We start from the raw sequence: 72,089 nt of genomic DNA, 5'->3' as shown, positions 1-72,089 counted from the left end.
TTTGGGTATTCTCTTTGTTAGACACCACCTCAACTACCGGTTCTTGGGCTGCCTTAACTTCTTTCTCAGCCTCAATCTGTGTGTTGGGTTCTTCCTGGGCAGGCTGTACTGTCACCTCTATCAGTTTTGTTAAATCATCTAGCTCAATGGGCACTGGTATAAGTGTCTCAGCCTGTTTTCTTTCTCGATCCCTCTCTTGCTACAAGTCTAAGTCTCTACCATTACGTAGACTCACTGCCATTAGCTGCTTCGGGCCTTGATCTTTTGGATTTACTTGCGTGTCTGCAGGCAATGTCCCATGAGGAGGATTATTCAAAGACATCGAAATCTGCCCCATCTTCACTTTAATATTCTTAATAGCTGACTCATGTGCATCTACCCTTTCGCTCATTTTTGCATTTAACCCAATAACCTGCTACATCATTGCCTCGAGTCTAGCAAACCCATCTTCCTGTCTCCCACCATGCTGCTGCTGAGGAGGATGATAGCCCTGCTGCTGATTTGGATTGTTGTATCCCTGTGGCCTTTGGTAATGTGCCATATTATTGTGAGGTCGCATACCTCCCATATTTCCATTGTTGAGTTGTGGCTGCACTAGCCTGTATGGCTGATTCTGTTGGCCCCAATTCTGACCACCATATCTCTGGCCCCCATAATTAGACACATAATTTATGTCCTCAGGGTGATAATGATAATCACTTTCTGCATTCCATTGGTTACCAATTGGCTGACTAATGCAAGATGTGCATAAACACCTATTGGTAGTATCTACAATGTGTACCTGCTGCTTCTGTCCTGACTCTTCCACCTTTTTGGTGAGTCTACTCATCTGTGTCATTAATGTGGCCATATTTTCAGCAAGGGTGTTGGATGGATCTAAGGGCACTGAGTGAACTGTTGGAGTGATAGGTGCATTCCTGGTTGTCTACCCCGAATTATATGCCATCTTGTCAAGCAGACTCTAGCTTTCTCTCCATGTTTTGCTAAAAAATGCTCCACCAGTTGAAGCATCAACATTAGCCTTCACACTATCTGTCAAACCCATGTAAAATCGTTGCCCCAACATTTGATCTGGAATACCGTGGTGCAGACATATAACCAACATCCCTTTGAATCGTTCCCACGTTTCTTGCAGTGTCTCCATTGATTTCTATTTGAAGCTCAAAATTTCATCAATTTGCTGAGCAGTCTTGTTGGGTGGATGAAACGTATTGACAAATTGCTTGACTAACTCCTCCCAAGCCGTGATGGAGTTAATGGGGAGCGAATTTAGCCAAGTATGGGCAGCTCCTGTCAATGAGAATGGAAACAACAACAGCTTTATTGCTTCCTGAGTTACGTTAGGCTGCCTTTGAGTTTTGCAGATCGACAGGAAATTCTTCAAATGCTGTTGAGGATCTTCAATGTATAACCCCGAAAATAGTCCCATGTTTTGCAACAAGTGCAGCATGTTGTTCGTGATTTGAAAAAATTTGGCCTGTATCTGCGGGACTAATATTGTTGTGGCTAAATTCTCTAATGTGGGTTGTGCCTAGTCATATAGAGAAGCCTATGGCACAAGAGGTGCCACTAGCGCTAATGGAGCAGTTGGGTCTTACACGTTATCCCCCATGTCTGGTTCGAGTTGTTCAGTTGATTGTTGTTGTTTGTTTTTCCAGTTGACCTGATTCAAGGCCTTGAAAACTTTCTCGGAATTTGATAATGATTCAAATACTTCGCCAGTTCTCGATGAGTTTCTAGGCATGCACATGTACAACCAAGTCAACAAACGTTAAAATTTCAATGTATAGATTGAAAATAAAGAAAACTGACTACACTAAGAATTTTCGTATTTCTTTCAACTGTAATTGATAACACCATTAACTCCCCGGCAAGAGCGCCAAAATTTGATCACGCCCAACTATGCCTTATAAAAAGGACAAGTTGTCGTTACAAATATAATCTGAGTATTTAGCCCCGAGTCGAATCCCACAAGGAATTAACCTACCAATTACTCTTGTCAGACTCACTGAATTCTTCGTAATCAACTTTCCAGATATTTTGAATAACAATTGGAGATGTTTTTACGAATTATAACTGAATAACGTTAAGTAAACTAAAAGCTAACTATGACTGGGTTGTAAACAAGTAAGAGAAGGATCTAAGGTTATGATTTTCCCTATTGATGGAATCCCTTCCTGTTATGTTTCACATAGATTTGCCTAATCGTCTTTATCGATCATGAGTACTCTTATTACCGTAAATCTCTCCCGAGTAATTATGACAATTTACTAGATGCACTCTCCCAAGTTACACTACCTAACTTTTATTACAGCTCACTTTAGATTGCACCCAAGGCTTCGTTATCCCTAATCCCGCCTTTAAACCCTCGGTTATTGATCCCTCATATACTTTAGAAGTGGTGTTGTTCAATAATTACCTAAATATGCACTCTCTCCCGAGTAATACATACTAAATAGGCACAGCTAATTGAGGATCCTAGCTATTAACTACAATAAGAACGTAGTTGAACAAATAGAGATTAACTGGGCAAACTATATTAACATAACACGAAGTTCATCTTTCAAATAGGTTCCATCAGAACCCTAGACTAAATATTTAGCTACTCATAATCGTATTCATACTAACAACAACAAAATTTATCATAAATGGTAAATACAAAAGGAAGAAAGGAAGAACTCGATGTTGAATTATCCTCCTTGCCTCTTGCCTCTCCTTGCCTTCAACTAAGCTGTAAAAACATTTTTTTCCCTTTGGGCGAGCTGGACCTCTTATAGATTAAGTGGAATTACCTCCGAACTTTCAAGTTTACCCCTGAAATTATAATCTCCGAACTGGACTAGCGCGGCCGCGCTAATGGCCGCGCATATGGCATAGTATTCTGCCTCAAATTCCTGGGCTAACGCGGTCGCGCTAAGGGCGCGCTAACCTGGTCAGTTTTTTTCTCTTCTTTTCTCTCTTTTTTCACACGTACTCAGCTCTGAGGGGTTTCCCTTGCTTTAATTTAACTTCAAACACTGTCCCAAGTCCTCATAAACGCAACTCACTCCTGCAAAATATGAAACTCACAATTAAAGCCAATTTATCGTCATTTAACTATCCTAAAACGGTGAAGCATAGTCAAGTTGGGGCATAAACATTCGCCAAATTACGTGAATCTAGCCTATTATCAGTTATCTTCTATTTGTACTATTATTCTTAACACTTTTAATTTAGAAAATAAATCTAAACCATCATCAATATCAGATTGATTATTATGCTTCAAGGAACACTCAAGATTAAGGCAATAGTTTTCTAAATTTTCATCATCTAGTGATCTCAAATTTTTAACCTAAATAGAAAACAAAAAATATTTTCATATGCTTCGAATTGTTCAAATTTATTTTGAAGTGAAAAAATTATCTTGTCTACTATGTATAAAAAGTAATTTAACTCTAAAGGACTCTTCGAGAGATTTTGAGATTTCAATATCAATATTCTCGTCAAATTAATTTTTTTCTGTATATCACACGTTTCCTACGAAGTTCGGATTTGATTTCCATTTCAAATGCTATTTCCTTAGCAGAAATCATACTAGTTGCAAATTCTTTTACCCCTTAAGCTTTTAAAACTACAAGTTTTAAAAATCTTTTTTTTTCTTAAACTCCGTGGCGAGTCAAACAAACTCATCTAAATTGAAACATATAGAGTATATAATATATTAGGTATAACAAAAAATGGGGTCCCCACAAATATGGGGCCTAATGCAGTTGCTTTACCTGCTTTAGGGTAGGGCCGCCCCTAACTCTAAATATTAGATTTAAAAGTATTTAAAAAAAGATTAAACAAACTAATCGCTTGCAATTCTCATATTAAGCATTATTATATCCTACAAGCAAAAAATTATGCCTGGTGACTGTTTTACAGAATGAATTACAACAATATTTTAAGAAATAGCCGTAAAGTATACTTATTTACTTATATAAAAATGCAAAAAATACTGTGTGTGTACGTCTTGCCTGTTTTTAGGTCCCAACATTAATTGTTTTATTTAATACCAAATCAACCAAGTTTTATCGATTTTTAAATTTTAATAATAAAAATACAGCGAATCCAACCAAAGCATTATACAAATGGTCTGAATGTTAGATTTTCATAATCAGTAGCGGATCTAGGAATTTATGTTCCTGGGTACTTAATTTTTTTTTAAGAAAAAAGGCTAAACTGTAATCAGGTTGTTTCGAACTCCCAACCCCTACCTTCTTGAAATCAGCAACTACCCCTTGATGACCAAAGCACCCATTAGCGTTTTTGCTTGGTATGTGCTTTCTTTTCTTTTCATATCAGAGGCCTCAAATTTCTTATATAACTATACCTATGCTGTATAAAGTTTAATGGGTGCTGAAGCACCTAAATTTAGTACGTAGCTTCACCCCTTGTCCATAATGATACCATATTACAGAAATAGGATGATTTCTTACGTTATAAGGTTTGCACGATCTTAGGGTTATGATTTATCGACTTATTTGGTTACCTACGATAGTATAAATGACTGTGGCACCTTGCCCATTGTATTTGTTATGTGTCAATTAAAAATCCTTTCTTTTCAATAAAAATTTTGCTCAAACAGTAGAAAAATGAGTTGGAGTTCTATAAACTGATAATATAAAAATACTTACACTATCAAATCACAAATAAAATAATTACACGTAAATCTTTTTATAGGTATTTATTGATAACTTGTAAAAATTGTAACTAATGTATAATCATATATTAAAATTCATTGATAATGTAAAAAATTACGCAATCAGTATATATAATTTAAACTCTATATGAAATAAACAATGCCTTACCTAGTAGGATTTAAATTTGAGACCTCGATATTTAACCTCCTTTATTTCTTATTAGACAAAGGTTTTATTAACCTTTCCATAAAATAAATGCTGAAATCATACTCAATCTCTTCGGCCATTTTAGGAAAATAATTACTGTATTTGGCTTTGCCAAGTTGAGATAGGCTTGGCCTAGATTATATAGGTGGCTATGAATATCCATAAATTGCCTACGGCAAGCAATTACGTGCATTTAAATAGAATGCATGAAACTTAACAATTTTGGATGTTAATGAAGACTACGTAGTAACAGAGATGTAGAGAAGATACATAGGACCATAGGGATCACCGAATTAGGCAACAGGTTTGACAAACAAATTGTGATGACCCGATAGATCATCTAGAGTTTTAAACCTTAATTCTATGTTTTGAAGCCTCTAATAGATTCTTTAAACATTTTTCGATTTCCCTGTGCAGTCCGAGTATTTTTCCGGGAGACTTTAATGTTAAAAATTGATAAAATATGACAATTTGCCTTAAAAATCCATTTGAGTTGACTTCAGTCAACGTTTTGAGCAAACGGATCCGGATCCATGTTTTGATGACCCCATTGGGTTCGTATCGTGATTTGGGACTTGGACGTATGCCCGGAATCAAATTTGGAGGTCCCTAGCTCGAGTTATCGCTTTTTGTCGCAATTTGAAAGTTTAAGGTTTAATTACTTAAAGGTTTGACCAATATTTGACTTTGTTGATACCGGGTCCGTATTTTAATTTCGGAACTCGGTATAGGTCCATTACTATATTTATGACTTGCCTGTCAAATTTGGTAAACGTGATTCGGACGTCCGGTTGTTAAAATAGAAGTTCTAGAGTTTTCTTGCAAATTTCATTTGATTTGGTGTCCGATTCATAGTTTTTGGTGTTACTTTGGCGATTTGATCGCGCGAGCAAGTTTGTATGATGTTTTTGGACTTGTGTATATGTTCGGTTTGGAGCCCCGAGGGCCCTGGTGAGTTTCGGATAGGCTAACGAGTGGAGTTGGACTTAGGATTCATAGCTAATGTATTGTGTTTCTAGTGTCTGCTACAAACTTCACAATTACAAGGTCTGGCTCGCAAATGCGAGCCTCGCATTTGCGAAGAAGACTTTGTATTTACGAGCAGGGCCTAAAGGATAGGCTTTCACATTTGCGGTATTTGGTGTCGCATTTGCGAAGGTAGCAGGAATGGGAAGACTTCACATTTGCGGGGTTCGCAATTGCGAACCCCAGGTCGCAATAGCAACATCTGCTCCTGAACGTAAGATGGAAAATATGGGATTTTAGTTCATTCTCTCAAATTTTCAAACTTAGAAACTCTAGAGGCGATTTTCCCAAGAGCCTTTCTTCCCCAATTCATTGGTAAGTGATTCTAACCTATTTTCTTTTAATTTTGCATTGTTTTTCATAAGATTTCAACCTAAAATCTAGGATTTTCATGGTGGAAATTGGGGGTTCGGGTAGAATTAGGAATTTTTTTTATAAAATTAGAATTTAGACCTCAAATTGAGGTCGGATTTCTAAACAAATTACATAACCAGGCTCGGGGATGAATGGTTAATCGAATTTTGGTCCGAATTTCCGATATGGACCAAGCGGGCTCGGAAGTTGACTTTTGTTGACTTTTTCAATAATGACCTAATTGAACCTTTTTCATTCCTGGATAGTTCCTAAGGCTTATTTTGAATCGTTTGGTTGATAATTGTTAGATTTGGTAGGTTCAGAGGCTTGTTTGAAAAGCAAGGCCGTGGTTGAACTTTGAGTTAATTTTTGGAGCGATGTAAGTGTTGAGTTTAACCTTGATTTGAGAGAATTAGGAACCCTCGGACTGTGTGCTATGAATTTCATATGTTACGGCGTATATGTGAGGTGACGAGTGCTTATACGCCGCCGAATTACTTGTTTTCCTGATTATCCGCTTTTCTTAATTATCTCCTTCCCTGTCTTAACTGTTATATGCTCTAAATGCCTTTCATGCCTATTTGCTACATGTTAATCATTATTTCTCCTGTTAACAATGTTAGATCCTCTCATGCTTTCATGACTCACTTTTGTTTGCCTTAATTGACTTATTTGCACCTTCTAATTGTCATTTACTGGACTTGTTTTGTCTTGTAGTATTACATATGTGAATTCCCTTGTTGTACAAGGTTCCCTTTCTGATTCAGCTTTGTATTCATCGATTTTAGAGGTTCTTGTGATTTGAATTATTGATTTGACGATGCTCATCGAATATTTGATACTAATATTGTGGGATCTGGTTGCACACCACAACAGGTGAAATAATGGTGGATTGATATGGTGGCATAAGAGTAAATTTGTATTGATATGATGGGATCTGGTTGCACGCCGCAACAGGTAAAATAAGGGCGGATTAGAACGGTGAAATAAGGGTGAATTATAATACTGATTTTGTTATATAGTGGAATATGATTGTACGCCACAACATATATTTATTTGTTTATGATTGTGATATCATTACGGTGGAATAAGGGAGGATTGTGTTTTAGGTGAGATCGGGTTGCGCGCTGCAACAACCTATGTGCTTTTATTTCTCTGTACTATGTTGGTTCTCGGTATTTTTCAAACGGAACTCTAATGATTGGTAATTCAGATCGATACTGGTTTTCCTTTGAGGACTTAGCTATTTTCTTTAGTTAACTATCTTATTTCGTTCTGTATATTTCCTTCTCCTATTTTATTATATACTCCATACAGGGTGTAGTGTTAGTGACCTGCCTTAGCCTCGTCACTACTTCGTCGAGTTTAGGCTCGACACTTATAGAGTACATAGGGTCGATTGTACTCATATTTCACTCTGAACTAATTGTGCAGATTTCTAAGTTTGTCCCAACGGCGGTTGTTAGTGTACTCGGATTGACCAGCTTCGTGCAGACTTGAGGCACAACTGCTCAGGGCCCACTGCTCATAGAGTCCCCTTTCCGTTTTATTTTGCTGTGTACTTTCCTTCTGACGACTTTATGTTTATTCAGACCTTTATTTGTACCATTCTAGTAGCTCGTGCACTTGTAACATCGGGTCCAGGGTTATATAAGATATTTGAGTAGCTATAGCTTCCGCACTTTACTTTGGATTATTATTGTTATTTCAATTCTTTCTTATTACTTAATTTGAAATGTTGAAAATGGATAAATTATTCTAGCGTTGGCTTGCCTAGCAAGTGAAATATTAGGCGCCATCACGGTCCCGAAGTTGGAAATTCTGGGTCGTGACAAGTTGCTATCAGAGCACTAGGTTGCATAGGTCTCACGAGTCACGAGCAAGTTTAGTAGAGTTTGGAGGATCGGTACGGAGATGTTTGTACTTATATTCCAGAGGCTATGGAGTTTAGGAACAATTTCACTCCTATTCTTCACTGCCGTATGATTTTATTCTACCATTAATGATTGAACTCTTCTTTTCTTGATCTTTCGCAGATGGAGAGAAAATGCACTGCATCTTTAGTTGGACAGCAGCCGGAGCCCCCACCAGCAGCTCCTACGAGGGGCAGAGGTCGAGGTCGAGGTCTTGCTTGAGGCAGAGGTAGGGATCAGGCCGCCTGAGGTGGAGGTCAGGCCGTTAGGAGTGAAGGCCAGCTAGCTAGAGGCCGTCTTAGAGATGTAGTTTGGAGTGGTGGGGCCCAGACTCGATGTTATGCTTTCCCAGCCAGGCCTGAGGCTGAGTCATGTGACGTTGTTATCACAGGTATTGTTCCAGTTTGCCATAGAGATACTTCTGTTCTATTTGATCCGCTCTACTTATTCCTACATGTCATCCTAGTTTGCTTCATATCTGGTTGTGCCTCGTGATTCTTTGAGTGCCCTTGTATATGTGTCCACACCTATGAGAGATTCTATTATCGTAGATCACGTCTATCGTTTGTGTGTGATTACTCTTGGGATTTTCGAGACTAGCATAGATCTTCTACTTCTCGATATGGTAGATTTTGATGCCATCTTGGGTATGGATTGGCTATCATCTTATCATGCTATATTCGACTGTCATGCCAAGATAGTTACCTTAGCCTTTCCGGGGTTGCCTCGATTAGAGTGGAGGGGGACTACTGGCTATTCTACCAGCAATGTTATCTCTTATGTGAAGGCTTGGTATATGGTCGAGAAGGGGTGTCTAGCTTATCTAGATTATGTCTACAATTCTAGTGCGGAGGTTCCTTCCATGGATTCAATACTAGTTGTTCGTGAGTTTTCAGAGGTGTTTCCTGTAGATCTACCGGGGGTGCCACTGATAGAGATATTGACTTCTGTATTAATTTGGCTTCGAGCACTCAACCCATTTCTATTCCTCCATACCGTATGACCCCACCAGAGTTGAAAGAATTGAAGGAGTAGTTGCAAGATTTACTTGATAAGGGCTTCATTAAACCTAGTGTCTCTCCCTGGGGTGCGCCTGTGTTGTTTGTGAGAAGAAAGATGGAACGATGAGGATGCGCATAGATTACCAGTAGTTGAACAAAGTCACTTTCAAGAACAAGTATCCATTGTAGAGGATTGATGACTTATTTGATCATCTTCAGAGTGCCAAGGTATTTTCGAAGATTGATTTAAGGTCTGGCTTTCATTAGTTGAGGATTAGGTCATCCGATGTCCCTAATATAGCTTTTCAGACTCGATATGGGCATTGTGAATTTCTAGTGATGTCATTTGGGTTGACGAATGCCCCTGTATAACAACAACAACACCAGTAATAACCCAGTAAAATCCCACTAGTGGGGTCTGGGTAGGGTAGTGTGACGAATGCCCCAACATCATTTATGGATTTGATGAACCGGGTGTTCAAGCCCTACCTGGATTCCTTTGTGATTGTGTTTATTGATGATTCCTTGAACTATTCCCGCAATCGAGAGGAGCACGAGTAGCATCTTCGGATTGTACTTCAGACTCTGAGAGAGCCAATTGTATACCAAGTTTTCAAAGTGGGAGTTTTGGTTGGACTCGGTCTCTTTCTTTGGGCACGTAGTATCGGTAGAGGGCATAAAGGTGGATCCTAAGAAGATTGGGGCCGTTCATAACTAGCCTAGACTGACTTCAGCTACGGAGATCCGAAGTTTCTAGGGTTTGGCGAGATATTACCGTCGGTTCATGGAGGGGTTTACATCTGTAGCATCCCCATTGGCCAAGTTAACCTAGAAGGGTGCCCCATTTAGATAGTCAGACGAGTGTGAGGCGAGCTTTCAGAAGCTCAAGACTGCTTTGACTACAACGCTAGTGTTGGTGTTACCCATAGGTTCAGGATCTTATTCGGTGTATTTTGATGCGTCTCATATCGGGCTTGGTACAGTATTGATGCAGGATGGCAGGGTGATTGCATATGCATTGTCACACCTCCTTTTTTACACAACACCGAAAGGTAGTATATAAGGGAGTTTTTCATAGTCACCGGTTTATTTTAAAATCCCAAATCGAGGAAAATCCGACTTTCCTTTTGAAGTCTGCGAACCAGAAATTCTGAATAAGGAATTCTGTTAATCCGAGGGAAGGTGTTAGGCACCCCCGGATTCCGTGGTTCTAGCACGGTCGCTTAAACTATCATAATTGGCCTATTATCTGATTTTAATACATGTTTTAGCCTATGATACAATTTTAAACTTATTAACCGCTTTTAATTATTTTTAAGAAGATTCAACGTTATCAAAATACGTCTTGAACCATGCCACATGAAATGCACCCGCGGTTCGCGATACATTTTATCCAGCGTTGTTGAGATTTAGATTTGGGTCACATGAAATACACACCCGATTAGTAAGGTAAATTTAAATTACGCGCCTAAAGCAACCACGCATTTTTAACTTTGCGGGGACATGAAAAATTCACTAAATGGTGCACCTTGATTTCTAAGGATAAAATATTAATAATATGAGGGCCATGCATTTTGAGATTTTATTTGGCACGGCGTACCTCAAATCCAATTTTAAAAGGGAATTCAAACTAACTTTGGAGGGCCGTAAGCTATTTGTGTTATCTAATATGGCTCACCTCAATTATTAAAGAAGTCTAGTTAATTAGCTAAAGGCTTAACATGATTTGAGATTAATCTAGGCAAACACATAACTTAACCTCAAGAATCAGCAGAATAAACGAGCCAGCGTTTGGTTACGCGCAAAGCCCAATTAACAGGAGGCCCAAATTAGCCTTCTGTGAGCTTGCATATCAAAAACAAAAAAGGCAAAGGCTTAAACGAAGCCTGTAACGCGTCCTGGGCGCGAGGAAGACGCTGGGCCAAAATTAAAGGCCCAATTGTAGGACCCAGTGCTAAATTATTGTCATGCCCAACGTTTTGAATTGGAAACAAATACTGCCTTGTAGACCAATACCAAGCACGTTCTTATTGTTCAACCCTTTTAAGGCATAAAGAATTCTTTAATGGAATAAGAATCAAATACGCAAACATTTGGGTTCCCTAGTAGAACAAACGCCTAAGTCTGATTTCATTTACTAAATCCCACTCCAAATATCCTTAAACAAACAATTGACAATGTTTTAATAAATTTGGAAACCTCCACACCATGATTCTGAATTCCCTTTTTTTTTAAAAAGACTTTGAAGCTATGAAGTAAAAGATTCATCTCAAACGAATGTTAGACACATGAAAGATTTAAGCCAAAACCTTAAACAAAACTCAGAGGCAAATTAAACTATTCTCAACAGGGGTTTATAGTCATTCACCACAAGACATGCCATTCACATCAAAATAGCACCTCATATTACCCATTCAAATAGCATACTACACCTCATCATTTTATCCTTAGTCTCCTTGCAGCTAGTTTTATCATGAGAACTGCTACCAAACAATATAACATTGAAATGCATAACTTTAGTAATTTTTCAGGAAAATGCCAGGAATTCAAGGTTGTTTCAGAAATTTTTAGAGAAGAAGCAGCCGTTTCAATTTTTCTATATTTTCTATCTCTTAAAATCTCCCAAATCTGACATGAATGTCAAGTTATGATGCCTTTATAGGCAAGGTTCTAGGGCAGCAGAAATGATTTTAGTTTTTGCCCTTTACTTCTTTTTTAATTTTTGTTTTTGCTAGTTGATCCTTAATTTAAAAATCATATTTTCACATAAGTCCCAATCCCCAGCTTCTAAGAAGCTTCCCAAGTTAGTTACATCAGATTTCCCAACTTAGTCCTAAATTAACCCCCAGACCCTCTGTTTTTACCTTGGGAAACCAAATGGGTCGAATTAACCGAATAGCTCAAACAGACCTAGGCTCAGATCCGACCCAAGAAACCAAACAAACCCTTTGAGGTGAAGTCTAAACCGGCCTCAAAGCCCAAGCAACAAAGATAAACTAAATAAAAAGAGTAAACAAACAGACGAAAATACTTAAGGATTTCGAAAACTAAAACCTACAATAATTGACTGATTAATACGGAATTAACTAAGTTATTAAATCAAAACAAACTAACTAATTTGACTATAAGGCTAAATAAAAATCAGGAAGAAAACTAAACAGACCATTGAGCAAAACAAAATGAATTAGAAAAACAAACACAGATTAATCTAGAAAGGAGGTCCTAAGTTCATAGCCTTAGTCGAGTTTCCACCACATTAAGAAAAAGACTAACTAAAGAAAGGGAGATGAAACGAATAAGAGTAAGACAATGAAACAAACAAGAACGGACAAAGAGGTGAAGAAACTTACCAGACCAAAAATCAAAACCCACAGAGACATTGACTTAAGGAAACTAATGTCAATCATTTGTTCTTTGTCAAGAACAAATGAACAACATCAGTTTTCGTTGAATCAAAACTTCAAAACTCGAAAGGAACAACAGCCTATGATCATGCATGCCACTGGGTTCAATGAAAAATGATTTTAGACTTTTAGGGCTCGAACTCTGATTTACGATTCGAGAAGTTCTGGACAGATTCGAGGGAAACCTGTGATGGATTTGATATGAGGGAGTCATGGTGGTTTTGTGGTGTTGATTTGGGGTCGATTGGGAGCGGCGTCGCCGGTTGGAGACTGTGGAAAGTAGGGCGGTGTTAGGGTTTTGGGGTAAGGTCTCTGATGATGGGTAAAGTGGGAGAGACGATTAGATGTGGGGTATGGGCATTTGGACAGTTATATATTAAAAGTGGACTCAGTTCCGGATCGTCCAATCAAACGAGATCGATGGTCCTGATTAGGGGTAATTGAAACGGGGTCGTTTGGTCATTGAGTGGGGCGGACCGGGTATTGGGTAGTCTGGGCCGGATTTTGAGACGGATATTAAGAAAAAAAATGCTTGGGCCTTGGGAAATTTTAATTAAATCGGCCTAAATCCGGACTTCTCTTGTTTTTAAAATCTTTTTTCTCTTTTTCAATTTCAAAATTTCTTTTTCTTTTCAAAATTAAAAATAGAACCTAAATTAATTATTAAAACTAATATTAACCTACCACATTATATTAAATGTTCAACGTAATATTTACAAAAAAATAAATAACTCCTAAATTAAAAGAAAAACTACAAAATTCAAAATTAAAGAGCTAAAATCAAGAGTTTTTTTTTCTTTTTTTTTGATTTTTATATATTTTATAGAACAACTAAATTACCAATTAATCTAAACATGTAAAATTAAATCCTAAATGCAAATGCAATGTATTTTTGTATTTTCATAAATTAAATAAAATTAAACATACACACAAAAATGCAAATAATCAGAAAAAATTCTATAATAATTCCTAAAATAACAAATAATTAAAAGAAAATCTAATTCTTTGGTATTCTGTAGGAGTAATTCTTGTGAGGCTAAAATCACATTCTCACAGCTGCCCCCCTTTGCTCGGAAACACGAAGGATTTTCGGGCAAAGATAAAAATGAGCAATTATGAGGGATTTTTGCCCGTTTGAACTCCATGAGAAACATTTTTTTGAAAAGAGTCTGACCGAACCTTGCTTCAAGGTTGCCTACATATCTTTGGCTATAAAGGAATCAGGTCAGTGTAGTTCTGAAAGTTTTGGTAGCTGAGACTACCGGAAAGCTGTGATTTCACTATTGTTGCTGCTGTTTCTGCTGGCTGAGCTCCTTGTTACACCAAAATGAAAAAATAAGAAGCTAATATAGCTAAACCTATCAACTACGAGTTACAAGATTCCTATCTATAAATCTCTTGAAGCTTGATCTTGAGTCTTGGCTAGGTCTTGCTGCAGACTCCAATCTGAATCTTGATGCTTGTTAGCTGTAGGTGTTGGTTCTTTCTTCAACTTTGGATCAAGGCTGGACATGCGAAGCTTGTGACTTCAATCATATCTTGTGCAGTCCGCGTCCTTCTCCATTTCAGCACTTTGAGTTCACTTCTTTTTTTTGTTCTTTTCTTCTTTTTCTTTATTTTGGATTGAGACTCATTCTTTTGGTCATCTCGACTCCTGCGCCTTGAGGTCAAACCTGCTTAGACACCAAAATAAACAAATAACGAAATTTTTCTTCCCCAGTTTTTACTAGGAAAATTTCGTGAGTTAATTGTAACTAAAATATTTTTTTATTTGAAAGTGATAAAATAAGGATTGTGTGTCTTTAGGGGGAAAGATTAGGGAATGGAGTCCTATATCTAAAATTCTCAACTAGGAAATGGAGCCCTATGTTGGCAAAAGGCGACTAGGGAATGGAGGCCCTATGTCTAAAAATCTCAACTCAGGGATTGGAGCCCTAATGTTGGTAAAAAAGGTGACTAGGGAATGGAGGCCCTATGTCTAAAATCTCAACTCAGGGATTGGAGCCCTAATGTTGGCAAAAGGCGACTAGGGAATGGAGGCCCTATGTCTAAAAATCTCAACTCAGGGATTGGAGCCCTAATGTTGGCAAAAGGCGACTAGGGAATGGAGGCCCTATGTCTAAAATCTCAACTCAGGGATTGGAGCCCTAATGTTGGCAAAAAGGCGACTAGGGGATGGAGGCCCTATGTCTAAAATCTCAACTCAGGGATTGGAGACCTAATGTTGGCAAAAAGGCGACTAGGGAATGGAGGCCCTATGTCTAAAATTTCAACTCAGGGATTGGAGCCCTAATGTTGGCAAAGAGGCGACTAGGGGATGGAGGCCCTATGTCTAAAATCTCAATTCAGGGATTGGAGCCCTAATGTTGGCAAAAAGACGACTAGGGATTGGAGGCCCTATGTCTAACATTTCAAATCAGGGATTGGAGCCCTAATGTTGGCAAAAAGGCGACTAGGGAATGGAGACCCTATGTCTAAAAATCTCAACTCAAGGATTGGAGCCCTAATGTTGGCAAAAGGCGTAAAAGATTGAGATTGAGGATTCTGAACTATCATTTCATGTTATTTCAATAAAATGCAGGAAAGAATTTTGGAGGAAAACTTCCCTTTTGGTTAATTGTTATTGCAAAGCTATTTCTAGCTTTTGCACATCTTTTCTTTTGGCTGCACCTGCTTTCGCACAGTGGCTGCGTAAACTTCCCTTTCGCACATCTTTAAATATACTATCGTGGTTGTGGACACGTTCGCATGACGTAACTACGATTTCTAAAAAATAAACCGGAGTATGCGTTCGCGCAACTTCGGCCAAATTTTCTTAATAATAATAAAGCGTTACTAATTATGTGCACGTTCGCACGACATGATTTTTGACACGCCAAACAAACGGGTACACGTGCGCGTGACCTATTTCAAGATAATTTTTCTTAGTTTAAAAGCGGTAAGCGGTAAAGGCACATAGGTTCTAAAATCAGTAATTATATAATTTTGATAAGCCAAGTATGATCAAAGCGACCGTGCTAAAACTACGGAATTCGAGAGTGCCTAACACCTTCTCCCGGGTTAACAGAATTCCTTACACGAATTTCTGTGTTCGTAGACCGTAAATAAGAGTCAAATTCCTCGATTCGGGATTTTAAACCGGTGACTTGGGACACCATAAATTATCCCAAGTGGAGACTCTGAATTTCATATAAATAATCTTGTTTCGATTGTCACTTAAATTGGAAAAAACTCCCTTGTACTACTTTCGGGTGGGTAAAAAGGAAGTGTGACAGCTCTGGAGACTCCGCTGGGGACAAGAACCTAGAATTTCTGGTTCAGGGTTCAAGAATTTGAGCTTATAATAATTGTTATATTTGGCTTTATTTATTATCTAGTTTTATTCACATGTTTAGGCTTAATGTGCGAAATGTTGCTTTTACCGCTTTGATATTATCTGAACTGTATATATAAACTGCTACGAAACCCCTCTTCTTTCTGAGTCTTCTGAATTTATGGTGCACACGTGCGCGTGGCCTACCTTTCTGTTAGAAGTCATACCAAATAGAACGAAGTTGGGCCAAGTAACTAGGCCGAGTAGACTTTCGTCCTCCCGGTATGTTGCCCCCACTTCGGCTCAAGCTGTCCGGTTGGGTAAGCCAGGTCTAGAACAGTATACCCCAGGTTTTACACTTAGAATAACTCAGCTTCATGCCGGATCCCTAGTAGGAACGTTTGTTTGCATCATGTGCATTTGACTTCGGAGACTCAACACAGGGGTTGGGTCTGTCTAGGACAAGCGTACCCAAAATGAAAAGACCATCCTGATGCATCTTGCTACTTCTGCATTCATTTGTTTCGGATTTTCATGTTGACCAGCTTATAGGAAAAAGTTAGAAAAGGAAAATCAATGTGAGACCCGAGAAAGAAAATTGGTTGTTTTTCGAAAAAAAAAATAATTTCCAAAATATTTTGGAATTCTGTCGAAATTTTGAAAAAAAAAGAGAAGGAAATTTTGTGTTTCTTTTAAAAATAGTTTTATTATTACGAACTACGTAAGTTTGATTCTCGTCAGATGTGAGATACGTAGGCAACCCACATCGGGCCCAGCTATTTTTTTTTAAAAAAGGAAATAGATAATAAATAAATAAAAATGTGTGTACATAAATGTCGTTGTGTTGTCATAAGTAAGGCGATGCCATTCTTGTCCAAAATATGCTGAATGTCCCCAAAAGGGCGCCGGAAGGTTGTTTTTGCAAGAACAGCCGCCTTTTGTCGTTTTTTTTCAAAAAACAAATAATTTGGCCAGTTAGCAAACACAGCCTTTAAATCTTCTTCATCGAAGTGTTTTTTTATGAATTCTTTTTTTTTAGAAATATTGATGATTTTTTCAAAATGTGTCTTGATTTTGGTTTTTAAAATTAAAATCACTCACAGGTACAAAATGAGCACCATCCAAAATCCACCGTTCACAGATGTAGATGAGTTTCTATTTCGGCTTAAGATGTGGTGGTATGAATTAGGAGGAGATGGTTAGAAATAGGTCATTAAGTATTTGGGAGCTCTCACAGATATTATGAAAGTTGAACCACGCGATGATTTGATCACGGCACTAGTGACTTTTTGGGACCCTGTTCACAATGTCTTTCACTTCTCTGATTTCGAGCTTACTCTCACATTAGAAGAAATAGCTGGATATTCCGGTTTTGACGGAGATTTGAGAAACCATAATCTTATATTCCCAAAGGCTCCCTTTGTACACCGATTCTTTGGTCTTCTGAATATCAGTAATCAAATTAGAAAAAGCAACATTGTCAAAGGGTGTTGTTCTTTCAACTTCCTATATTCAAGGTTCAGAAAGCCGGATGGATTTGAAATTCATGAAAAGGGCCTTACTAACAAACAAAATAAGGACACCTGGCAGATTCACCGTCGCTTCGCTTTCATGGTGGCTTTTCTAGGAGTCATGGTCTTCCCAAACAAAGATCGGACGATTGATATTCACATAGCCAGAGTCGTACAAGTCCTCACTACCAAAGAACATCACACTATTGCCCTGATCATTCTCTCAGACATTTATCGAGCGTTGACTTTGTGTAAGTCCGGGGCAAAATTCTTCGAAGGGTGCAATATTTTGTTGCAAATATGGTTGACTTAACATCTCCGACATCACCCCAAGTTCATGCAGTATGGTCTGAGAAAGGACAATTTCATTGAGAGTTATGAAGAAATAATAAAAGATTATAAATCTCCAAAAGGGGTGGAAGCCTGGATATCCCATTTAAGATCTTTAATGGCAAGTCAAATTGAGTGGACTTTGGGATGGCTCCCGGTAAGAGAGGTAATACACATGTCAACCTTAAAAAGTTATTTGCTGTTGTTGGGTTTAAGAAGTATCCGGCCGTATGCGCCACAGAGAGTTCTAAGAGAGCTAGGGAGATACCAAGTGGTGCTTGATGATGAAGATTTGGGTATGCAAGTGATTGAGCTACACCCCGAAGCCACACTCCCTGAGGCTTTAATCCAACGGATTTGGAATGGTTGTCGATACTTGAAAGATGATAACCAAGTTCCAGATCCTACGAAAGGTGAGATAAATTCGGGCTATGCTAGGTGGTTTGAGAAAAGATCCCATGTGGATGATGCACCAGAAACCGATCCCAGAAGGCCCATAAAAAGACCGCATGTTCCAGCCTTTGATGACAAAATCCAAGAACGGTTGGCTTGGGGTGAAAAGGAAAAGGGGTACAAAGCAACTATTCATGCCTTAGAAGAAAGCCTGAGGAACCTCAATTTGGAGAAAGACTTACAAGCACAAGAAGCAGAAGGTGAAAAGAAGAGTCTGATTTGCGAGAATAAAACTCTCCTCGCTCAGTTTCAACAGATGAAGAAAGCCTCTAAAGCGCCAGTGAGAAGTTGGAAAGATCAGAAAATCATTTCCAATCTGATGGAAAGGATGCAAGATTATTACTCCATTTTGGCAAGAACCAAAAAGGCGTTAGATAAAGATAAGGAAAAAATCATACAGTTGAATGAGGAGGCCAAATCTAGTAAAAAACACCAAGTAATGAGATTTGAAGAAGAAATGGCTCAATTAGAGAAAGAGAAGGATCATTGGATACGTTCAAAGGCTCAGCTCCATGCACAATTGGAAGAAATGAGAAGGTACAACAGAGAACATCAGCATGCAGATATTGATAGGGAGATAGCACAGGCAAGACTCGATCAGGCCAGACTTCGGGCTCAATTGGAGTCGGCTTTAGATCACGAGGGCCACATAAGAGATATATCCACCACTCGCCAACAACAATTGTAAAACCAAGACCAAAATCTCCAAGATTTCAGAACATAAATCCATGATTTGGCCGTTTATACTTCTCAAAGTTATGTGAACTGCCAGGGGATGGGTTATGAAAGGTTCTTGGAGCATGCGCCTACTTTTGCCCGTCATCTTGCAGTAGAGTTAGAGAGGATGTACCGTACATTAGGGGGTTAGCCGGGTCAAGCTCCCCCTTGAGCAGATGTTCCAGTGATTGAAAGCAAAAGATTGTGGAGTGAAGCATAGTCATAGTTGTTGAAGCTTTTCATATAATAGTCATGTTTTAGTTTGAGTATATGTCGAGTCTTTTAAACCATTTTCTTAAAGTGTTGTCCAAATGTAATGTCATTTCTGTCTTTGTACTGTTTCGTTTGTTAAAATAAATAAAAATAATAATAATTTTTCCACCTGAACTACGCTCGGTCTGATTCATGCAGGGTCATGATACGCAAGCAATCTTCATAAGATTCTACCACAACCAAAAGAAAAGAATAAAATAAAAAAAGGGAGGGGAATAAAAGATAGGCGTGAGTGACAATAAAAGGGGAAGGTCAGGAAAAGCTGGGATGACACAAGCAACCGAGCAAATACATAGTAGAAATGACTAATTGCCTAGGTGCATTGCATCCCTATGTGTGGTTGCTTATTTGTTAAAACTCTAATCACTAACAAGTTTGGTAGTTGTTTCCAGAATTCAAGCAATTAGTACACCTAAGCATACTGGCAACCCACCCATACCAAACCAGATCCAAAGGAGAAATAATCATGTCTATCCCAGATGTAGACACCAGTGTCATTGAAGGAGAAAAGTTGGACGTTAACGCCATAAAAGAAGAGATGTACAAATTAAAACAACAAATGGCCGAAATGTATCAGGCATGGGCTAAAGGACAACCGCCATCTGCATACCCGGCTAACCCTACCTTCACTCTACCACCGGTTCAAACTCAGGATCATCCTGCCACCGATCTATCCCCGAGCTTTCCTATTTACCAACACTACCGGGGCACCACTTCCCATACACCACAATCTCCACCCCCTAAACCAATTCCATACCCTCCTCCACCAGTAACTCCTATCTTCGTAGCACCTCCACCAGCTATGCTCCACAAATCTCCTAGCGAGCCTATGTTCAAGGCCCAGGACAACCAATACTACCCCTCAGAGCCCACTTTCAAAGCTCCAGAAACCCATTCCTATACTTCTCGCTTTGACCTCCCGATAGAAGCTGATAAACCAGTCAAAAATACCGAACAGGAGGAGATGTTCAGGAAAATTAAAAGCTTAGAACAATCATTCAGAGACATGCGGGGGTTGGGAGGGCAAGTCAGCATGGCCTACAAGGACCTATGTCTGTTCCCGAATGTGCAATTACCGACAGGTTTCAAGATGCCCAAGTTCGATCTATACAATGGGCACGGTGATCCAGTAGCCCACTTGAGGGGTTTTTGCAGCAAGATGAGGGGAGCTGGAGGAAAAGATGAATTGTTAATGGCTTACTTTAGTCAGAGTTTGAGTGGATCAGCATTGGAATGGTATACCCGCCAAAACCATGGAAGATGGTACACATGGGATGATCTGATGCAAGCATTTGCTTGTCACTTCCAATACAATCTTGAGATCATTCCAAATCGACTGTCCTTGACTAAACTGGAGAAGAAGCACAGTGAAAGCTTTAGAGAATATGTTTTCCGATGGAGGGAGCAAGCAACAAGAGTAGATCCCCCAATGAAGGAAAGTAAGATGGTAGATTACTTTCTACGGGCTTTGAAACCTACTTACTATGGCCATTTGGTCTCAGCTGTTGGAAAGTCATTCAACGAAGTGGCAAAGATGGGGGCATGGTAGAAGAGGGTCTCAAGTCGAATAAAATCATGAGCTATTCGGCTATCAAAGCAACTACTCAGGCTATTCAGGGCGGCCTAGGAGGGATTGGGAAGAAGAAGAGAGAGGAAACAACAATGGGTGATTCAGGAACTTGGTCTGGATCCAGAGGTTCACCTTACCACTACAACCAACCTCGACCCCACCAACAAACTTATCACCACAATCCACCCCAACACTACTATTCCCCACCAGAACCTCATTTTTCCGTCCACCATGCACAATCATTCAACCAACCTCCTACCCACACTCAATGGCATGCTCCCGTCCTACAAAATACTTATCCACATCCACGAGCCTACCAAAACACTCCCGGACCAAGTTTCCGGCCTAGTCAAGCATTCAAGGATGAAAGGTTGCAGAAAAAAAAACCTTTACTCCGTTGGGAGAATTATACACTAGTCTGTTCCACAGGCTAAAACAGCTAGATATGCTAAGGCCGATACAGTCCAAACTGCCAAATCCTCCTCCAAAGAATCTTGACTATACTGTCAGCTGTGAGTATTGTTCTGGTACTCCGGGTCATGATACAGAAAAGTGCTGACACTTGAAAAGTGCAATACAGGAGCTTATTGATACCAATAGAATTAAAATTCAAGCTCCCGAGGCGCCCAATATTAACAGGAATCCAATGCCAGCCCACCAGGAGGCAAATATGATCGAAATTGTGCATGCGGAGGGAGAGCCCAAGAAGCCATCACAGACCGTCATGATGATTCAGTCTAGTGGAATCAAGACAGATGAACAATCAGCAGGTAAGAAGTTGGTGATCAAGCCAAGCAAAAAGAGTGTTGAGCCATCTATGGCAGTTGAGAAGGGGTCTTTAAGCAAAGTTGCAACGAAACAGGAAGGGGTGAAGGTGATTGTACCAGGAGCGGCCAGCAAACCTGTCATAATCATGGAAGGTGCCCGTGTAGATCAGGTTATTATCAAGCCGGTAACCTAGTTACCAATAATCAACAGCAAGGCTATTCCATGGAATTATGAACAGGTAATAGTGATGTACAAAGGGAAGAAAGTCAAAGAAGAAATCTGTGAAGTACAGGGTTTGACTCGCTCGGGAAGGTGTTTTACTCCCGAGGAGTTAAGAAGAGATAAAGATAATCCCGCGCTAGTAAAAAAAACCGTAACTGAAGAAGAAGCAGAAGAATTCTTGAGGAAGATGAAGCTACATGACTACTCTATCGTGGAACTATTAAGAAAGACGCATGCTCAAATTTCCCTATTGTCATTATTGATCCATTCGGATGAGCATCATCAAGCTTTAATGAAGATCTTGAATGAGGCGCACGTTCCGGATAAGATCTCCGTGAATCACTTGGAAAAAATAGCCAACAAAATCTTCGAAGCAAACAGAGTCACGTTTTTCGATGATGAATTGCCTGTAGAAGGTACTGAGCACAACAGAGCTCTTTACCTCACAGTAAAATGTGAGAACTCTGTGGTGACCCGGGTATTGGTTGACAACGGGTCAAGAGCAAACATCTGTCCTCTCTCCACTCTAAGCAAGTTGAAAATAGAAGATGAGAGGATCCATATGAACAGTATTTGCGTGCGGGGATTTGACGGCGGAGGTAAAGATTCAGTTGGGGATATAGTGCTGGGGCTGACGATAGGGCCAGTTGAGTTCATAATGGAGTTTCAGGTGCTGGATATAGCTATTTCCTATAATTTACTGTTGGGTCGACCATGGATCCATGCCGCTAAAGCAGTCCCATCAACACTACACCAGGTTGTCAAATTTGAATGGGATAGACAAGAAATAGTTGTGCATGGGGAAGACAGTTTATGTGCTCGCAGCAATGTCATTGTACCGGTCATTGAAGTGGAAGATAACCAGGGACCATGGGTCTACCAGGTTTCTTACACGATGTTGGTAGAGAAAGTTCCGGAGGGGAAATACATTCCAAATCCAAAGATAACCACCACATTACTCATGGTAGCCTATGAGATGTTGAAGAATGGTTTTGTACTCGGTAAAGGTTTGGGCTCATCTTTGCAAGGCATCATATAGCTGGTGTCCCTTCCTAAAACTTGGGGACATTTGGTTTGGGCTTCAAGCCCACTGCCGCAGACATAAGAAAGGCCAGAAAGCTAAAACAGAAGGCATGGGTCCTTTCAAAGCCAGTCCCACGCTTTCCAAATCATTTGTCAAGTCCGGTACCAGAAGTCGCCCAGTAACAACAATTCCTAGTTCTGTGACTGATCCTGACCAGGAGTTAATTGAAAGATTTGAGAAGTTGTTCGACAGTGTGAACATGGTGGAAATTGGAAAGGGTTCTAGCAACGCGGAAGTGCAATTTGTCGGGCCAAAAACAAAGCTTAGCAATTGGAAGGCTACTCCTCTCCCCACTCAGAGGGAGTCTTGGTAGTTTATTTTGAGTTTCCTTCAGTTTGTCTAGGTTATTCCAGGGTTGTAATCCAGATTTTTTATCTTTCAGCCTGTTTGAAGTGTGCAAACCTTGTTATCTTTCATCATTCAATGAAATGCAGTTTCCCTTTCTTTATCATTCCTGATAGTTTTTCTTTTGTTTTTCTTTTCTTTTCTGTACAGTTCTTTTTACGCTGGTTCTAATGACATGACATGCATGAGGAATCCTCAACCCAGTCTTAAAAATCAATCTGATTCCGAAATAATAGTTCAAGAAGTAGATTGTGACTACGAATCAGAATACGATAAAGATGAAGCCTTCGAAGAGATTAGTAAGGAGTTAATTCACTTCGAAGAAAAACCCAAACCTAACCTGAATGAAACAGAAACCGTCAATTTAGGGGACACAGATAATATCAGAGAGACTAAAATAAGTGTCCATCTCGAGCCAAAGATCTGGAAAGAGTTAATCAAAGCACTCATTGAATACAAAGATATTTTTGCATGGTCGTATGACGACATGCCAGGTTTGAGCACTGATTTAGTGGTCCACAAATTGCCCACTGATCCAGCGTTTCCTCCTATCAAGCAAAAGTTGAGTAAATTCAAAACTGATATGAGTGTGAAGATTAAAGAAGAAATCACCAAGCAGTTGGATGCAAAGGTTATTCAGGTCACTCGATATCCTGTTTGGTTGGCTAATGTCGTGCCTGTGCCAAAGAAGGATGGCAAGATCAGAGTATGCGTCGATTACCGCAATCTCAACAAAGCAAGTCCGAAGGATAACTTCCCACTACCCAATATCCACATTTTGATCGATAATTGTGCCAAGCGTGAGATTGGATCTTTTGTGGATTGCTATGCAGGGTATCATCAGATTCTAATGGATGAAGAAGATGCAGAAAAGACGAAATTCATCACACCATGGGGGACTTACTACTACCGGGTAATGCCATTTGGTTTGAAGAACGCCGGGGCAACTTACATGAGAGAAATGACTACTGTGTTTCATGATATGATACACAAGGAGATTGAGGTATACATGGATGATGTGATCATAAAATCAAAGCATCAGGCCGACCACGTTGGGAATTTGAGGAAATTCTTCCTGAGACTTCGCAGGTACAACCTCAAGCTTAACCCTGCCAAGTGCACATTTGGTGTTCCATCTGGAAAGCTGTTGGGATTCATAGTCAGCCGGCGAGGCATCGAGTTGGACCCATCAAAGATTAAAGCCATCCAAGAATTGCCATCTCCGAGGAACAAGACTGAAGTGAAGAGTCTGTTAGGGAGGTTGAACTACATCAACAGGTTTATTGCTCAGCTCACAACAACTTATGAGCCTATTTTTAAATTGCTGAAGAAGGATGCTACGGTCAAATGGACTGATGAGTTCAAGAAGCATTTGATAAGATAAAAGGATACTTGTCAAACCCACCTGTGCTAGTTCCGCCAGAACCAGGGAGACCTTTGATTCTTTACTTGACAGTCTTGGAAAATTCATTTGGCTGTGTACTGGGGCAGTATGACATCACCGGCAGAAAGGAACAGGCCATCTACTATCTTAGCAAGAAGTTCACGGCTTATGAGGTTAAGTACACTCATCTAGAAAGGACATGTTGCGCCCTAACTTGGGTGGCTCAGAAATTGAAACATTATTTGTCATCCTACACTACTTACCTCATTTCGCGCTTGGATCCGTTGAAGTATATCTTACAAAAGCCTATGACGACAGGGAGACTTGCAAAGTGGCAGATCTTGCTCACAGAGTTTGACATCATCTATGTGACTCGGACTGCGATGAAAGCCCAAGCATTGGCCGATCATTTAGTCGAAAACCCGGTCGATGAAGATTACGAGCCATTGAGAACTTATTTTCCCGATGAAGAAGTGATGCATATCGATGAACTGGAGCAAATTGAAAAACTAGGCTAGAAACTTTTCTTTGATGGGGATGCCAACATGAAAGGAGTCGGAATAGAAGCTGTGCTTATTTCTGAAATAGGTCATCATTATCCTGTTACGGCTCATCTTCGGTTTTATTGCACCAACAATATGGCTGAGTATGAAGCCTGTATTTTGGGTCTAAGGCTAGCTGCAGAAATGGATATCCAGAAAGTCTTGGTCTTGGGAGACTCGGATCTTCTGGTACATAAAATTCAAGGAGAATGAGAAACACGAGATTTGAAGCTCATACCGTATCGATAATGTTTGCATGATCTTTGTCAACGGTTTCGATCAGTGGAGTTCAGGCATATTCCAAGGGTCCATAATAAGGTCGCCGATGCTTTGGCTACCCTGGCATCAATGTCGCACCATCCAGACAAAGCTTATGTCGATCCTCTGCATATTCAAGTCCGAGATCAGCATGCTTATTGTAACATGATTAAAGAAGAACTTGATGGCGAACCATGGTTCCACGATATCAAGGAGTACATCAGAATGGGGATATATCTAGTGCAAGCCACGTGGGATCAAAAGAGAACAATTCGACGGTTGGCAAGTGGATTCTTCTTAAGTAGAGGAGTTTTGTATAAAAGAACACCAGATCTTGGATTATTAAGATGCATAGATGCTAGACAAGCTATGGCTATCATGTTCGAAGTACATTTGGGAGTCTGCGGACCACATATGAGCGGATATGTGCTGGCAAAGAAAATTCTCCAAGCAGGTTATTATTGGCTTACCATGGAGCGAGATTGTATCAATTTTGTGCGCAAATATCATCAGTGCCAGATACACGGAGATTTGATTCATTCTCCACCATCGGAATTGCACACAATGTCAGCACCATGACCCTTCATTGCTTGGTTCATGGATGTCATTGGACCAATTGAGCCAGCAGCATCCAACGGGCACAGGTTCATTCTGGTAGCCATTGATTATATCACCAAGTGGGTTGAGGCCAAAACATTCAAATCGGTGACCAAGAAAGTAGTGGTCGATTTTGTTCACTCAAATATCATCTGTCAATTCGGAATTCCAAAGGTAAACATCACAGATAATGGTGCTAATCTTAATAGTAACTTGATGGAAGAGGTATGTCAACAGTTTAAGATTACACATCGCAATTCTACCCCATATCGTCCCAAGGCGAATGGAGTAGTCGAGGCAGCCAACAAAAACATAAAGAAGATACTTCAAAAAATTGTAGAAGGTTCGAGGCAATGGCACGAAAAATTACCATTTGCGTTGTTGGGATATCGCACTACTGTCCGTACTTCGATAGGTGCAACTCCTTATTTGTTGGTATATGGCACTGAAGCAGTAATACTTGCAGAAGTTGAAATCCCTTCCCTTCGGATTGTCGCTGAGGCTGGGATTGATGATGATGAGTGGGTCAAAACCCATTTGGAGCAGTTAAACTTGATTGATGAAAAATGATTGGCAGCAGTATGTTATGGCCAGTTATATCAAAAGAGAATGGCAAGAGCATACAACAAAAGGGTGTGTCCCCAAAAGTTTGAAGTGGGTCAGCAAGTGCTGAAACGTATCCTTCCATATCAGGTTGAAGCAAAAGGCAAGTTCGTCCCGAATTGGCAAGGGCCATTTATTGTAACCAGAGTATTGTCCAATGGTGCTCTATGTTTAATAGATATCGAAGGAAAATGCATAGACATGGCCATCAATTCCGATGCAGTCAAGAGATATTATGTATGATTTCTTTGTTATAATTGTTGATTGTTTGTACTTGGCATTGTTTCAAAGATTGAAATGACGAAGGCAATTTGTTCTGCTATTTAAACACTTTACCCTTTGTTCCCTTTTTTGATCCTTATTTATTTCTTTCATACCCCTCTTTTGGAATCAATAACAAAAAAAGAGAAAAGAAAGAAAAGAAAAGAAGCAAAAAGAGAGTACAAGAAAACAAAGAAATTCGGGTATGAACTACGTTTGACCTGATTCTTGTTAAGGATACGTAGACAGTCTCACGGCTCGGTCATAGTAAAATAAAAGTCAAAATATCCCCAAGCAAGAAACCGGGGCAGAATTTGTGATTGTAATAAGAAATGTGATTCCAAAAGTTGTAATTCTAACCCATTTTGAAGTTGTTTTAAGCCCGTTTTATACCCTTTTCTTTCCAAACATATTCCAAGAACCCACATTGTTGTCCAAAGAAAGACCTCCCGATCAGTTTTCGAGAGATTCCAAGTCAAGAAATGTAAAGAGAATTCATATCAGGGGCAATACTCCAGTTTAAGCAAGAGAAATCAAAAAAATGAGAGAGTCTTATTGGTGAAAACCTTCGCGGGCACCATAAGGCGACAATGAATTGAGGAACAAATAAATGAGAGAGGTTTGTCGGTGAAAACCCTTCAGGGCACTGCAAGTCGAATAAGGTCTGTAAGTTGGCGGAAAGTAAATGGGGTTGTGGAGATCTTGGAGAACAAAGTAAAACAATTGGAAAAGAGATTGGTTAAATAGACTTGGTTGATTAATCCAAAATGCATACCATGATCATTGGGGCCAGTGAATCCACTCAGATAAGTTGCTTTTCCTATCTCCAACAATCATTCAAATTTGGATTCTCTTCTTTATTCTTAATCCTCAAAATCGTCGCATTTCATTGCTATTAATTTTTACTCCTCTAAAGCTCTTCCAAGATTAGCCTTGTTCCAACAAATAAGAAGGAATGTCAAAATGTACTACCAGATTCAAAATTGCACAAAGCAAAATCCGGCTAGGACATGCTGGAGATAGTATGATGAAAAGTGGGACCTAGGGTGTAAGCAAATGTTAAATCGGTGGAATGGTTAAGTAATGTCATGAGAGATCTTTGGTTACGAATAAAAGGGTCAGAAGTGAAAAACAACAGTTGGGGATCCTGCAGTTAAGGATCAGTCAGAAGGTCAAAACAGTCCTTTCGACCAGTTCAAGGCAGTCTGTTGAAGCAAAGCATGGCAAAGAGAAAACCATCCCCAGCAAGAATGTCACAACTAACCACCATGTTTTAAACTGACAAAATTTTCTTTGATTTAAAACAGGGGCAAATATGACATTTGTTTCATGAAATCACCCGTAAGGAGAGCAAATACCAGGCAGGTTTGATCGCAGAATTCTCAGGACCCTCCTAGAAAATGGGACTTAGTTTGAGATTCAAAATAATCATGAGTAGCAGAATTTGGCATAAATGCACCCAAGAGGATTATAAGTGGAGCTTCGAAGTTTGCATGTTTGAGATACATTTTGGACATTACCCTAGAGGCCTCGGATTTCAAAAAAATTTGGGAGATCCTCATAGCCTCGATCTCTCGGGTTGGCCAACAAAGGGACCAAAAAGAACCCATTTCCGCTTTATTTCCCCAAGAAAGAAGAAACACCATTTTTCCCACCTTTTTACCCCATGAGAACAAAGATTCTGACTTCTCTTCTTTCCCAGACTGGTGACCATGATTTTCTGCTTCCTCAACCTTTTCCCCCATGAGAAATACCATTTTTTCCCACCTTTTTTCCCCCAATTTAATTGGAAATTTTCAGGACCCTCCTGAATAATGGAACTTAGCTTTAATCCGAAACATTCATGAGTACAATATCTAGCATAAGCTCGACTTTGTGAAAATTTAAATTGGTTTAAAGTTTTCATTCTTAAGACAAGACTCAATTAGAAATTCTCAAGACCCTCCTGGATAATGGGATGAAGTCTTAAGACCATGTGAGGTAACAAGTTTCATTAAATCATGACTTTAGAAAATATAGCATAACTTTGAAATTGGCATTCCACTAGATATTTTTAGGACCCTCCTGGATAATGGGATCTAGCTTACAGATTGTTAGAGATATTTGGTAAAATGATTCAATTAACACTCACAGATGCGCTCGGCTACCAACCTGGGGTAGGAAATTTTTCTTTTGTTTTGTCTATGTTGTTAAAGTCAGGTGCCTGTCTGAAGAACAGGGAAGAACAACACGGATGTTAAGGATAAGAAGTAGTTCAGGATCAAGTAATCAGGAGCCCACCTGGAGAACAAGGGACAACAAATCAAGTTTCAAATAAGATCGACACAAGTGTTGGTAAGCAGGCGCCCACCTGGAGGAACAAGGGAGAACAAGTCAAAGAAAAAGCAGTTTCGATAAGAAGATGGACCAAGTTTCAGAAATCAGGCATCCACCTGGAGAACAAGGAAAAGCAGTTGAAGATTCAGTAATCATGCGTCCACCTGGAGAACAAGGAACAATAGTTAAAGTATCAGCAATCAGGCATCCACCTGGAGAACAAGGAAAGGCAATTAAAGAGTCAACAATCGGGCGCCCACCTGGAGAGCAAGGGAATACATTTCGAGTTTTGGAAATCAGGAGCCCACCTGGAGAATAAGGGAATACAGTCCAAGTTTCAGCAATCAGGAGCCCACCTGGAGAACAAGGGAATACAATTCAAATTTCAAGTAGTCAGGAGCCCACCTGGAGAACAAGGGAATACAATTCAAATTTTAAGTAGTCAGGAGCCCACCTAGAGAACGAAGGGAAGAAGTAATTCAAGTTCAAGTAATCAGGAGCCCGCCTGTAGAACAGAGGATAGGCAACAATGGTCAAAGGAAAACTTTTAAAGGTTCAACAACAAGGTGCCCGCCTGGAGAAAAGGGAAATCATCTCAAAAATACACTTCAAGTCAGCAACAAAGAAACTTATATAGGGAAACACAAGCCAACGAGGCAACAACAGTCACAAGACCAAGTTTGAAAATAAATCTTTGTAAAGCATAGATTATAAGCTTAGTCTAGCTTCTTCATTTTGTCATGGTGTAATAAGGAGGTTAGTAAGCAGTAGCAGCAGCAGCAGCAACAGTGAAATCACAGCTTCATGATAGTCCCACTACCGAAATTTTCCGAACTACATTGACCTGATTCCTTTATAGCCAAGGATATATAGGAAACCTTTGAAGCAGAGGTTCGATCAAATCTTTCAAAAAAATGCTTCCCACGGAGTATTCAAACGGGCAAAAAATCACTCGTATCCGCTCATTTTATCTTTGCACGAAAACTCTTCGTGTTTCTGGGTAAAGAGAGGCAGCTCTGAGCACGTGATTTTTGCCTCATACGAATTACTCCAAAATAATTCCCAAAATTAGGTCTTTTCTTTAATTATGTGTTATTTTTAGGAATTATTGTGCGATTTTCCTGATTGTTTGCATATGTTTGTGTGCATGTTTAATTTTATTAATGCATTAAAAATACAAAAAATATAGCATCTGCATTTAGGATTTGATTTTTACATTTTTTTGGAATTAATTAATAATTAGGTGTTTTACAAAAATAAAAATTCACAAAAAATAACATATTTTTTATTTTTAGTCAAATTGTGTGATTTTCTTTTAATTTAGTATTTAATTATTTATGATAATTATTATTTAGAGTTAATTAATATTTTTAAAGCTAATTTGGATTTTTATAATTTAATTAGGGTTTTAGTTTTAATTGTTTGAAAAAAAAGGGAAGAAAAGAAAAGAAATTGAATTAAATAAAGGAGGGAAATCCAGTTTGGGCCAATTTGGCCAAATACATTCTAAGCCAAAAGAAAATCAGTCCAAACCCACTCCAAATCTAATTAACCCAACCCAATACAAACCCCTAACCGGTCCGTCTCAGCCTAGACCCAAAACGGCGTCGTTTTGTAACGGTTAACCCTGTTCGTTGATCTTTGATGATCAAACGGTCCAGAGCTTCGCCCGTTACCCGACCCTGACCCGCCCCTGAACCGGTCTGGCCCCATGAAACTGAAACGACCCCATTTTAATTATTGATTCAATCAGAACCGTTGGATTCCAATCATCCAACGGCCCTGATTGAATCAATAATTTTAATATGTCAAAAGTCATCAGACCCCCTTACCCCCTCAGAACCCGCCTCCTTCGTCTCTCGTCTCTCTTCAGAGACCAATCAACACACCACCGCCTTCCGCCCGCCAGAAATCACCCACGGCGGTGGACGGTGGCCAACAAGCCCCAAATTTACACCGTAGACCCCCCTCACTCCCCTCTTCACAAATCCGTAACCCGTTACCTTCGAACATCCCTGGAGCCCTTCGAATATCGATTCAAAGGGATGAACCCTAGCGCCGCCCTAACTTTCTCCGGTGGCGGCGCCACCTCCGTTCACCACCAAATTAACACCACAAAACCTCCTCACGCCCCTCTTTTCAAATCCGTAGCTAGTCTCCCTCGAATATTCCCCTACCTCTTTGAATCTTAGATCGAAATTTAACCCTAAATTCCCAAAATCGCACCAAATCAGAGGTTTATTAAAATTCTAGGCCAAGTTTGGTTTTATTCTTGTGTTCTTAATAAGAACACACGATTAATATCAAACTTGGCCGGAAATTTAGAAGAATCGAAGACTTCTTCAATGTTTTACTGTACGAGGTTAATTCAAGGTATTCTCTTTCCGTTCTTAATTTTATTTTTTTATTTTATCTTCATCTATTCTACTCCTTCCTCTGATTCTTTTTATTTTTATCTATTTTTTTCTCAGAGTTGTCGTATATCTTTGTCTAATTAGGATATTAAGTCTGATTAATTAATTTAATGTACATTTTATCAGTTTAGGTTAATCATAAATTTTTTAGTAAATGTAACACTGTATTAATAAGAATTGATTATTATAAGTTTCATGCAAGTGGTAACCTAATTGAGAAGTTTCTAATAGTGGTAGGGTAGAAATTACATTACCGAATTAACTAAAAGCACTGAATTAGTGGATAATTAAGAAATGAAAAGTAGAATTGAAAGTGGTGAATGCACTAAGTTGAGTGCCTATATATAGATACTGAGTCCATACACAAAAAAACAGATGGTCTGGTACTCTGAAAATACTGAAATATACATATATAAAGATATTTAAGTGAAAAATTCCAGAAAATACCAACGGTTGAACTGCTTCTTTTTCATTGAGTTTTGAGTCATACTCAATTCCTTTCTAATTCCTTAAATTACTTTAACTCATTTGAATTGAAATGTATTGATTTTTTGGTAATTGAGAGTCTGTTGGTTCAAAGTTTTGCTAAAAGTGCACTGTTCCATCGAATTTCATAAGCTGAATCTATTATTTAACTGATTAAATCTGGGCTAGCTGCTGCTGTCGTAGCTGATCCTTCATTTTTCTGTTGTGTTTTGCTTTTCCAGGTATATTCCTTAAATTTCCCATAATGTAAAGTCTGCTTCATATATGATATGGAAAACTGGGAAGTTCAGAGTGTAATGTCAGCTTGTTTCTTCTATTATAGTGTAGCTTTACTTTTATGAGTCTATGATTGGTTGGTGCATATTCTCCCTCTTGGTGATAGCATCTATTGAAAGTTGAATTTGGTTTAAGAATTAGCAAAGAAGTTCAATGTCCTGTTTAATGTTTCATAGTTAAAGTTTGGTATTGTATAACTAAATCTTTTCATGATTCTGAACTCTTATGGAGGTTTATTTAACATTAAGTTTAATCAAGTTTGGATATAACTTGTATCTCTTCTGTTTGGACTCTTAATTGAAGTTGTTGTCAGCCCTTTTCAAATGCTGAGATTGGGTTTTGTTTGGATATGAATGATTCTAGAGTGGTTTAGACTTGGTGACATCAGTAATAGATAAGGGTTCTGGTTTGATTCAACTAGTTAGAACTGTTTGGCCTTCAGTTTATGTCTAAATGCATGTCAATATAGATCTTTGGTTTAATCCATTTGTTTCAAGTTGGTTTTCTTTTAGTAATCTTGCCAAATTTGCTCTATTCAATAGCTTAATTTTATTTTAGTTTACTGAGTCTGCCTGGTGTATTATATCCTGCTGAATAATGTCAAAAGTCATGTTGGAACCTATATTTTGGTTTTATCTGATGAGGGATCAGCCCTCTAGCAAGTATTTTGAGGTTAAATATTGTGTAATTGAAGGTTTTTCTGGGAAAGTTGGTTGGATAGCTTATTTGGTTGCATACGTAGCTAGATCATGCCAAATGGTATAAATTGTGTATGCATCTTCTTGCTAAGCAATGTATATGGTTATTACATCATGCTACTTTGTAAGTCGATAGTGTCAAATTGAGCTTTAATTTTGTGTTCAAAAGGATTCGTAGATAAAAATGCTTGCTCAGTTAAATTGATTCCTCCAAGGGCTCGATCTTGTGTCCTTGTCTTTTAGTTGTAATATGCTTGAATTGGGCCTACTATTGAGGCCTGGCCCAAACCATTTAAAAGGTCCAGTCACTGATTTTCCTATGAAAAATAAGGTAGAGGAGTACACTTGTTGTTTAAGTTCAATATGTATTTGGATGAGTTTATTGGCTTAGATGAATTTGTAAATTTCTGTTGCAATTCTTGTTAAAGGGTACTGTTTAAAGTTTTTTTTTTTAAGTAATTTTTTTAGTGATAAAGTTTGTACATGTGCAAAAAGCAGAATTTTGTTATAGGTGTCATAAATTAGCCCATAATATTGTAATCTAGGATCTTAGTATTAAACAAGTAAAATTGATATATGAAGTATCACATCCCATTGTCCATATTAATATCCTTTTAATGTTAATGCAAACTCTGTCCGCGATTTCTCTGTGCTTCTTTTCCACGTGTAGGAGTTCGATTTTGAGATTAGCTGATTGGTGACTAAAATAACCTTTGGATAAGGAATTGAAACTGCTTTGTGTATTAGGCTCGGGTCTAATCATATAGTAGTACAAGTGAATAAAAATGAAAAATTTCTCATTTTGTCTTCTTTTTTTAAGATTGGAAAATAAATATTGGAGCGCCACTATGTGTTATGATTTGCAGGGGATTACTTTCTTTGTTCTGGTCCAAAAGATACGGACCAAGTCTAAAAGAAAAAATGTATCTCTTGAGTTTCTAAGTTTTAAAAAATGGAATTGGTTAAACCAACTTTAGTCCATAGTAATTAATTACAGAACATGTTCCAAAATCGTTAGTATGCCTCTATGCACATTCTCATCACAAATATATCGTGATTGTGTACACGTCCGCGTGACATGATTGCGATTCTAAAAATTAAGACCAGAGTTTGCATTCGCGCAACTTCGATCAAATTTTTCTTAATTATAAGAATGGGTTTTCATAGAGTAATAATTAATTTAGTTCATATAGTCTGAGGTGTTCCATCCACAATTTAATCACCCATGGCCCTCGTATTAATTTCATAACCTGGTTATAAAAATGTCAAATGCTCTTAGTTGTTTTAGGCCCGTTTAAACATACTATCGTGGTTGTGGACACGTTCGCGTGACGTGACTACGATTTCTAAAAATAAAACCGGAGTATGCGTTCACGCAACTTTGGCCAAATTTCCTTAATAATAATAAAACGTTACTAATTGTGTACACGTTCGCGTGACATAATTTTTGACACGCCAAACAAACGGGTACACGTACGCGTGACCTATTTCAAGATAATGTTTCTTAGTTTAAAAGAGGTAAGTGGTAAAGGCACATAGGTTCTAAAATCAGTAATTATATAATTTTGATAGGCCAGGTATGATCAAAGCGGCCGTGCTAAAACCAAGGAATTCGGGAGTGCCTAACACCTTCTCCCGGGTTAACAGAATTCCTTACCCGGATTTCTGTGTTCGCAGACCGTAAATAAGAGTCAACTTCCTCGATTCGAGATTTTAAACCGGTGACTTGGGACACCATAAATTATCCCAAGTGGCGACTTTGAATTTAATATAAATAATCATATTTCGATTGTCACTTAAATTGGAAAAAACTCCCTTGTACTACTTTCGGGTGGGTAAAAAGGAGGTGTGACACCCCAAATGCACATTTGGCTGTGTTCAGTTTCAAATCATATTTGCGCAACCGCTCAAAGAATTTTCTCAAGTCCCGAACGTGGTCGTCCTGGGTTTTGGATTAAATGATTACATCGTCCACATACACCTCTATCTCTTGGTGCATCATATCATGAAAAATGGCAGTCATGGCCCTCATATAGGTTGCCCCAGTGTTCTTCAGACCAAATGGCATGACTCTGTAACAGTATGTACCCCAAGGTGTGGTAAAAGCTGTCTTTTCTGCATCTTCTTCATCCATCAACACCTAGTGATATCCTGCGTAACAATCCACGAAGGATTGTATCTCATGTTTGGCGCAGTTATCAACAAGGATGTGGATGTTCGGCAAAGGGAAGTTATCTTTGGGACTTGCCTTGTTTAAATCTCTGTAATCCACATACACTCGAATTTTCCCGTCCTTATTTGGTACTGGAACTACATTGGCTAACCATGTGGTGTATCAAACCACTCAAATCACCCTCACTTTCAACTGTTTTGTGACCTCTTCTTTAATCTTGTCACTGATATTGGTTTTAAACTTTCTTTGCTTTTGCTGGACAGGGGGGTAGTTGGGGTAAGTCAGCAACTTATGAACCACCAAATCAATATTTAGTCTTGGCATGTCGTCATATGACCAAGCAAACACATCTTTGAACTCAAACAGGAGTTGGATTAATGCGTCCCGGGTTTTTCCATTTGTGTGAATGCTTATCTTGGTTTCCCTGATTTCTTCAGAATTACCCAAATTAACCAGCTCGGTATCATTTAGGTTCGGCTTAGGTTTATTCTCAAATCGTTCCAATTCTCGATTTATTTCCTTAAAAGCCTCTTCTTCATCATATTTCGGTTATTGGTTCATTATTTCATAGTTAGACAACGTGTTTGGATCTGGGCATGAAGTCTACAAACATGTCATGTTATTTAAAGCCGCATTTTTAGAACTAAAAGAAGGAATAAAAGAGAAAAATAACCAAATTAGAAAGAATAACGAAAGATGGACGATGAAATATTGATTTCATTTCATTGAATTTGAAGATAACAGGGTTTACATTGGAAATTAAAAGACAGGAAACTAAAGAAAACATCCGAGTTACACCCTGGAATAACTCGTGACGCAGAAAAAGTAGCAGGATAGGTCTACCGGGATTCCCGCTTGATTGGGAATGGTGTAGCCTTCCAATTCTGCAATTTGGCATTAGGTCCCATATACAGCACCTCAGCGGTGCTTGAGCCTTCCCCTGGTTGAACCATGTGGGCTTCATACAGTATCTTCCTCATGTCCCCACAGATTTCTTCGATTTATTCGGTCGTAAAGGCCTTATCTTCCTCTTCCTCATTGTATTTCGGCTTGATAAATGTTCTGTACAGATGTGGCACCGACTGAGGCAAGACCCAACCATCATTCTTTCTATCATCTTCCCATCTTACATCAGCTGGAGTAGGTCGAAAGCCTACCCCAAAAAACTTTTCACTGGCGGTCAGGGTGATAGGTTCAGCTATTTCTTACAACGATTTCCCAAGCCCTTTCCCAGGTTTGTAGCCGTGCCTGATCATTTTTTTGGCCACCATGATTGATGCATTAGAAAGGAAGGGTTGAGGGCAAGGTTTTCCTTCTTCGCACTAATCAGCGACCACGATTTCAAAGGCCTGATAGACTATGTGCTCACTCCCCTCTCTTGCTTCAAGACATGGGACGGATGGGTCCCAATAAATTGATTGCTCATCTTTCCCATGGACCACAATCTCTTGATCCTCGTACTCGAACTTCACCATCTGGTGAAGAGTAGAGGGTATAACCCCCGCTGCATGGATCCACGGCCTCCCCAAAAGAAAGTTGTAGGATGTATCCATGTCCAGAACCTAGAAGGTTGCTTCAAAGTCTACTGGGCCGATGGTCAGAATCAGATCAATCTCTCCAATTGTGTCCCTTTTGATACCATCGAAGGCATGTACACAGACGTTGTTGGGTCGTATTCCCTTGGTACCAATTTCCATATGCTGCAGAGTTGAGAGTGGGCAAATGACTACCCTAGAGCCTCCGTCCAACATAACCCTTTTCACGTAGTACCCTTTGCATTTGACTGTCAGGTGCAGGGCTTTGTTATGTGCGTCCCCTTTTGGGGGAAAGTCATTTTTGGTGAAGGAGATTTGGTTGATTGTGAAAAATCTTTCGGCCATTCTCTCTAACTGCTCTACAGAAGTTTCAACAGGCACATATGCTTCGTTAAAGGTCTTGATCAATACCTTTTGATGTTCGGTGGAGTTCATCAATAGAGACAACAAGGAGACTTGTGCGGGCGATTTTCGAAGCTGGTCAATCACCTCATAATCCACCATTTTCATCTTTTGAAAGAAGGCCTCCGCTTCTTCGGCACTCACGAGCTTCTTAGATGGGAATCGCTTTCTAGTGGCATTGTTCACCTCTTCCAAATTGAAATACTTTTCTGCCGGGTTATTTTCTTGAACTTCTCCCGATATTTCTTTGCCTTTGTAAGTCACCACTAATTTGTTGTAGTTCCAGGGCACAGTGGTAGGATCCATCATGGGCTTTTGTGGTGCGTAGACAACAACCACATGCTCACTCAGCCTTGATGGATTTATTGGCCCCCGCATCATATAAACTCCCTTGGGCACATACATTTGGATTGTCTTATTCAGCTTGAATCTCTTAGGAGGACTCAAAGTCATCTTCTTTTCTTTGCGGCCTCAAGGGACATAGAAAACAACATCTTTGGGAGGCGTCCCCCCAGTTTCAACTTCAATTTTCTTCTCTGACTTTGGAGGGGTGGTTTTGTTCTTTTTCTCCCCTTTGTCTTGCTTCAGGGCAACTTTTGGTTTCTTTTCTACATCAGCGATAGCAATGATGGCCTTCAATGCTGGGTCAAATTCCTTGTCCTCACAAATCATTCTGATTACCGGCCCGTTGTTGTGGGTCGGCAGTGGGTTGTTAGTCACATTGGGAATATCTTCATCCCTTAGCATTATATTCCTTTGTTCTATTCAATTCTCCCCGGCTCTCTTCAGAGTCCAACAATCATCCGTGTTGTGCCCTTCTGCCCCTGAGTGATAGGCGCATCAGGTACCGGCTCTATAAGCGGGTGATACTGGGTTTTGCCTGGTTTGAGGGACAGGCTGTAGCAGACCCATTTGAATAAGCTTTGGTAACAGGCTGGAGTAGGGTTCGCCAATTGGTGTAAAATTTGGCCTCTTGGGCGGTTCATAATGGTGGAAATTGTTTTGTGGAGGCCGGGGGTTGTAGTGGTTTTGGTAAGGAGGCTGGTTCTAGAGAATGGAGCTTGGTTTCGGTTGGCTTGTTGTGGTGGCCGGACATAAGGTTGAGCATTCATGACCGCGTATGGCTAGGGAGCGTAGGCCACGTCTTGGTGGGGGTAATAGTGTTGTGGGATCCTTTCTGAGAAAAGGGATCTGGGAGTACGGTGTTTCCTTGCACCCGATGCTGCCATGAATGTTTCTTCCTTTTTTCTTGCCCTTTGCTACTCCTCTAGACCCACCCTGAATGGCTTGGGAGGTAGCTTTGATGGCGGATTGGCTTAGAATTCGACCCATTTTAACCCATTTTCAACCATTTCGCCAATCTTGATGGATTCAGCGAATGGTTTACCCATAGCGGACATCATATTTTGGAAATAATCATCTTCCTGAGCTTGGAGGAAAACTGTGACCATTTCAATCTCATCCATCGGAGGCTTTACCCTGGAGGCCTATTCACGCCATTTAATTGTGTACTCTCGGAAGCTTTCCAAGGATTTCTTCTTCATGTTTGTCAATGAGTTCCTATTTGGAGCAATATTAATGTTGTACTGGAACTGCCTGACGAAATCTCTAGCCAGGTCATCCCAGATGTGCCATCGGGATATATCTTGGTCCATGTACCACTCAGATGCGATTCCAACTAGACTCTCTTCGAAATAGGCCATGAGGAGTTCTTTCTTCCCACCGGCTCCTCACAGTTGGTTGCAATATCTCTTGAGATGAGCAATGGGATCACCATGTCCATCATACTTCTCAAATTTTGGGGTTTTGAATCCCAATGGCAGATGCACATGAGGGAACATACATAAGTCGGCATATGATACACTTTTCTGTCCACTCAAGCCTTGTATGCTTTTGAGACTTTGTTCCATACTCCTCATCTTCTTCGCAATCTCTTCTTGCTCAGGAGTTTTGGTGATCTTTCCTTGCCCTGCAGTGAACTCATAACGGGGTGGTTGAGGGTAAGTATAAGTGGGAAATTGAGGAAGTTCCATTAGGAATGTAGGTGTTTAGAAGGTGAAAGTTGAGGGGTCAACACTAGGTTTGGGCAGTGTAGGCTGTGCCGTGACCGAGCAAGGTAGAGCGGTGAAGATATTTGAAGCTGTACCGGACATTAACACCTGGGGGCAAACCTCAGAAAGTGTTCCCACAAAATGAGCCAAGATAGTTGGGTGTCCTAGTGGTGTATTTGGGTGGCTGATCGGGATAGTGGAGGCACCGCTTGCTCTAGGAAAGAGTTCGGAGAATCCCGGGATTGCGCTTGGTGGCTATCTTCCATTTGCCCAAGCGTCTTACATTTCCATAACCCGAAGATGCAGGATTCTGTGTTCTTTGGCAGCTGCCGATTCTGAGGTCGGGATGCCTGAGATTGGACTATCATACATGATAAGAATTGTTGGCAGAGTCATTTTTGAAGACATTTCGACGCTCCCCTTTGATCTCGTAAAGTATGGGTCCGAAGCCAGATTACCACAAAAACCAACCACCGTTCTATAAAAAACCTGAACTGATTATAACAACAGCAAACGATTAGTTTGAAAAAAATAACAGATAGGTAATCGCACGTTGGGGTGTGATGCACCTAAACCGTTAATAGTGTTTCTACATGTTTTGCAACGGTTGCATGCTTCATCCCGACTTTACTTATTCCTTCCATTTTCTTCTTTCCACTTACACTCTTTCTTTTTCATTTCTCTCTCTTGATTTTATTCTTGCCTTTCTTTGCTTGACTTCTCTTTGTTTTTATCCTCTTATTTCCCTTTCTTGATTTGCCATTGTTTCCTCTTCGCTGTTTCTTATTTTCTCTCTTTTCTTTTTTTTTCTTTGTTTTTCTCTCTCTCTTTTTTTTGTTTCCCCTTCTTTCTTTTGGTTATAATCGAATCTTATGGAGATTGCCTACGTATCATGACCCTGCATGAATCAGACCGAGTATAGTTCTGGAAGAACTATCAAAATATTTTGGGATTTTCAAATTTTTCATAAAAAGAAAATACTTTGATTACAATGACTCAAAACTAACAGACTTGAAAAGGAAACCAACAGACTCTAATAGCAAGATGACAATACAGACTCAAGAATCGACTAACAGACTCTGATAGAAAGAAAATATAGACTCGGAAATAAACTGACAGACTCCAACAGAAATAGACTCAAGTAAAAATCTGGAATACATTAATGCTCCTGGGGCCCACGGGACATCATTCGTCCTCGCCGCGGGCCTATATGCGAGATCCCCTTGCAGCCGCTCCAAATCACTCATTATCTGGTGGACGAAAGTCATCACTGCAGCGAAGAAAGTGGTACGAGTTATGTCCTCAAACGCTTGGCATTTCACGGTAATATAGTCAGCAATGGCTCTGATCCTCTCTCGGACTCTGCCCTTTTCCTGAAGCAACCGCCCTATCTGCTGATTCCGGGCTTCTAACACTTGAGAGTCATTAAGGTGTTGACTTTGCAATTATTGTATTCCTTCCTCCATCTAAGCCATCAAATCATAACAGTGTTCCCTGTCAGCTCTGAAGTCTTTAGCCTGCTTGGCTGCCTCATTCTCAAGAGTAGTTACCTTTCTTCTTAGGCTAGTGATTGTCCCTTCATACTTTCTCTTCATTTATTGCACAAACTGTGTCCGACCTTTTGCATTCTCCGCTAATTGAGCCCGGGATTTTGCTAGACTGGCCTCAAACTTTTCTAGGTCATCTTGACACTCAAGGGCTTTCTTTTTGAGACTGCTTATAAGCCTTTCATCCGCTCGGCTTCTTTCCTGGTTTCTAGCAGCTATTTTCATTTTCCGCATTTGAGCTTTGAGGGCTTCATTTTCTTGAGATAGTTTTTTCTTTTCTCCCTCATCTGCGGCGGCTTGCAAACCATTTTCAAACTAAAGGTCGTCTACCTAAAAACCAAAGAAAACTTAAACCAACATGCCTCTTGACTGCATTTTTTATCTACAGCATCTCAACAGTCCCAAATTAATACAAGAAAAAGAAATGAGTTTCAACAGCCAAAGCAGAGATTAACTAAGAACGCAATGGACTAAACTATAAACCACCAGACAACCAAAATATAGAACTGAACTCATAAAAAGAGACTAGAAAAATGTTTTGAGCTCTGTTATATTTTTATTTCACTCTTCAATTCAAGCTTCACATGGGGGTAAATACAGAAGTGTACCTGAATGAAAGCAAAAGTGGTCAGAAATCTAGTCTGAAACTAGAAGGAAACAGCAGTAGCAGAAATCAGTAATGCAACAGTAACAGCAACCAAAACCCAGATTTCAATGACCAGGACCCAAATGATTCAAAACCAACCCTTAAATCAGCAATGGAATAGTAGGAACCACAGAAAATCCAAACCAGACTCTGAAATACCAGAACTCAAACCATTTTAAACCCAAAATTCAAACCATGAACTTCAATGGTTCTAGCTAAGTTATTAGGACCAAAAGAACAAAGATCTGAGCATAGCTTTAGTAATTTTTCAGGAAAATGCCAGGAATTCAAGATTGTTTCAGAAATTTTTAGAGAAGAAGCAGCCGTTTCAATTTTTCTATTTTTTCTATCTCTTAAAATCTCCCAAATCTGACTTGAATGTCAAGTTATGATGCCTTTATAGGCAAGGTTCTAGGGCAACATAAATGATTTCAGTTTTTGCCCTTTACTCCTTTTTAAATTTTTGTTTTTGCTAGTTGATCCTTAATTTAAAAATCAGATTTCACATAAGTCCCAATACCCAGCTTCTAGGAAGCTTCTCAAGTTAGTTACATCAGATTCCTCAACTTAGATTTCCTAAATCAACCCCCAGACCCTCTGTTTTTACCTTAGGAAACCAAATGGGTCGAATTGACCCAATAACTCAAACAGACCTGGGTTCAGATCCGACCCAAGAAACCAAACAAACCCTTTGAGGTGAAGTCTAAACCGGCCTCAAAGCCCAAGAAGCAAAGATAAACTAAATCAAAACAGTAAACAAACAGACGGAAAATACTTAAGGATTTCGAAAACTAAAACCTACACTAATTGACTGATTAATACGGAATTAACTAAGTTAATAAATCAAAACAAACTAACTAATTTGACTATAAGGCTAAATAAAAATCAGGAAGAAAACTAAACAGACCTTTGAGCAAAACAAAATGAATTAGAAAAACAAACACAAATTAATCTAGAAAGGAGGTCCTAAGTTCATAGCCTTAGTCGAGTTTCCATCACATGAAGAAAAAGACTAACTAAAGAAAGGGAGAGGAAAAGAAGAAGAGTAAGACAATGAAACAAACAAGAACGGACAAAGAGGTGAAGAAACTTACCAGACCAAAAATCAAAATCCACCGGAGACATTGACTTAACGAAACTAATGTCAATCATTTGTTCTTTGTCAAGAACAAATGAACAACATCAGTTTTCGTTGAATCAAAACTTCAAAACTCGAAAGGAATAGCAGCCTATGATCATGCATGCCACTGGGTTCGATGAAAAATGATTTTAGACTTTTAGGGCTCGAACTCTAATTTAAGATTCGAGAAGTTCTGGACAGATTCGAGGGAAACCAGCGATGGATCTGGTATGAGGGAGTCATGGGGGTTATGTGGTGTTGATTTGCGGTCGATTGGGAGCGGTGCCGCTGGCTGGAGACGGTGGAAAGTAGGGCGGCGTTAGGGTTAGGGTAAGGTCTCTAATGATGGGTGAAGTGGGAGAGACGATTAGAGGCGGGGTATCGGCGTTTGGACAGTTATATATTAAAAGAGGACTCAGTTCCGCACTGTCCGATCAAACGAGATCGAAGGTCCTGATTAGGGGTAATTGAAACGGGGTCGTTTGATCATTGAGTGGGGCGGACCGGGTATGGGGTGGTCTGGGCCAGATTTTGAGACGGATATTAAGCGAAAAATGCTTGGGCCCTGGGGAATTTTAATTAAAACGGTCAAAATCCGAACTTCTCTTGTTTTTAAAATCATTTTTCTCTTTTTCAATTTCAAAATTTCTTTTTCTTTTTAAAATTAAAAATAGAGCCTAAATTAATAATTAAAACTAATATTAACCTACCACATTATATTAAATGTTCAACGTAATATTTACGAAAAATTAAATAACTCCTAAATTAAAAGAAAAACTACAAAATTCAAAATTAAAGAGCTAAAATCAAGAACCTTTTTTTTCTTTTTTTCTTTTTATATATTTTATAGAACTAATTTACCAATTAATCTAAAAATGTAAAATTAAATCCTAAATGCAAATTCAATGTATTTTTGTATTTTCATGAATTAAATAAAATTAAACATACACACAAAAATGCAAATAATCAGAAAAAATTCTATAATAATTCCTAAAATAACAAATAATTAAAAGAAAATCTAATTCTTTGGTACTCTGTAGGAGTAATTCATGTGAGGCAAAAATCACGTGCTCGCATGCATCATGACAATTGAAGGTCCATAAGAAGAATTACCATGTTCATGACATAGAGTTGGCAGCCATTGTTCATACACTGAAGATTTGGAGGTAATATCTTTACGGTTTTTCGTGCGAGATATTCACCGATCATCGGAGCTTGCAGTATTTGTTCAAACAGAAAGATCTCAATTTAAGGCAGAGGAGGTGGTTGGAGCTATATAATGACTATGATACCACCATCTTATATCATCTTGGGAAGGACAATATGGTGGTTGATGCCTTGACTAGAAAGGCAGTGAGCATGGGCAGCCTTGCATACATTGCAATCAGTGAGAGACCGCTTGCATCAGATGTTTAGGATTTGGCCAATCAGTTCGTGAGGTTGGATGTTTCAGAGCCTAGTCGTGTTCTAGCTTGTATAGTCGCTCAGTCTTCCTTGTTTGAGCGCATCAGGGAGCGGCAATACGATGACCCTCATTTGCTTGTCCTTAGGGACATAGTGCGGCATAGTGGTGCCAAGCAGGTTAGTGTTGGAGATGATGGAGTTCTGAGGATGCAGGGACATATTTGTGTGCCTAATATAGATGGGCTTCGTGAGTTGATTCTTGAGGAGGCCCACAGTTCCCGATATTCTATTCACTTGGGTGCCGTCAAGATGTATCAGAACTTGTGATAACATTATTGGTGGAGAAGGATGAAGAAGGATATAGTTGCATATGTAGCTTGGTGTCTAAACTGTCAGCAAGTAAAGTATGAGCATCAGAGACCTGGTGGTTTGCTTCAAAAGTTAGAGATTCCTGAGTGAAAGTGAGAGCGTATCACTATGGATTTTGTTGTTGGTCTCCCACGGACTTAGAAGAAGTTTGATGTAGTATGGGTTGTGAACACCTAATTTTGATCGTATTTGAATTTTTTCCCACTTATCTCTCCAATACCTCACTTCTCACCCATCTTTCCCACTTTCCCTTGTCCCCTACGCTGGTCCCCCCCCACTCTCTTTTATTTCCTTACATCCATCCCCTTTGTTCCCCACTTCTTGTCCCCCACTTTGTTCTCCACTCACAATCCCACATCCCCAGTCCATTCCACTGATAATTCCACTAAGCCAATTCCCATTTTCCTCCACTCAAAACCCACGTTCTCCACTCCAAATGGGAGGAACAAAAAATTACCAATTGTCTTCTTTATAAAGAGACAACAAAGACTTAGTGAAAGGGAGGGAAAAATCAAAAACAATAATTCAAGTAAGAAGAAACGAGAGGAGAAGTTAAAAAATACAGAGACGAAAAAAAAGGGATGGCTTCTTCTTAACGGAGACAGAGGGTATACACTCGATATACGGTCAGTATACATTCTATATACACTAGAGATACTCTAGATATACACTGGATATACAGAGGCAGCCAACGAAAAGAGGGTCTTCTTCCTCCTAAAAAATCTACATCTAGAGCTTAACATTCACCATGAAAGAGCCATGAGAGCTCATCATTTCCACCTGAAAAACACCCCATAAAACACCCCAAAGTCCTAGCCAACTAAAATACAATGAAATTCCAGCGTGTAATCACAGTCAAAAAACCCATGTGAAACGTCACTGCTTCAGCCGCATACCCGCCAGATCTCTCACCAGCTTCGTCCGCACTGTCGTCGTCTCCCATCTCTCGTCCATTGTTTCTTCAACCTGAAGCTAGCTCCTAAACCACCCTTTAACGCCACGAAACAGCCCCAAGGTCTTTGAAAATCCAAGCCGTTGTTGAGGTGGTCGTCGTCTGAGGTTCCGTCGATGAGATCGACGATGTTTGGTTATAGTTCTAATAATTTGCTGTATAGGTTGGAGGAGGATTGTTATCATCATATCAAATAAGTACTTTGCTTTGCAATACTACAGGTTCTCTTCCTTGTGTTTATTTTATCTCATATTTATTTTACTTGTTTGGTGAAAGATCTTGATTATATTTTGCTTCTCTGTATTGGTTTTGTTCATGTAATTCGCATGGTATGGGTGTTTCATCTTTTATTTTGTGTGTATGGTAACTTTTAGGAGTGGACGAAATACTCCTAGCTAGGTTGAACAAACATAAAAGGGACTATCTCATGACTGCCATTCAATTTCGTACAGTTTTAGCACTAGTCAATAATTTTTACATTATAAGACTTCCTCGTTAAATGGATTTAACTATTTGTGTTAAGTTAGAAAATGAGTTCTTCTTTTTGGTTGAGTAATAGTAAGTACTACTGTTAGTGAATTATTTTTTTTCTAGTTTTAATCCTTTTTCCATTGTGGTAAATAAATCATCTTTGAAGGAAGTGTATAATTCATTTTACAAGGGGCAATTTTCACAGAGCTGTAGTACAAAGTTGGCTCGAGAATAAAAAGTATATTTTGCAACCTTGTTTTGTGATTTAATCACTCTTTAATTTACTGTTGTTCTTGATATGTGTATATAAGTAATATAGAGTAAATAATGTTTTTAGTTTGCTTTAGGCACGTTAATTATATAATTATCATGACTACTAAAATTTGGGAGTGCATTTCATGTGGCCCAGTTCTAATTTCTAACAATGTTATATAAAATGTATCGTGAACCACGGGTGCATTTTATGTAGTGTGGTTTACGATGTGTTTTAAATAACTTTGAATTTTTTTCGGAAATATTTAAAGCGGCTAAAATTTTAGTAGTATTTTTTGCTTTTTGCTTTTTGCTTTTGCTTTTTGCTTTTTGCTTTTAGTACCAATTATGGGTCTGTATGATCCATTTTCACGTTAGGACCATTTTGAAAGATCACTAAATGAATTTAATCCCAACAATTCATCTCATATATTTTGTTTTAGTAGCCTCTTTGTTAATTAATTTCACATTGAGACTTTGGTACAAAAGCATCTGCACTCTGTTGATCCGTACTTGTTCATTATATTGTAGTAATTCATATGTGGGGATGTATATTTGTATTATCTCAAGAAAAAGAAAAGGAAAATAGTCATACTTAATTACTTACCTAATTGATACCACTACTACTGTTGCTTGTAATTCAAAATAAGAAAAAGAAGATTAACGCAATAGATGGTTGATTAGTCATGAATATCGTTGGTTGATTTGTCCATGTGGTTATCTAATTTTGGAATAATAATAATTCAAGAACATCGTAGTTTGCTTTAGGCTCGATTTAGACTAGTATTGTGATTATGTATACGTTCCCGTAACATAATTGCGATTTTAATTCCAAAAAGTAACTCGAGGGATGCGTTCGCGCAACTTCAACCAAACCTTTCTTAATATAAATAAACCAAGCGTTATTAATTGTGGACACGTTTGCGTGACATGATTTTTTGACGCGCCAAAAGAAAAGAGTATACGTACGCGTAACTCAATTCTTTAATTACAAACAAATCAAGTGATTAAAAGCGGTAAAAGGTAAATGCACATAGGTTTTAAAATAAGTAATTAGGCAATTTTAGCCAAGTATAAATCACTAAGCGATCGTGCTAGAACCACGGAACTCGGGAATGCCTAACACCTTCTCTCGGGTTAACAGAATTTCTTACCCGGATTTCTGTGTTCGTAGACCATTAAATAAGAGTCAACTTCCTCGATTCGGGATTTTAACCGGTGACTTGGGACACCATAAATTATCTCAGGTGGCGACTCTGAAATAATTAAATAATCCCATTTCGAATAATGACACTTTAATTGGAAAAACTCCTTTATATACCTTCGGGTGTAGGAAAAAGGAGGTGTGATAGCTCTGGCGACTCTGCTGGGAACCGAACCTAGAATCTCTTGTTCAGGGTTCAGAATTCGAGCTTGTTAATGTGATTTTACTTGGCTTTATTTATTGTTAATATTACTGTATTTTATGAACCTTTGTACTAATTGTTGTTTATTTACCGTTTTGATATTTGTGAACTATATATAAATTGATACGAAACCCTTCCTCTTTCTGAGTCTTCTGAATTTATGGTGCACACGTGCGCATGGCCCACCCTTCTGTTAGAAGTCATACCAAATAGAACGAAATTGGGTCAAGTAACTAGGCCGGGTAGACTTTTGTGCTCCCGGTACGTTGCCCCCATTTCGGCTCGAGCTGTCCGCTTGGGTAAGCCGGGTTTAGAACAATATACCCCAGGTTTTACACTTAGAATAACTCAGCCTCATGCCAGATCCCTAGTATGAATGTTTGTTTGCATCACGTGCATTTGACTTAGGGGACTCAACACAGGGGTTGGGTCCGTCTAGGACAGGTGTACCCAAAATAACAGACCATCTTGATGCATCCTATGTGCTACATGTTGCATTCCTTCAAGGGTAAAAGGGTCATTTGGCGGACCAATGATAATTGAGGGCTAATGAAAAAAAGAAAAAAAGGGTTAAGTGTGAAAATCAAGCAAGTAGGACCCAATTATGTTTCTGTCACCTTTTTGTTAAGAAAACAAAAACATGAAAAATTAAAAAAAAAAAAAAAGATTCTGCACTTTTTTATCATTTTTCGAAGATAAAAAAAAGGAAAAGAATATCCAAAAAAGAGTTTACAAGTTTCATCATGTTCCAAAAAAGACGAAAATAAAAAAATATTTTGTCTAAATTAGTTGTTTTTTTAATTCTTGCCTGTATCCAATCTGCCCGATCTACGCATACCTGATTCTCGTCTTTTGGGGCGTGATACGTAGGCAACCCTCATAGGGTCCGGTCTTCCTAGTAAATCTTAGGTTCTTGGTTTTGCGGAGTCTTAGCCAAACTTTGCACTTCTAGACACCTTTTGGCTAAATAAGTCATTTTACAAAAGTAGCCTCAATCATGTCTTGCAAGTGTCCAGTAGGGAGTGTTATTGTCTCACATAGTGTTAGTTTAAAGTTTTCTCATACAGGTGTGGCTTTACTTACCGGAGTTTGAGCAGGACAGAACCCAGGACATCTAGTCAGGATCGCACATTCAGGAGTAGATTTAAAGAAGATTTTATTTTCTTCTTATGTTTTGAGTCCGTTTTTCTTTTTATGTCATTTTTTTACCTTCTAGTTTTGTATAGTAATGTCGAGTTTTATTATTATTATTTTACTTTTTATTTTGCATTTGAAAAGGTGTGTAATAAATCAAAATGCAAAAAAAAAAAAAGATTTTGCGTTTCATATTTCCGTTATTCCTTTAGGCAATTAATATCTAGGACTTAAAATAAAAATTATTTTTATATTTTCTTTAGTATATTAGGACTAAAAATTTAAAAAAAGAGAATTTTCTTTTAGTACCTCTTTAAAAAGTTTTCTTTAAGATATTAATTTCAAAAATCCAAAAAGATTTTCTTTTGAGGTTCGTCTTTGGGAAATTAACAAAAAATGAAAAAAAATTCTTTTTATTTCTACTAGAATGTTAGGATATTGTACATAGAAGAAAGAAAAAATAACGTATTTTATCTTTGGTTTATTTCAAAGTTTCTCCCTTAGGTAATCAAGTTAAAATCCAAAAATATTTTGTTTTATCTTTCTCATTGCATGTTTCGAAATCTTGCGTCAGGTTATCAAATGAAAATTTGAAATATTATTCTTTGGTTTATTGTTTGGACTTCATTTCAGAAAAAGAAAAGAATCAAAAAATATTTTTCTCTTGTAGAATTTTTTTTTAATAATTTTCCATAGAGTGTTTGTTTCAAAAAAAATATATATATATATATGCTCGTTAAGCTTGAGTTTAAGATAGTTATAGAACATTGAGTCTAGAAAATTCAAAAAAAAATTGCTTCTTTTATTTCTCTTTTTTCACCAGAGTAGTCATTAAGATAAAAAAGAAAAAAGGGGAGAATGTCAGTTTGTTTACTTTATTCCCTTTTTTTTAGAACTACGCAAAGATCTGATTCATGTGGCGTCATGATACGTAGGCAACCTACATAGGGTTCGATCGAATCATTTTATTTTTTTAAAAGAAAAAAAAGAAGGAAAAAAAGCGAAAAAAGAAAAGAAAAAAAAGGGTGAAATTATGGGACGTGAAAAATGAGAGGAAAGAAAAGAGTGATAATTAGAAAAAAAAAGGAAGGAAAATTATCAAGCAAGTGCTAGAAAAGCAAAGAAAAGGGAGGTTGAAATGAACAAATTGGGATGATGCCAAGTGACCTTATGACCCTCGAAGTCATTCTAGAACCGTTAATTGTGGCTAGGTGCATTGCACGCAATGTGATATTTTTGCTGTTAAATGCCCTAACGCTAACGTGATGGCCTCAATTTGATATATTCATAGCAGAAGGGTAGTTGGTTTGTGATTTTTAAAGTGGTAACTCTTCTCTACATCAGAAAGTCAAAAGGCAATGGCAGACAACAACAGAACTGAGTTGGTTGATACCGGTGCCCGAAAGCAGTTGTTTGAACAGGACAATGGGTTGGTTGAAGAGGTAAAGATGTTAAGACAACACATGCCAGACATGTATTAGGCTTGGATGATTGGGAAGGCGCCACCCCCGCCACCACCTAGCTTCCTAGATGCCGCCCTTACCCAAATTCCGGGCACAATGCCAGATGATCCTCCATACTCTCCAGATCCACCCTCTTATCACAACTTTCCCAACCTTCCTAGTAGCTCCGTCATTCATCCTCCAATTACCTCTCCCCAAAATGGCCTTCCTGTCACATCCACTATCCTCGATAATGAACACCCACTCAAAGCTTATAATGCCCAATATTACCCCTCAAAGGCTGCCTACAAGATTCTTGACTCATACAAGAAGAGCCCTCAGGATGAGCTTCATGTGGAAAATGAAAAGTTCACAAGAAGAGAAGGGCGAGATGGGATACCCAGGAGGCTGAAAGACATAGAACAGTCCTTAAAAAACAAGCAAGAAATGGGAGACCAGGGTAACATGGCTTACAAAGAACTGTCTGTGTCCTCTGACGTTCGCCTGCCCACGGGGTTTAAAGTGCCAAAATTTAACTTGTATGATGGGTGTGGAGATCCGGTAGCCCACCTCAAGGTTTATTGCAGTGAAATGAGAGGTGTTGGAGAGAAAGATGACTTGATGATGGCGTATTTCAGTAAGAGCCTGACTGGGGCAGCTTTGGACAGGCATATTCATCAAGATGTTGGTAAGTAGCCTACATTGGGTGACATGGCTCAAGATTTTGTTTGATACTTTCAATACAGATCAGGCGTTACCCCAGACCGCGCCTCCCTATCTAGAATGGAAAAGAAGCCAGAGGAAAGCTTTAGAGAATTTAGACTCAGATGGAGGGAGCAGGCTGCTCGAGTCAATACCCCGATTGGTGAAGAAGAAATGGTTGAGCTTTTCCTAAAAGCCCAGGGGGCCACCTACTTCAGTCATTTGATCCCGGCCTTGGGAAAGCCTTTCAATGATGTGTTAAAAATGGGGGAGCTAGTAGAAGAGGGAATCAAGTCAGGCAAAATCATGAGTTGTTCGAAAGACATTCAGAACATCCTAGTAAGCTTGGGTGGAAGTAAGAGAAATAGAAAAGATGATCCGATGGGCTTTCCCGATCAACACTTCCAGCCTCGACATCGTCCCCGTGGATATCCTTGTGCACCATATGATCCTCCCCAATGCCACTTCTCTCCACAGAACTCCCAAAGTCATACATCATTTTCCCAGTACCTAGCTCCACAAAATGCCTATCTACCCCCACGAGCCTACCGAAAACCCCTTGGATCAGGTGTTCGGCCTAATCAAGCCTTTAAGAACGAGAGGAACGGAAGAAGAAAACCTTCACTCCATTGGGAGTGTCATATGCCAGTTTGTTCCAGAGGCTAAGGAAATTGGACAAGTTGAAGCCGACCCACATAAAAATGCCAAACCCTCTTCCAAAGAAGTTTGATTTTTCTCAAAGGTGCGCATATTGTTCAGATGCCCCGGGGCATGACATAAAGAAGTTTTGGAATCTGAAGAATGCGATTCAGAAGCTTATTGATGCAGGCGACATTGTTGTGCAAAATCCAGATGCAGCAGACACTAGCCAAAGTCCATCGCATATGCATAATGAGACGCATATGATGGGTATGATTTATTTTGAAAAGGAATATGAGAATTCTTCAAAGAACCTCGGAGGTCCACATGCTACAAAGCTTTCAGCGCTATTAGAGGTTGATCCTAAGAAAGAACAGGCAAAGGGAACCCAAAAGAAATTTACTAAGAACAATGTGATGGAGACTTGTGAAGGTCTTAGTATTGTTGATGCAGAAGTCAGTGGCTAAGATGTTGAGTTTGGTGATTGGAAAGACGCTCTTTTCTTGGTTATCCAGGGAGGAGTTTGGTGGTTTATTTTGTTGTCATTTCTGTTGTCCGGGTTATTCGAAGGGTTGTAATCCGGATATGGTCTTGTGACTCAAACCCTTCTATCCTTTTATTTTTGCCTGGTTTGTTTAGTCGTAGTAACTCCTTTAGTGCTGTCTATGTTGTTCCAGGTTTGTAACCCCAGTTTAGTGCTTGTTTTGTTGTTCAAACCCCTTCACCATCTGTCTAATGCAAGTTTCCGTTTTCTGTTATTTATGGTCATTTTGTTTAGTTCTCTTTTCTTTTTACAGTTCTTTCCCTGTTGACTCTAGTGACATGACATGCATGCATAATTCTCAGCCTGGTCTTAAAAAAAGAGTAAGTTTAGTCATGAAGCAATGAAACAATTTTATAGATGATAGGGACATTTGAGGGAAATAAGTAAAGTCATTTTGAGATCATTTCAAGCCCGAATTGCGTGAAACTGGGGCAGATAGAACATAGAGAAACCCTATTGAAATGCATCCTGCCGCATCAGGTTGAAGCCAACGGCAAGTTTTCCCCAAATTGACAGGGGTCGTTCATGGTAATGAGAGTGAGGGTATTGTCCAATGGTGCTTTGTAGTTAACAGATGTAGAAGGTGAATGTGTGGATATGATTATCAAGTCTAGTACGATCTAAAGATGTTAGAACTGTTTCCTTGGTTTGTTTAATTGTGTAGTTTGCACTTGGCATGTTTTAGAGATTGGAATGACGAAGGCATTTTGTTCTGCTATCTAAACACTTTATCCTTCGTTACTCCTTTGAGCCTTATTTATTTTTCTTTCATACCCCTCTTTCGGAATCAGTAGCAAAGATCAGAAACGCAAGCGTGAAAGATAAGTAAAGGAAAAAGTGAAAATAAAAGAGTGAAAAGAAAAGAAAAAAGACAACAAAATATCAAAAAGTGAAAAAAAAGAAAGAGGAAGAAAAAGGAAAAAAAAAAGAAATACAACAACAAAGAAATTTCTATGACATGAACTACATTCGACCTGATTCCTTTTAAGGATACATAGGCAGCCTCACGGTTCGGTCCCATCAAAATAAAAATCCAAAAGTCCCCAAGCAAAAAAACTGGGGTAGAAGTTGTGTTTGCTGTAAGAAATCTGATTCCAAAAGTTGTAATTTTAAACCCATGTCGAACTGTTTTAAGCCTTTGATACCCTTTCTTTATAACCCCATCCAAAAGCCCACATTACGGTCCAAAGAAAGACCTTCCGAACAGTCTTCAAGAGACGCCAAGTCGAGAAAGTATAGGTGATTCATATCAGGGGCAGCACTCTGATCCAAATTGGAAAAATCAAAAATAAGAGAGTCTTATTGGTGAAAACCTTCACTAGCACCTTGAGGTGACTGTAAGTTGAGAGAATGAACAAAATGAGAGAGGCTTGATGGTGAAAACCCTCTGGGCACTACAAGTCAAATAAGAATTGTGAATCAGATTGGATAATCGGAGCATTGAAGTCCAGTTTCATGGCTTAGAGGGTACAACAATAGTTGAACATCAGACTTGCTTGACAGAATAGGCCACATGTGCATGTCATGGTCGTTAGAGTTGGTATCCAATCTTATAGGTTTCTCCTTTGTAGTTTTCTTGTTAGGAATCATCTCTTTCCCTTGTCCTTTACTCTGTTTCTTTTGTCGTGTTTACTTCCCTTTTTCTGAGTCTATTTGGTCAAAACAAGTGAGAAATGACTTCAAAATTTGCCACCAGCTTTCCAAGTGCACAAAATAGATCTGGCTAGCACATCAAAGCATCATAAGTCAGGAAAGAACAACAAGCACACTGAGCTAGTAATAATCAACATGCTTTGGGATCCTTGTGAAATACAAAGCTTTGGTACATATCAATCCCTGGACAATGCAACAAATGGAGGGTGTTAGGTGAACGAATCAAAGGTATCTTCTGTGATAAGATTCAAAAAAGTGGTTAACCAGTGGCAAGCGAGGTCTTCCAAGCGAAAATCAAAGTTATCATGGTAAGCGAGGGAGCAATAGACCTCAAGGCCAGGGCCAGTGGTTTAAGTCAAGGAAGAACAACATACATACTGAGTTGGTAACAATCAACATGCGTTGGGATCCATGTGAAATACAAGGGACAAAAAAGGTGGTAAACCAGTGACAAGCAAGATCTTCCATGTAGAAATCAAAGCTATCATGGCAAGTGATGGAGCAATAGACCTCAAGACCAAGGCTAGTGATTTAAATCAGGAAAGAACAACGTGCGCATTGAAGTTGGTAATAATCAATATACCATGGGGATCATGTGAAACACAAAGGTTTGGTAGATGTCGGTTCATGAGCAATGCAACAGATAGAAGGTATTGAGTCTGAATGGATCAGAGGTATTTTCTGTGATAAGGGTGACAGAGAAAGTGGTCAGTCAATAAACAGACAAGATCTTTCAAGTTGAAACCAAAGTTATCATAGGAAGTGAAGGAGCAATCGCCCTCAAAGTCAAGGCCACAAACCAACCACCATATTTATAAACTCATACGTTTTCTTTGTTTGAAACAGGGACAAAAATTGTGTCCAAATCAAAGTTTGGAAGTTTGAATTTTTTTTTCATGTGTCATGCCCAAATTTTGTCAGCACAAAGGCGGTTGGAGAAGGGGAAAGGAAAATTTGTTCGATCTGTAGGAACCCTCAATGAGGAAAAGCATGGTTCAGAGGCAAGGAATTTTATCCGTTCTGTAGAGATCCTTCAGAAAGAAAGCATGGCTCAGGTAAGTTCATTCTCGGCTCTTCAGGACCCTCCTGGATAATGGGATTTAGTTTTAAGTGTTTAGGACCCTCATGAAAAATGGGACTTAGTTTAAAATTCAAAACAATCATGAGTAGTAAGATATAGCATAAATGTACCTCAAAAGAATATAAGTTGGTTTCAAAATTTTCGTTCTGGAGATAGGATTTAGTTTTAAGTGCTCAGGACCCTCCTGGAAAATTGGACTTAGTTTAAAATTCAAAACAATCATCAGTAGCAAGATCTGGCATAAATGTATTACAAAAGAATATAAGTTGGTTTCAAAATTTTCATTTTGGAGATAGAATTCAGTTAGGAGTTGTCAGGACCCTCCTAGAAAATGGGACCTAGTTTAAAATTTAAAACAGTCATGAGTAGTAAAATCTAGCATAAATGTACCCCAAGAAATATAAGATAATTTTAAAGTTCGCATGTGGGAGATAGGATTCAATTAGGAGTTTTCAGGACCCTCCTGAATAATGGGACCTAGCTTTAAGATTGATGTTAGATAACAAGATGTAGCGGAAGTAATACCTTTAGAAGATATAATTTAGATAAAAAAATTATCGTTTAATTAAGAGTTGTCAGGACCCTCCTGAATAATGGGACCTAGTTTTAATATTGCCATTAGATAACGAGATTTAACGTAAGTTCTGTTATAGGGTAATATAATTCAGCCGTAAAAAAATGTCACTCTTAGGATAAAACTTGACTTTTGATTTTCAGGACCCTCCTGGATAATGGGGAATAGTTTAAGACCCTCTTAGATAACAAGATTTAGCAGAAGTCATACCTTTAAAACATATAGCTTAGATTTAAAATTGTCGTTTAGTTAAGAGTTGTCAGGACCCTCCTGGATAATGGGATCTAGCTTTCAAATTCTTAGAATATTTGGTAACATTATTCCGTTTAACACTCACAGATTTGCCCAGCTACCAAACTGGGTAGAAATTTTCTTCGTTTTGTCTATTTTTGTTAATATCAGGTACCCACTTGGAGAACAGGGAAAAGCAATTCAAGTTCAACAATCAGGCGCCCACCTGGAGAGCAAGGGAATACAATTCAAGTTCAGCAATCAGGCACCCACCTGGAGAGAAAGAGAATACAATTCAAGTTTCAGCAATCAGGCGCCCACCTGGAGAGCAAGGGAATACATTCAAGTTCAGCAATCAGGCGCCCACCTGGAGAGCAAGGGAATACAATTCAAGTTTCAGCAATCAGGCACCCACATGGAGAGCAAGGGAATACAATTCAAGTTTCAGCAATCAGGCGCCCACCTGGAGAGCAAGGGAGTACAGTTCAAGTTTCATCTTTCAAGTTCTTATTGATATTTGGTAACATGATTCAGTTTACACTCACATATGTACCCAGCTACTAAATTGGGGCAGAAATTTTTCTTTATTTTTGTCTATTTTGTTGAAATCAGGCGCCCACCTGGAGAGCAAGGGAATACATTCAAGTTCAGCAATCAGGCGCCCACCTAGAGAGAAATGGAATACATTCAAATTCAGCAATCAGCCGCCCACCTGGAGAGCAAGGGAATACATTCAAGTTCAGCAATCAGGCGCCCACCTAGAGAGCATGGGAACACATTCAAGCACAGCAGTCAGGAGCCCGCCTAGAGAACAAGGGAGTACAATTTAAGTTTTAGCTTTCAAATTCTTGGGTTGTCTATTTTGAAGTCGGGGGCCCTCCTGGAGAGCATGGGAATACTTTCAAGTTCAGCAATCAGGAGCCCGCCTGGAGAGCATGGGAACACATTCAAGCGCAGCAGTCAGGAGCCCGCTTGGAGAACAAGGGAGTACAATTTAAGTTTTAGCTTTCAAATTCTTGGTTTGTCTATCTTGAAGTTAGGAGCCCGCCTGGAGAGCATGAGATTACTTTCAAGTTCAGCAATTAGGAGCCCACCTGGAGAGCATAGAAATACTTTCAAGCACAGCAGTCAGGAGCCCGCCTGGAGAACAAGGGAGTACAATTCAAGTTTTAGCTTTCAAATGCTTATTGATATTTGGTAATATGGTTCGTTTTACACTTACATATGTGCCCAGATACCCAAACCGGGGCAGAAAATTTTCTTTGTGTTGTCTATTTTGAAGTCAGGAGCCCGCCTGGAGAGCATGAGAATACATTTCAAGTTTAGCAGTCAGGAGCCCGCCTGGAGAGCATGGGAATACATTCAAGTTTAGCAGTCAGGAGCCCGCCTGGAGAGGAAGGGAATACAATCCAAGTTTTGGTAATTAGGCATCCACCTGAAAAGGGAAAGCATCTCAGATTGCAATGGAAGTCAGCAACAAAAGAAGCTCGTGGCAAGAACGCGAGTCAACAGTCCGAAGCGATCAACAGAAGTTAGTCACAGTAATGAAAAAAGAGAGAAAGGCAAGAAGTTAATCCAAATGCAGAAGTTGATGAAAGATGTGGGCTGCTCAAGACATGGCTGAGGTCACAAGTACTGCATGCCCAGTTTGATCCGAAAAGCTCAAGAAGAACGAGCTAGCACCTACAACTAACGAGCGCCAAGGTTCAAATCTAAAGTCTGCATGAAGAACCATTCAAGACTCAAGATCAAGCTTCAGAAGACTTATAGATAGGAATCTTGTAACTCGTAGTTGAAAGGCTTAGTTAGTCTTTTTCATTTGATTTTGATGTAATAACAGGAACCGCGGACCGGAATCTCGACGGCACCTCAATCGGCTCTCGAACTCCATCACTTCATCCACTTCTGAACTACACGCGACCTGATTCCGTTATAACCCGGGATATGTAGGCTGTCCAAAACCAGGACTCGGTTGCACCTTTTCTTTTTATTTTATTCCACTTTTTAATAACGAAATGGTCAAACATTAGGCACATGGTTCACTTTATCTTTGCCCGAAAACTCTTCGTGTTTCCGAGCAAAGAGGGGCAGCTGTGAACACCTAATTTTGACCGTATTTGAATTTTTTCCCACTTATCTCTCCAATACCTCACTTCTCACCCATCTTTCCCACTTTCCCTTGTCCCCTACGCTGGTCCCCCCCTCTCTTTTATTTCCTCACATCCATCCCCTTTGTTCCCCACTTCTTGTCCCCCACTTTGTTCTCCACTCACAATCCCACATCCCCACTCCATTCCACTGATAATTCCACTAAGCCAATTCCCATTTTCCTCCACTCAAAACCCACGTTCTCCACTCCAAATGAGAGGAACAAAAAATTACCAATTGTCTTCTCTATAAAGAGACAACAAAGACTTAGTGAAAGGGAGGGAAAAATCAAAAACAATAATTCAAGTAAGAAGACGAGAGGAGAAGTTCAAAATACATAGACGAAAAAAAAGGGATGGCTTCTTCTTAACGGAGATAGAGGGTATACACTCGATATACGGTCAGTATACATTCTATATACACTAGAGATACTCTTGATATAGACTGGATATACAGAGGCAGCCAACGAAAAGAGGGTCTTCTTCCTCCTAAAAATTCTATATCTAGAGCTTAATATTCACCATGAAAGAGCTATGAGAGCTCATCTTTTCCACCTGAAAAACACCCCATAAAACACCCCAAAGTCCTAGCCAAAACCCAACTAAAATACAATGAAATTCCAGCGTGTAATCACAGTCGAAAAACCCATGTGAAATGTCACTACTTCAGCCGCATACCCGCCAGATCTCTCACCAGCTTCGTCCGCACTATCGTCGTCTCCCATCTCTCGTCCATTGCTGCTTCAACCTGAAGCTAACTCCTAAACCACCCTTTAACGCCACGAAACAGCCCCAAGGTCTTTGAAAATCCAAACCGTCGTTGAGGTGGTCGTCGTCTGAGGTTCCGTCGATGAGATCGATGATGTTTGGTTATAGTTCTAATGATTTGCTGTATAGGTTGGAGGAGGATTGTTATCATCATATCAAATAAGTACTTTGCTTTGCAATACTACAGGTTCGCTTCCTTGTGTTTATTTTATCTCATATTCATTTTACTTGTTTGGTGAAAGATCTTGATTATATTTTGCTTCTCTATATTGGTTTTGTTCATGTAATTCGCATGGTATGGGTGTTTCACCTTTTATTTTGTGTGTATGGTAGCTTTTAGGAGTGGACAAAATACTCCTAGCTAGGTTGAACAAACATAAAAGGGACTATCTCATGACTGCCATTCATTTTCGTACAGTTTTAGCACTAGTCAATAATTTTTACACTATAAGACTTCCTCGTTGAATGGATTTAACTATTTGTGTTAAGTTAGGAAATGAGTTCTTCTTTTTGGTTGAGTAATAGTAAGTACTACTGTTAGTGAATTATTTTTTTCTAGTTTTAATCATTTCTCCATTGTGGTAAATAAATCATCTTTGAAGGAAGTGTATAATTCATTTTACAAGGGGCAATTTTCACAGAGCTGTAGTACAAAGTTGACTCGAGAATAAAAAGTATATTTTGCAGCCTTGTTTTGAGATTTAATCACTCTTTAATTTATTGTTGTTCTTGATATGTGTATATAAGTAATATAGAGTAAATAATGTTTTTAGTTTGCTTTAGGCACGTTAATTATATAATTATCATGGCTACTAAAATTCGGGAGTACATTTCATGTGGCCCAACTCTAATTTCTAACAATGTTATATAAAATGTATCGTGAACCACGGGTGCATTTTATGTAGCGTGGTTTACGATGTGTTTTAAATAACTTTGAATTTTTTCCGAAAATATTAAAAGCGACTAAAATATTAGTAGTATTTTTTGCTTTTTGCTTTTTTTTTGCTTTTTGCTTTTTGCTTTTGCTTTTTGCTTTTTGCTTTTAGTACCAATTATGGGTCTGTATGATCCATTTTCACGTTAGGACCATTTTGAAAGATCACTAAATGAAAAAGGTGTTAGAATAAGATTTTAATTTAATCCCAACAATTCATCTCATATATTTTGTTTTAGTAGCCTCTTTGTTAATTAATTTCACATGGAGACTTTGGTACAAAAGCATCTGCACTATGTTGATCCGTACTTGTTCATTATATTGTAGTAATTCATATGTGGGGATGTATATTTGTATGATCTCAAGAAAAAGAAAAGGAAAATAGTCATACTTAATTACTTACCTAATTGATACCACTACTACTGCTACTTGTAATTCAAAATAAGAAAAAGAAGATTAACGCAATAGATGGTTGATTAGTCATGAATATCTTTGGTTGATTTGTCCATGTGGTTATCTAATTTAGGAATAATAATAATTCAAGAACATCGTAGTTTGCTTTAGGCTCGATTTAGACTAGTATTGTGATTATGTATACGTTCTCGTAACATAATTGCGATTTTAATTCCAAAAAGTAACTCGAGGGATGCGTTCGCGCAACTTCAACCAAACCTTTCTTAATATAAATAAACCAAGCGTTATTAATTGTGGACAGGTTTGCGTGATATGATTTTTTGACGCGCCAAAAGAAAAGAGTATACGTACGCGTAACTCAATTCTTTAATTACAAACAAATCAAGTGATTAAAAGCGGTAAAAGGTAAATGCACATAGGTTTTAAAATAAGTAATTAGGCAATTTTAGCCAAGTATAAATCACTAAGCGACCGTGCTAGAACCACGGAACTCGGAAATGCCTAACACCTTCTCTCAGGTTAACAGAATTCCTTACCCGGATTTCTATATTCGTAGACCATTAAATAAGAGTCAACTTCCTCGATTCGGGATTTTAACCGGTGACTTGGGACACCATAAATTATCCCAGGTGGCGACTCTGAAATAATTAAATAATCTCATTTCGAATAATGTCACTTTAATTGGAAAAACTCCCTTATATACCTTCGGGTATAGGAAAAAGGAGGTGTGACATGGGTTATTGTGGGCAGGCTGACCAAGTCAGCGCATTTCATTCTTGTGGTAGTTACCCATTCTTTAAAGTAGTTGGCTGAGATTTACATCCACGAGATCGTTTGTCTTCACGGTGTGCTCGTGTCTATCATTTATGATCGTGGTATGCAGTTCACCTCGCACTTATGGAGGGCAGTACTGCGTGGGTTGGGCATGCAGGTTGAGTTGAGCATAACATTTCATCCTTAGACGGACGGACAGTCCTAGTGCCTATTCAGATATTTGAGGATATGCTCCATGCTTGCGTTATACAATTCGGGGTTCTTGGGATCAGTTTTTGCCACTTGCGGAGTTTGCCTACAACAACAGCTACTAGTCGAGCATTCAGATGGCTCCCTATGAGGCAGTATATGGGATGCGGTACCAATCTCCAGTTGGATGGTTCGAGTGGGGGGAGGCTCGATTTTTGGGAATAGATTTTGTACAGGATGCCTTGGATAAGGTCAAGATTATTCAGGATCGACTTCGCATAACTCAGTCTAGGCAGAAGAGTTATGCCAACCATCGAGTTCGTAATGTTGCATTCATGGTCGGGGAGAGGGTATTACTCCGGGTTTTACCCTTGAAGGGTGTGATGAGGTTTGAAAAGAAGGGCAAGTTGAGCCCTATGTATATCGGACCTTTTTAGATTCTTCAGAGAGTGGGTGAGGTGGCTTACAAGCTCATATTTCTACCTAGTTTATTAGCAGTCCATCTAGTGTTCCATGTGTCCATGCTCCGAAAGTATCACGGTGAACTGTCCAATATGTTCGATTTCAGCTCAGTCTAGTTGGACAAGGATTTGACTTATGAGGATGAGCCGGTGGCTATTCTATCCCGACAGGTTCAACAGTTGAGGTCTAAGAGTTATCCTTCAGTTCGAGTACAGTCAAGTGATCAGCCGGTCGAGGCAGCTACTTGGGAGTCCAAGTCAGACTTGCGGAGTAGATATCCACACCTTTTCACCAGCCTAGGTACTTTCCTATGTCCGTTCGAGGACGAACGGTTGTTTTAGAGGTGGAGAATGTGATGTTCAGATAGGTCATCTAGAGTTTTCAACCTTAATTCTATGTTTTGAAGCCTCCAATAGCTTCTTTAAGCCTCCCTTGATTTGCATGCGCAGTCCGGATATTTTTCGGGAGGTTTTTATGTTAAAAATTGATAAAATATGAAAATTTACCTTAAAAATCTATTTGAGTTGACTTCAGTCAATATTTTGAGCAAACAGACCCGGATCCATATTTTGACAGTCCTGATGGATCCGTATCGTGATTTGAGATTTTGGCGTATGGCCCGAATCGAATTCGGAGGTCCATAGCTCGAGTTATCGCATTTTGTTGAAATTTAAAAGTTTAAAGGTTTAATGACTTTAAAGGTTTGACCAATATTTGACTTTGTTGATACCGAGTCTGTATTTTGGTTTTGGAACCCGATATAGGTCCATTACTATATTTATGAATTATTTGTCAAATTTGGTGAAAGGGGATTAGTTTGATGTGATTCGAACGTCTGGTTGTTAAAATAGAAATTCAAGAGTTTTCTTGAAAATTTCATTTGATTTGGTGTCCAATTCGTAGTTCTAGGTGTTATTTTGGCGATTTGATCGCCGAGCAAGTTCGTATGATGTTTTTGAACTTGTGTGCATGTTTGGTTTGGAGCCCCGAGGGTTCAGGAGAGTTTTAGATAAGCTACAAAATGGATTTAGACTTAGCGTTCATAGCTGATGCATTGTGTTTCTGGTGTCTGCTGCAGACTTCGCAATTGCAAGGTCTGGCTCGCAAATGCGAACCCCGCATTTGCGAGCAGGGGCTGGGGGGATGGACTTTTGCATTTGCGTCTCAAGTTCGCATTTGCGAAGGCAACAGGAATGGGATGACTTCACATTTGCTAAGGTTTTTTGTATTTGCGGTATTCGTGGTCGCAATTGCGACTTTTGGGTTCAGATTGGAAAAACGGGATTTTAGTTAATTCTCTCAAATTTTCAAACTTAGAAACCCTTGAGGCAATTTTTCCAAGAGCCTTTCTTCCCCAATTCTTTGGTAAGTGATTCTAACCTATTTTCATTCAATTTTCCATTGCATTTCATAAGATTTCAACCTGAAATCTAGGATTTTCATGGTGGAAATTGGGGGTTCAGGTAGAATCAGGGATTTTTGTAAAATTGAACATAGACCTCAAATTGAGATTGGATATCGAAACAAATTACATAATCAGATTCGAGGATGAATGCGTAATTGGGTTTTGGTCTGAATTTCAGGTTTGGACCAAGCGGGCCCGGAAGTTGACTTTTGTTGACCTTTTCAATAATGACCTAAATTGAATATTTTTCATTCGTGGGTAGTTCCTAAGTCTTATTTTGAATCGTTTGGTTGATAATTTTCTAGATTTGGTTTGTTTGGAGGCTTGTTCGAAAGTCAAGGTCGTGGTTGAGCTTTGAATTGATTTTTGGAGTGAGGTAAGTATTGAGTTTAACCTTGATTTGAGGGAATTAGAAACCTTCAGGCCGTGTGCTATGTGAATTTCATGTGTTGCGGCATATATGTGAGGCGAAGAGTGCTTATACGCCGCCGAATTACTTGTTTTCCTAATTTTCCGGCTTTCCTTAATTATCTCCTTCCCTGTCTTAACTGTTATATGTTCTAAATACCTTCCATGCTTATTTGCTACATGTTAATCATTGTTTCTCATGTTAACGATGTTACATCCTTTCATGATTTCATGACTCACTGCTATTTTCCTTAATTGACTTACTTGCACCTTCTAATTGTCATTTACTGGACATGTCTTTTCGTGTAGCATTACATATGTGAATTCTTATGTTGTATAAGTTTCCCTTTTTGATTCAGCTTTGGATTCATCGATCATAAAGGTTCTTGTGATTTGAATTATTAATTTGAAGGTGCATATTTAATATTTAGTACTGATATGATGGATCGGGTTGGACGCCGCAACAGGTGAAATAAGGGTGGATTGATATGGTGGCATAAGGGTGAATTTGTATTGATATGGTGGGATCGGGCTGCACGCCGCAACAGGCGAAATAAGGATGGATTGATACGGTGAAATATGGGTAAATTATGATACTGATTTTTTTATATGGTGTGTTCAGGTTGTGCGCCGCAACATATATTTATTTGTTTATGATTGTGATAATATTACGGTGGAATAAGGGAGGATTGTGCTATACGGTGGGATCGGGTTGTGCGCCGCAATAACCTATGTACTTTTATTTCTTTGTACTGTGTTGGTTCTTAGTATTTCATACGGAACTCTAATGATTGGTAATTCTAATCAGTACTGGTTTTCGTTTGAGGATATTTTCTTCAATTAACTGTCTTATTTCGTTCTGTATTTTTCCTTCTCATGTTTTATTATATACTGCGTATGGGTTGTAGTGTAAGTGACATGCCTTAGCCTCGTCGCTACTTCGTCGAGGTTAGGCTCTGCACTTACAGAGTACATGGGGTCGGTTGTACTCATACTACAGAAGTGCAGATATCGGAGTCGGTCCTAGCGGCGATTATTAGCATGCTCGGATTGACCAGCTTCGTGGAGACTTGAGGTACAACTGCTCAGCGTCTGCAGCTCCTAGAGTCCCCTTTCCTTTTTATTTAACTGTGTACTTTCCTTCAGACGACTTTATGTTTCATTCAGACCTTTATTTGTACCATTCTAGTAGGTCATGCACTTGTGACACCGGGTCCAGGGTTGTATAAGATATTTGAGTTGCTATAGGTTCCGCACTTTACTTTGGATTATTACAGTTATTTTAATTCTTTCTTATTACTTAATTTGAACCGTTGAAAATGGATAGAATTATTCTAATGCTGACTTGCCTAGCAAGTGAAATGTTAGGCGTCATTGCAATTTCGAGAATGAGAATTTCAAGTCGTGACAAAAATAAAAATCATTAATGTAGTGGGAGAAATATTTACTGAGACATGATACTCACATCAATCATTAAATATCATACTTAAATGTAAACTTGGGTATAGATAAGTTTTGTTTTTTCATTTGTAGAAAACAATGATCCAAGAAATGCAAAAGAAGGTAATTTTTTGTTTGATTATTTGATATTCATATTCCTCTAACCCGATTAATTTTGATTCTCACCGGATAGACCAATTAAAACGATAAAGCGCTCTCTGAAATATTCGAAGAGATAAATGCCTCCTTGGCCATATATTTTTTTTAGTTAATAGATATTGTTTCGATAGCCAATTGAACGAAAAGACCAAGATTTAAAGATTAACGAAATAAAACCTATTTTTGCCTTGCGAAAAAGGTTCTGGTATTTGAATAAAAAATTTAATAGGAAAGAGTACACGCTAAAAAACAGATTATGATAATTAACACAAGTCATCAAATTTTAACTTTCATACCTCTATAATTCTTAACTATTGATATATTCTAACGGAGAATTATTATCCGACATAATCTCTTCGCCTTTTTGTATTGCTAAGTTTAAAATGTTATTATATCTTTGAGTTGAGAGTTTTTTTTTTTGTCTTAGAAAATGACATTTTTTAATTATATTAAACAACCATATGTAGAGAGACACACAATTCAGCTCCTGTTTTGGCTATTAGTTTATGTTAGGTCTTTCGCTAGATATTGTCATGCCTTTTCGTGATTTAAAAATAAAAAAATAAAAAGAGAGAAGAGGGCACACGATTCTGTCCGTACCCATTATTTTAGTGAAGAGCACAGTTATAATTAATCTAGAGAATTTGTCTATGATAGGCCGATTACTTTTGAAATTAGTAATATAACGTAGCAAATTGTCCTATCTAATCACAATCATTTGTGAAAAACGAAACAAACGAAACAACCCACCAATTGCAGTCACTTCGCTTCATTTTTATGTTTTCTTAAATGGGATATAATATAATATACTAGTATAATGGAAATGCTTAGGTGAATGTTGTCACACCTCCTTTTTGCGCGCCCCGCCCCGAGGGGTAAGATGCGCGGGTGGAGTTTTTCCAATTTAAGTGACAATATTCGAAATGAGATTATTTATTTAATTCAGAGTCGCCACTTGGGAAAGGTTTGGCTTTTGGTGTCCCAAGTCACCGGTTTATCTTGAATCCCAAATCGAGGAAATTTTCGACTTTTCCAAATGAAGTCTGCGAACCAGAAATTCTAAGTAAGGAATTCTGTTGACCCGAGGGAAGGTGTTAGGCACCCTCGAATCCCGTGGTTCCTAGCACGGTCGCTTAAATTGTTATAATGGCTAAATATCTGATTTAAATACATGTTGTGACTTATGTGCTTTTATTAAGTTTTAACCGCTTTTATTATTATCATTTACTTTTATAGAATTGCAACGTCGTGAAAATGTATCTCGAACCACGTCACAATCAATGCACCCGTAGTTGTTAACACATTTCGACTCCGTTGAGATTTGAAATTGGGTCACATAAATGCGCACCCGAATTTAAGAATGTGATTTGATTAAGTCGCGCCTAAAGAATCTAACGCGTTATTGTCTTCGGGGAGGGCAGTGGAATTCACTAAACAGCCCGTCCCAAATTCTAAGTATTTATTATGACCAATTATTGAGGGCCCCGCAATTTGCCTTTTGATTTGGCGAGGCTCGTCTCATTATTTTAGAAGGGTACCCTACAAGAACTACATTTTACTACATTTATCTTTTAAGGGAAGGATGATGCCGAATTTTGCTGGTTTAGACAAATACGGACTGAATCCTTATTATGTTTGCCGAACCTAAACTTGTTTGATTACTTGATTGATTGTTCATGAGGTGAGAGCTACGGCATGCTTTGTCTTCAACAAGTGAATATGCTTATTAATTCGCTAAGTGAGATTGCAAACAAACTAACAACATATGTTGAGTTATGTTTTAACGACCTCCAAGTTCTATTCTTAACACTCTAACCTATTCGAAATTGATAAAGAAATCGGTTGTTTTATTAGGAAAAATTACTACTAATTGAACTCAAAAATGATTATCAGTTTTTCTCAACAATCACTACATCATTTCGAAATAAAAATCTGTAACGAAACCCAGTATCGAACCTGTATTGGAACGAATGAACTGACAAGAGAACTGGCATTCATAGCCATACTATTAGTGTGACTGTATGGGAGTTTGTTTGGGGATACATTTATCCCGGACCCCAGTATCGCAGTTTTGTCAATTCAGTGGTCTAGGCAAAATACATACAATGCTTACCATGACTCTATGTTATACAGTCATACTAAATCAAACAAGTGTTATACTTGAACTGAATGTATACTAAATCAAAACATGCTGTCCATGTCATACTGTCATTACTATTGAGCCATGCTATCTAACAGTTCATCTTAAACAAAATGTATGCTAGTTCCTACAGAATATTTGCAGTTCACAGTAAGAATACAGGCCCAAACAACATTCGAACTATCTTTTTACACCAATGCTATAACATAAACTGGCGTTCATTCCTTTATTTCTGCTTCAACTTCAAACTTTCAACAATACAAGGTTCAAAGGTTGTGTACCTGGGAATATTTGCAATTGAAGAAAAAGGGCAATCAGTAGAGTAACAATGAACAAATGCAGCAGCAGTAACAGCACCAACAGCAACAGGGCAGAATAGCAGCAGGCAAAACAAATAGCAAGAAACAGGCTCGAGTGCAGAGATGCAAATATGGCCAATAGAAAGTAATAGCCAAATAGCAGCAACACCCAGTGGAATAGAAACAGAAATCCAAACAGACCAGACCAGTAGTAAACCAATGAAAACACTCGACTAATAGACACAACTGGAATTTCAAAGAATCAGAATTGATTTGAAACAGGTTTAACAACTGAAACCCAGTAATAATAGGAGGAAAAAGCTTCTGATTGTTGGTTGTATAGCTTCTATCCCTTAACCTCTCTCTATCTGTGTTTTTGTTTTTCCTTTTCAGCTCTTAAAGTTCCCAATCCCCTCACTGTGTGTGTATATCTTCTTTTCAGGTCTGATCCTCTCTCTGTATATCTCTTTCTCTCTCCCCCTATCAGATGTCCTCTATGTCTGTCCCCCTTCTATCTCTTAATGTGCCTCCCTTTTATAAGCCTCAACATCAAACCTTTTACAGCCTGTTAAATTAATCAGATACCCCTCCCATGTGCCCATTTCTTTTCAGTTTCCACTCAGCTATTTAAGTATTAATCCCATGACATTCCCTTGGCAGGCTTTAACTTTTCATTTTATTATCTAAAAGCAAGTATGGGCAGTAGAATATATCTGACAGCATATACTGTCAGATTGTTTAAAACTTAAAAGCTTCTTAATGCAGAAAAACAGGCTGTGCACAAGGCACATGAGGTGCACCAATGCACATGCTGTGCACGAGTGCACATGCCTTCCAATTCAGAATTTAAACATAAACAATCCTTTTTACATTGACTGATCCAAATCAACAGCTATAAGTAAACAAAACTGGTTCTGAATTGATTTCAACAGATGTTCAACAGAAGCAAATCGATTTACTATGCTCAGACAGTTGAAATTAATTGACGACACATGTCGACTCGACTATATTAGTATTAACATACACAATCGTAGCCAAAAATCAGACATTTAAACAGTATTGATACATGGTTCGCATTATACTGACTAAGCAGAAATACACTCGAGGAGTCAACTAGTCAGTCCAAACTCGAAAATCAGCTACTTGCACAAACAAATACATAATGCCTTATCAGAATAGGGGGGGGGGAATTTAGACAAACAAACAGAGGTTCAGGCGAAGTGGTTGAAGCACAGTTGATAGAGGTCAAGGACATAAACAGCAAACGAACAGACCCTTACAACAATCAAACAAACCAAAACAACTAAGAAAAGAAAGAAAACTCACCTTAAACCGCAAAAAGATCAAAACCTTAACTCGGACTTGGTCAGGCCTTTCTTAAGGCTGAACGGACTTTAAACGAAGTGTTTCTCAGACGAGAAACACTTGGATTAAAGTCCATTAGACCTTAACCTCTTCGGTTCGAACGGATATGGACCAGTGACGAAGAACCCACAAATTCCAAAACTCAGATCTGGGATTCATGCTTCCCTGATCAGATTCGGACCAAACCAAGTATGGTTTGGTCACGAGGGGGGTCTGGGGAGTGTCTGGTATGAAACTGGGGTTGGTTGGGTTAGATCGAGTTTTGACTCGAATCTTCGAATGAAGATTCGAGGACCTGGGGGTGATTCGAACCATGGGGTTGGTAGATTTGGGTTCAGGATGGCATGGGGGTTCTATGGTGTTCAGGGGAAGGTCACCGGCATCCATGCCGCCGGCTTCCATGGCGGAAGTACGCAGGGGCGGCTAGGGTTTTAGGGCTGTTTGTTTGGGGAGACGAAGGCTGGGGTTTGGATAGGGGGGCAGGGTAGTGTTAGGAGTTTATATAGTTAGTGAGCAAATGGATCCTGGCCGTTGGATGAGATGAGAGGAAGGGCCAGGATCCTTTGACTATCAGGGAACGACGTCGTTTCAAGGGTAAAGGGTTAGGGTCGGTCCGGGTGAGACGGGTCGGTTTTGTTGATGGGTTATGGGGAATTGATCTTGGCCGTTGATCAATTTAAGATCAACGGCCCAGATCAACCTTGTATCAAAACGACGTCGTTTGGATTCTCTGGGCATCAGGTGGTGTTGGACCGGGCAGGCCTGGATTTTGGGCTGAGTTTGTTGGGCCAATTTTAACAAATTGGCCCAAGTCCGGAAGGGGTCTTTTCTTTTCTTTCTTTTATTATTTTTTATTATTATTTTCATCTCTTTTCCTTATTTATTTTAAAAACAAAACTAAGCAAAAAAAAATCAAAAATAAAAATTAAATACACACTCACTACAATTATTTGCACACACACTAAAAATATTTCGAAATAGGTAAAATCAAACAACATAAAATCACGGACGAAGATGCTTGTTTATGCTTTTCTATTTAAACCATGTTACGGTTCAGATTATGCATGACACGTACACATTTTTTTGAATTTTGTTTTAATAAAGTAAATAAATAAAAACGGGCCAAAGTCACTAATAAATCAACAAAGTGCCGCATGGAAATCCAAAATTGTACAACAGGACCAATTTTATTCTTTTGGAGTGACTGTCGCGCAAAACAAAAATCACGTGCTCACAGCTGCCCCTCTTTGTTCGGAAACATGAAGGGTTTTCGTGCAAAGATAAAGTGAGCGTGTATGAGCGATTTTTGCCTATAGACCACTCCGTATGAAGCGTTTTTGAAAGATCTGACCGAATCTTGCTTCAAAGATTTCCTACATATCCTGGGCTAAACAGGAATCAGGTCAATGTAGTTCGGGAAGTTTTGGTAGCTGGGACTACCATGGGATTGCAATGCTTGCTGCTACTGCTGCTGCTGTTGTCACTGCTACGTTACTGGCCGCCTTATTACAACCAAACGAAAATTAGAAACTGAACTAACTACTTATACGTATGTCAACTGCTAGTTACAAGATTCCTATCTATGATTCTTTCACGACTTGATCTTGGGTCTTAGCTGATTCTGCTTGTAGACTCTGATCTGAATCTTGATGCTTGCGAGTTGCGGCGACTGGTTTAATCTCCGGGATACCGAATAAAATGTGACTGGCAGAGTTCGGGACCTTAGTCAAATGTAGGAGTCGATCTGCTTTTCCTTTACTCTGATATCTCGGGACATCTTCTTTTGTCTTTTTCTTCTTTTGATTCCAAACTGGAATTTATCTCGTGGGTCATTTCGATCCATGTGGCTCGAGGTCAGACCTGCGGGAGAAAACAAACAAACGAACGAAATTTTCTGCCCCAGTTTCACTAGGAAAATTTCGTTAATTATTCACCAGGAAGTTCATAAAATTGATGAAAGAGGATATGCATGCTCAGTTCAGGGTTGGAGTCCTAACACCGGCTAGCTGGGGAGAGGTTCGGTTTGGGGTTTAAAACCCTAATGCCGAACAAAGGAAGAATTCAGTTTAGGGTTCAAAACCCTAAAGCTGGCTGGAAAAAAGTTCAGCTTAGGGTTTAAAAACCCTAATGCTGACTAAAAAGAAAATTCAGTTTAGGGTTTAAAACCCTAATGCTGATTGCATGGAAAAGCTCAGTTTAGAGTTTAAAACTCTAATGTTGGCTGAAAAGAAAATTCAGTTTAGGGTTTAAAACCCTAATGCTGATTGCATGGAAAAGCTCAGTTTAGAGTTTAAAACTCTAATGCTGGCTGAAAGGAAAATTCAGTTTAGGGTTTAAAACCCTAACGCTGATTAAAAGAAAATTCAGTTTAGGGTTTAAAACCCTAATGCTGATTGCATGGAAAAGCTCAGTTTAGAGTTTAAAACTCTAATGCTGGCTGAAAGGAAAATTCAGTTTAGGGTTTAAAACCCTAATGCTGATTGCATGGAAAAGCTCAGTTTAGAGTTTAAAACTCTAATGCTGGCTGAAAGGAAAATTCAGTTTAGGGTTTAAAACCCTAACGCTGATTAAAAGAAAATTCAGTTTAGGGTTTAAAACCCTAATGCTGATTGCATGGAAAAGCTCAGTTTAGAGTTTAAAACTCTAATGCTGGCTGAAAGGAAAATTCAGTTTAGGGTTTAAAACCCTAATGCTGATTGTATGGAAAAGCTCAGTTTAGAGTTTAAAACTCTAATGCTGGCTGAAAGGAAAATTCAGTTTAGGGTTTAAAACCCTAACGCTGATTAAAAGAAAATTCAGTTTAGGGTTTAAAACCCTAATGCTGATTGCATGGAAAAGCTCAGTTTAGAGTTTAAAACTCTAATGCTGGCTGAAAGGAAAATTCAGTTTAGGGTTTAAAACCCTAACGCTGATTAAAAGAAAATTCAGTTTAGGGTTTAAAACCCTAATGCTGATTGCATGGAAAAGCTCAGTTTAGAGTTTAAAACTCTAATGCTGGCTGAAAGGAAAATTCAGTTTAGGGTTTAAAACCCTAATGCTAATTGCATGGAAAAGCTCAGTTTAGAGTTTAAAACTCTAATGCTGGCTGAAAGGAAAATTCAGTTTAGGGTTTAAAACCCTAATGCTGATTGCATGGAAAAGCTCAGTTTAGAGTTTAAAACTCTAATGCTGGCTGAAAGGAAAATTCAGTTTAGGGTTAAAAACCCTAACGCTGATTAAAAGAAAATTCAGTTTAGGGTTTAAAACCCTAATGCTGATTGCATGGAAGAGCTCAGTTTAGAGTTTAAAACTCTAATGCTGGCTGAAAGGAAAATTCAGTTTAGGGTTTAAAACCCTAACGCTGATTAAAAGAAAATTCAGTTTAGGGTTTAAAACCCTAATGCTGATTGCTGGGGATAAAGCTCGAGAATACTACCCGATCAATTTTTGAGTTTTCTTGTTTTAATAGAAGATAGAAGGGAGTTTTGCGGGAACTTACCTTTTGAGTAAATTCCTTATTGCCAAAATGTTTCTTGTACCCGTGTACCTTCTTCTTTGGGCAACACCTGCTTCTTGCACGGCTGTCTTGGATTAACACCTGTTTCAACTTCTCAGAAAACAAGAGGAAGCTATGTGGGGGAAATATTTACAAAGTGGATTCTTTGTGCGGATTCTGTACAATGGGGTATGCTGGGTTTTGGTTTCAAAACGGGTTTCCCAGGGTTTGTTGGGGTAAGCTTGTTGGGGAATATTTACAAAAGGACTCGCTGGGATGTGCTGGGGAGATTGTACAAGACTCTGTTGGGATTTGTACAGGGGGAGACTCTGTGGGGATTTGTCCGAAGGTGGACTTGCTGGGGAAGATTTCAAGATTTCTCTCTTTTTCCT

Source organism: Nicotiana sylvestris, chromosome 8 (genome assembly GCF_000393655.2).
Source record: "Nicotiana sylvestris chromosome 8, ASM39365v2, whole genome shotgun sequence".
NCBI lineage: Eukaryota > Viridiplantae > Streptophyta > Magnoliopsida > Solanales > Solanaceae > Nicotiana > Nicotiana sylvestris.
Note: the sequence above shows the minus strand (reverse complement) of the source record.